Source organism: Rhinoderma darwinii (assembly GCF_050947455.1).
Source record: "Rhinoderma darwinii isolate aRhiDar2 chromosome 3 unlocalized genomic scaffold, aRhiDar2.hap1 SUPER_3_unloc_3, whole genome shotgun sequence".
Taxonomy (NCBI): Eukaryota; Metazoa; Chordata; class Amphibia; order Anura; family Rhinodermatidae; genus Rhinoderma; species Rhinoderma darwinii.
Genome location: NW_027461746.1, coordinates 518305 through 590393, shown reverse-complemented (window position 1 = coordinate 590393; position 72089 = coordinate 518305). Strand labels below are relative to the sequence as shown.

Here is a 72089-nt window from a genome sequence, read left to right as displayed (position 1 = left end):
CCCCTTGCACTTAGTCAGCGTAGGGACCGCCGCCAAGTTGTACCCCGTCGCCTAGGGCGGGTCGTTGCAAGTAGGCAGGGACAGGGCGGTGGGTAGATTAGGGCTCACTTGTTCTCTTCACCTCCTTCCTGCCATAACATAATAACAAGCCCATACCTAGTCTACCATTTCTCCTACGCTGACGCTATCATGGACCCCCTTGAGACCCTGACCCAGGAGATGCAGGGCCTCTCCCTACAGGTCCAGGCCCTGGCTCAGAGGGTCAACCAGTCTGACGCTGCCATAGTAGTACCCCTCACCTCACCTCTAGAACCAGACTTCAAGTTACCTGACCGGTTCTCAGGGGACCGTAAGACTTTTCTCTCCTTCCGGGAGAGTTGCAGACTTTACTTCCATCTAAAACCTCATTCCTCAGGTTCCGAGAACCAGCGGGTGGGTATCATTATATCCCGACTCCAGGAAGGGCCCCAAGAGTGGGCCTTCTCCTTGGCTCCTGACGCCCCTGAACTTTCCTCCGTCGATCGTTTTTTCGCTGCCCTCGGACTCATTTACGACGAGACTGACAGGACTGCCTTAGCCGAGAGTCAGCTGGTGACCTTACGTCAGGGTAGGAGACCTGTTGAGGAATACTGTTCTGATTTTAGAAAGTGGTGCGTAGCTTCTCGGTGGAACGACCCGGCCCTAAGGTGCCAGTTTAGGTTAGGATTATCTGACGCCCTGAAGGATCTGCTTGTTAGCTACCCCTCTTCTGACTCCCTAGACCAGGTTATGGCCCTAGCAGTACGACTTGACCGAAGTCTCAGGGAACGCCAGCTTGAACGTTTCTATGTTTTCCCCTCTGACTTCCCTGCGATTCCCCCCGAGGTCCCGTCTCCTCGCTCTTCCACGGAAGACTCGGAGGTACCTATGCAACTCGGGGCCTCCATGTCCCCTCGACAACGTAGAGAGTTCCACAGGAAGAATGGTCTCTGCTTCTATTGTGGGGGTGACAAGCATCTACTGAACACCTGTCCCAGGCGCAAGAATAAGCAGCCGGAAAACTTCCGCACCTAAGTGATCGTCGGGGAGGTCACTTGGGCGCACAGGTATTTCCCGTTAATATGAAACGCAATAAAATTTTGCTTCCCTTTCAGGTCTCGTTTGCTGGCCGGTCTGCCACTGGCAGTGCCTTCGTGGATTCTGGCTCATCTGCTAATATCATGTCTGTGGAATTTGCTATGTCTCTAAAAATGCCTTTTATTGATTTTCCTTATCCTGTCCCGGTAGTGGGTATCGACTCAACTCCTCTTGTTAATGGTTATTTTACTCAGCATACTCCTGTTTTTGAACTCCGTGTTGGCTCCATGCATTTGGAGCAGTGCTCTGTACTGGTGATGCAGGGATTATCGTCCGATCTGGTATTAGGTCTTCCCTGGTTGCAGCTGCATAATCCCACGTTTGATTGGAATACTGGGGATCTCACCAAATGGGGTAGTGAATGCCTGATGTCATGTCTTTCGGTTAACTCTATTTCTCCCCGTGAGGAGGTAAACACGCTACCTGAGTTTGTTCAGGACTTCGCTGATGTGTTTTCTAAGGAGGCCTCCGAGGTGTTGCCCCCTCATAGAGATTACGATTGCGCCATCGATTTGGTACCTGGTGCTAAGCTTCCTAAGGGTAGGATATTTAATCTTTCATGCCCTGAACGTGAAGCCATGAGAGAGTATATCCAAGAATGCCTGGCCAAGGGTTTCATTCGCCCCTCGACTTCTCCTGTAGGTGCTGGCTTCTTCTTCGTGGGGAAGAAGGATGGTGGTCTTAGGCCGTGCATTGATTATCGGAACTTAAATAAGGTCACAGTAAGGAACCAGTATCCCCTTCCTTTGATTCCGGATCTTTTTAATCAGGTTCAGGGGGCCCAATGGTTCTCTAAGTTCGATCTACGGGGGGCATATAACCTTATCCGCATCAAAGAGGGGGATGAGTGGAAGACTGCGTTCAACACGCCCGAAGGTCATTTCGAATACCTGGTCATGCCCTTTGGGTTGTGTAATGCCCCTGCCGTCTTCCAGAATTTTATTAATGAAATTCTGAGAGATTACCTGGGAAATTTTCTTGTAGTGTACCTTGATGACATACTGGTGTTTTCCAAGGACTGGTCCTCCCACGTGGAGCATGTCAGGAAGGTCCTCCAGGTCCTCCGGGAAAATAATCTGTTTGCGAAAACCGAAAAATGTGTGTTTGGGGTGCAGGAGATACCATTTTTAGGTCAAATCCTCACTCCTCATGAATTCCGCATGGACCCTGCCAAGGTTCAGGCTGTGGCGGAATGGGTCCAACCTGCCTCCCTGAAGGCGCTACAGTGTTTTTTGGGGTTCGCTAACTATTACAGGAGATTTATTGCCAACTTCTCGGTCGTCGCTAAGCCTCTTACGGACCTCACTCGCAAGGGTGCGGATGTCCTCCACTGGCCTCCTGAGGCCGTCCAGGCTTTTGAGACCGTCAAGAAGTGCTTTATCTCGGCCCCCGTGCTGGTTCAGCCCAACCAAAGGGAGCCATTTATTGTGGAGGTTGACGCGTCCGAGGTGGGAGTGGGGGCCGTCTTGTCCCAGGGTACCAGCTCCCTCACCCATCTCCGCCCCTGTGCTTACTTCTCTAGGACGTTTTTTGCCCACGGAGAGTAACTATAATATTGGCAACCGCGAACTTTTAGCCATTAAATGGGCTTTTGAAGAGTGGCGTCACTTCCTGGAGGGGACCAGACACCAGGTAACGGTCCTTACTGACCACAAGAATCTGGTTTTCCTAGAATCTGCCCGGAGGTTTAATCCTAGACAAGCTCAATGGGCGCTATTCTTTACCAGATTTAACTTCTTGGTTACCTATAGGGCTGGGTCCAAAAATATTAAGGCTGACGCACTGTCACGTAGTTTCATGGCCAATCCTCCTTCTGAGGAGGATCCTGCTTGTATTTTACCCCCTGGTATAATCGTTTCTGCCACTGATTCTGATTTAGCCTCTGACATTGCGGCTCATCAAGGTTCAGCTCCCGGGAACCTCCCTGGGGACAAGCTGTTTGTCCCCCTGCAATACCGGCTAAGGGTACTCAGGGAAAACCATGACTCCGCACTATCTGGTCACCCTGGCATCTTGGGTACCAAACACCTCATTACCAGAAACTATTGGTGGCCTGGGTTGCCTAAAGACGTTAGGGCTTACGTCGCCGCTTGTGAGGTTTGTGCTAGGTCCAAGACCCCTAGGTCCCGACCTGCGGGCTTACTACGTTCTTTGCCCATTCCCCAGAGACCTTGGACCCATATCTCCATGGATTTTATCACCGATTTGCCTCCATCTCAGGGCAAGTCGGTGGTGTGGGTGGTAGTAGACCGCTTCAGCAAGATGTGCCACTTTGTGCCCCTTAAGAAACTACTTAACGCCAAGACGTTAGCTTCTTTGTTTGTTAAACACATTTTGCGTCTCCATGGGGCCCCAGTCAATATCGTTTCTGACAGAGGGGTACAATTTGTTTCCTTATTTTGGAGAGCTTTTTGTAAAAAGTTGGAGATTGATCTGTCCTTCTCCTCCGCCTTCCATCCCGAAACTAACGGCCAAACGGAAAGGACTAATCAATCCCTGGAACAATATTTAAGGTGCTTCATCTCTGACTGTCAATTTGATTGGGTCTCATTCCTTCCCCTCGCCGAATTTTCCCTGAATAACCGGGTCAGTAACTCGTCAGGGGTCTCCCCGTTTTTCTGTAATTTCGGGTTTAATCCAAGGTTCTCCTCCGTTTCTCCTGGTTGTTCCAATAATCCCGAGGTAGAGGATGTTCATCGGGAACTGTGCACAGTCTGGGCCCAGGTTCAGAAGAACCTAGAGGCGTCCCAGAGCGTACAAAAGATTCAGGCGGATAGAAGACGTTCTGCTAACCCCCGGTTTGTCGTCGGGGATCTGGTGTGGTTGTCGTCTAGGAACTTGCTCCTTAAGGTCCCGTCCAGGAATTTTGCTCCCCGATTTATTGGGCCTTATAAGGTCATTGAAGTCCTCAACCCTGTATCCTTCCGTCTGGAGCTGCCCCCATCCTTCCGCATACACGACGTCTTTCATGCCTCCCTCCTTAAACGCTGCTCCCCGTCCTGGTCCCCCTCGAGGAAACCTCCTGTTCCCGTTCTCACCCCTGAGGGGGTGGAATTCGAGGTGGCCAAGATTGTGGACAGTAGGATGATCCAGGGCTCCCTCCAGTACCTGGTCCATTGGAGAGGATACGGGCCGGAGGAGAGGACTTGGGTACCTGCTCGAGATGTTCACGCTGGGGTATTGGTCAGGAGGTTCCACCTTCTCTTCCCCACTAAACCGGGTCCTCTTAGTAAGGGTCCGGTGGCCCCTCATAAAACGGGGAGTACTGTAAAGGATCTGCCAGGCACTACGTCTGTGGATACTCCCAGGGTTAATCAGTCGACACCTGAGGCCAGACCTCTTAGACTGACACCGGCTCCCACCAATCAGGGTGGCAGGCTCAGGAGTGGGAGAGCCTATCGCGGCCTGGTCAGTCGGAGTTAGCTCCGCCCCCTGTCCATTTATACCTGCCGTTTTCTCTTCCTCATTGCTTGTTATTCTTCTTGGATTCCTGGCCCCACTGCTGCCTTGCTCCAGCCTGCTTCTGCCGTGCTTCTGCCTTGCTTCAGTTCCCGCTTATCCTGCTTCGCTCTGCCCCTGGCTTGCTTCCTGCTCCGTGCTCTGCGTTTGTATACTCCACTACATCCTGATCCTGACTGGCTCGTTCACCACTCCGTTTCCTCACGGTGTTCCGTGGGCTACTGCCCCTTCCCTTGCTTGTTCCCTGTTTGTATCCCCTTGCACTTAGTCAGCGTAGGGACCGCCGCCAAGTTGTACCCCGTCGCCTAGGGCGGGTCGTTGCAAGTAGGCAGGGACAGGGCGGTGGGTAGATTAGGGCTCACTTGTTCCCTTCACCTCCTTCCTGCCATAACACATAGCAAATTCCACAGACATGATATTAGCAGATGAGCCAGAATCCACGAAGGCACTGCCAGTGGCAGACCGGCCAACAAACGAGACCTGAAAGGGAAGCAAAATTTTATTGCGTTTCATATTAACGGGAAATACCTGTGCGCCCAAGTGACCTCCCCGATGATCACTTAGGCGCGGAAGTTTTCCGGCTGTTTATTCTTGCACCTGGGACAGGTGTTCAGTAGATGCTTGTCGTCCCCACAATAGAAGCAGAGACCATTCTTCCTGCGAAACTCTCTACGTTGTCGAGGGGACATGGAGGCCCCGAGTTGCATAGGTACCTCCGAGTCCTCCGTGGAAGAGCGAGGAGACGGGACCTCGGGGGGAATCGCTGGGAAGTCAGAGGGGAACACATTGAAACGTTCAAGCTGACGTTCCCTGAGACGTCGGTCAAGTCGTACTTCTAGGGCCATAACCTGGTCTAGGGAGTCAGAAGAGGGGTAGCTAACAAGCAGATCCTTCAGGGCGTCAGATAATCCTAACCTAAACTGGCACCTTAGGGCCGGGTCGTTCCACCGAGAAGCTACGCACCACTTTCTAAAATCAGAACAGTATTCCTCAACAGGTCTCCTACCCTGACATAAGGTCACCAGCTGACTCTCGGCTAAGGCAGTCCTGTCAGTCTCGTCGTAAATGAGTCCGAGGGCAGCGAAAAAACGATCAACGGAGGAAAGTTCAGGGGCGTCAGGAGCCAAGGAGAAGGCCCACTCTTGGGGCCCTTCCTGGAGTCGGGATATAATGATACCCACCCGCTGGTTCTCGGAACCTGAGGAGTGAGGTTTTAGGCGGAAATAAAGTCTGCAACTCTCCCGGAAGGAGAGAAAAGTCTTACGGTCCCCTGAGAACCGGTCAGATAACTTGAGGTCGGGTTCTAGAGGTGAGGTGAGGGGTACTACTAAGGCAGCGTCACCCTGGTTGACCCTCTGAGCCAGGGCCTGGACCTGTAGGGAGTGGCCCTGCATCTGCTGGGTCAGGGTCTCAAGGGGGTCCATGATAGCGTCAGCGTAGGAGAAATGGTAGACTAGGTATGGGCTTGTTATCATGTAATGGCAGGAAGGAGGTGAAGGGAACAAGTGAGCCCTAATCTACCCACCGCCGTGTCCCTGCCTACTTGCAACGACCCGCCCTAGGCGACGGGGTACAACTTGGCGGCGGTCCCTACGCTGTCTAAGTGCAAGGGAGTACAAACAGGGAACACGCAAAGGAAGGGGCAGTAGCCCACGGAACGCCGCGAGGAAACGGAGCAGTGAATGAGTCAGTCAGGATGTAGTGGAGTATACCAACGAGAGCACGGAGCAGGAAGCAAGCCAGGGGCAAAGCGAAGCAGGAGAAGCGGAACTGAAGCAAGGCAGAAGCACGGCAGAAGCAGGCTGGAGCAAGGCAGCAGTGGGGCCAGGAATCCAAGAAGAATAACAAGCACTGAGGAAGAGAAAACGGCAGGTATAAATGGACAGGGGGCGGAGCTAACTCCGACTGACCAGGCCGCGATAGGCTCTCCCACTCCTGAGCTTGCCACCCTGGTTGGTGGGAGCCGGTGTCAGTCTAAGAGGTCTGGCCTCAGGTGTCGACTGATTAACCCCGGGAGTATACACAGACGTAGTACCTGGCAGATCCTTTACACCTCTATATCATTAATAAATAAGTTGAATAATAGTGGTCCCAGCACTGAACCCTGGGGTACACCACTTATTACCGGGGACCATTCAGAGTAGGAATCATTGACCACAACTCTCTGGATACGGTCCTTGAGCCAATTCTAAATAAGCCCTATAAGGGCTTATTTTGCATCATTTCATGCCTTCCAAAAGAAAACTAAATGTTTATTGTTCACGTGTTGTAATATAATGCACCGTGCCCTGTATGCAAAATGCCTTGTTTATTGTGCACTTTCTTAGCCCCAGTTATTGTAGGATTTGTGGATGGCTGTGCAGAGCAGCGCTGCCACACCTTGCCATCATTGCAGGTGGAGGTGTTGGGCGTTAGTGTGGTGCCATACAGAGCTTGACGCTGACTTGATGGTGATCATAGTGGCGCAACGTGGTCCAGAGAAGCCATCGTGAGACTATCAGTAAACTGTGGAGATAGAGGGATGGGAAGCCACTAAAGAGTGGTGCAGAGTGGTCCAGATGAGCCGTCATGAGACTGTCAGTAGACTGTGGAGCTAAAGTGATGGGAAGCCAGTGAGGAGAGGTCCAGAGGAGCCATTATGAGACTGTCAGTGAACTGTGGAGATAGGTGGATGGGAAGTCAGTGTGGAGTAGTCCAGAGGAGCCGTCGTGAGACTGTCCGTGGACTGTGGAGTTAGAGCGATGGGAAGCCAGTGAAGAGTGGTGAAGAGTGGTTCAGAGGAGCCGTCATGAGACTGTCAGTGGACTGTGGAGATAGAGGGATGGGAAGCCAGTGAGGAGTGGTGCAGAGTGGTCCAGAGAGGAGCCATCGTGAGACTATCAGGAGACTGTGGAGCTAGAGCAATGGGAAGCCAGTGAGAAGTGGTGCATAGTGGTCCAGAGGAGCCATCATGAGACTGTCAGTGGACTATGGAGATAGGGGGATGGGAAGTCAGTGAGGAGTGGTCAAGAGGAGCTGCCGTGAGACTGTCAGTAGACTGTAGAGATAGAGCGATTGGAAGCCAGTGAGGAGTAGTCCAGAGTAATGCAGAGGAGCAGTTGTGAGACTATCAGGGGACTGTGGAGCTAAAGCACTGGGAAGCCAGTGAGGAGTGGTCCAGAGGAGCCATCATGAGACTGTCAGTGACCTGTTGAAGAGCGCAGATGTTCCAGAGTTCCTGACGGTTGCTGTAGTTGGTAAGTGGGGAGGGAGAGAGAAGCTGCTCTGTAATTTCACAACCATAGCTGGGTCCATGTGGGTTGTGAAAGTGTCAGCCCTGGGAGAACCAGAGTGACCAGCGCTTTCTGAGAGATTGGCCGCCCTGAGGCCTACATAGAGCTTTGTTCAGCTAAGTCCTGTTGAGTGAGTGGACTGGGGTAGGATAGAGCTGCCCTGAGACCTAGGCAGAAGGCTGTACAATCCAGTCCTGCGGGATAGGTCAGTTATATGCCACAAAGATCTTGGGAAGATAAGACACGTGGTAGAGCGTAATCTCTCCGGATGCAAGTAAAGAGACGTTCAAGTATTGCACTTTACTCTGCAAGTGTGAATTACTACTGTAATTATTCCTGTTTTACTGCGATCCTTAAAGAGACAGTAACCCAATCTAACAAAGACTTGTATTGGGACTATGTTGGTCACTCCGTGGTCTGGGTCCTGTTGCACAGAGTGTTCTGTGATGTGTACGCTGCACGTTATCTCTATGTGGTAGGACCTATTCGTGAACAGTAACGGCATAGCGGCCATATGGATCCATGGAGGCACAGGGCACACTTATAGTAAGTAACTGGTGTAACCCCATAAATTGCGTTAAGAGGGGCAAGATGTGGTAGGTAGTAGCCTCCCTGTAACCCGTAGCAGAACTGTTGGGCAGGCAGACGCCAACAATCACTTAGGGCATAACTCGACCTTGGTGGACCTGTTGTTGCATCCTGTAAGGATCTGCTTGGTTTATTTTTCTGTATACCACTTCTAAGAAAATATATTTAAGTAAAGTACCGCACAGTTGTGAAAAGAATAAAGCTTAAATGTTCAACTGCAACTGAATCGTCTACTGCGATTCCATCCGAGGGTCCACACTCCAGCTATCAAGCACATGTTCAAGTCCACTCTGATAAATATTATTTGCTGTTATCATTGTACATACTGTAAATCATACCAAAAGGTATGTGGTCTATCCTATCAGAGTGTACACGATCATTCCTAGCAGAAGGTACGTGGTCTGTCCTAGCAGAAGGTACACGGTCTGTCCTAGCAGAAGGTACGCGGTCTGTCCTAGCAGAAGGTACACGGTCTGTCCTAGCAGAAGGTACGCGGTCTGTCCTAGCAGAAGGTACGCGGTCTGTCCTAGCAGAAGGTACGCGGTCTGTCCTAGCAGAAGGTACACGGTCTGTCCTAGCAGAAGGTACACAGTCTATCCTAGCAGAAGGTACACAGTCTGTCCTAGCAGAAGGTAAGTGGTCTGTCCTAGCAGAAGGTACGCGGTCTGTCCTATCAGGAAGGTACGCGGTCTGTCCTAACAGAAGGTACGTGGTCTGTCCTAGCAGAAGGTACACGGTCTGTCCTAGCAGAAGGTACACAATCTGTCCTAGCAGAAGGTACACGGTCTGTCCTAGCAGAAGGTACGCGGTCTGTCCTAGCAGAAGGCACGTGGTCTATCCTAGCAGAGGGTACGCGGTCTGTCCTAGCAGAAGGCATGCGGTCTGACCTAGCAGAAGGTACACGGTCTGTCCTAGCAGAAGGTACATGGTCTATCCTAGCAGAAGGTACACAATCTGTCCTAGCAGAAGGGAAGCGGTCTATCCTAGCAGAAGGTACACAGTCTGTCCTAGCAGAAGGTACACGGTCTGTCCTAGCAGAAGGTAAGCGGTCTGTCCTAGCAGAAGGTAGGGGGTCTGTCCTAGCAGAAGGTACGCGGTCTGTCCTAGTAGAAGGTACGCGGTCTGTCCTAGCAGAAGGTACACGGTCTGTCCTAGCAGAAGGTACACGGTCTATCCTAGCAGAAGGTACACAATCTGTCCTAGCAGAAGGTACACGGTCTGTCCTAGCAGAGGGTACGCGGTCTGTCCTAGCAGAAGGCACGCGGTCTGACCTAGCAGAAGGTACACGGTCTGTCCTAGCAGAAGGTACACAATCTGTCCTAGTAGAAGGTACGCGGTCTGTCCTAGCAGAAGGTACACGGTCTGTCCTAGCAGAAGGTACATGGTCTGTCCTAGCAGAAGGTACACGGTCTATCCTAGCAGAAGGTACACAATCTATCCTAGCAGAAGGTACACGGTCTATCCTAGCAGAAGGTACACGGTCTGTCCTAGCAGAAGGTACACGGTCTGTCCTAGCAGAAGGTAAGTGGTCTGTCCTAGCAGAAGGTATGCGATCTGTCCTAGCAGAAGGTACGCGGTCTGTCCTAGTAGAAGGTACGCGGTCTGTCCTAGCAGAAGGTACACGGTCTGTCCTAGCAGAAGGTACACGCTCTGTCCTAGCAGAAGGTACACGGTCTATCCTAGAAGAAGGTACACAATCTGTCCTAGCTGAAGGTACGCGGTATGTGCTAGCAGAAGGTACGCGGTCTGTCCTAGTAGAAGGTACGCGGTCTGTCCTAGCAGAAGGTACGCGGTCTGTCCTAGCAGAGGGTACACGATCAGTCCTAGTAGAATGTACGCAGTCTGTCCTAGCAGAAGGTACGCGTTCTGTCCTAGCAGAAGGTACGTGGTCTGTCCTAGCAGAAGGTACACAATCTGTCTTAGCAGAAGGTAAGCGGTCTGTCCTAGCAGAAGGTACGCGGTCTGTCCTAACAGAAGGCACACGGTCTGTCCTAGCAGAAGGTAAGTGGTCTGTCCTAGTAGAAGGTATGCGGTTTGTCCTAGCAGAAGGCACACAGTCTGTTCTAGCAGAAGGTACACGGTCTGTCCTAGCAGAAGGTTCGCGGTCTGTCCTAGCAGAAGGTATGGGGTCTGTCCTAGCAGAAGGCAGCGGTCTGTCCTATCACAAGGTACAAGGTCTGTCCTGGCAGAAGGCAGACGGTCTGTCCTAGCAGAGGGTACGCGGTCTGTCCTAGCAGAAGGTACATGATCTGTCCTAGCAGAAGGTATGCGGTCTGTCCTAGTAGAAGGTACGCGGTCTGTCCTAGCAGAAGGTATGCGGTCTGTCCTAGTAGAAGGTACGCGGTCTGTCCTAGCAGAAGGTACACGGTCTGTCCTAGCAGAAGGTACGCGGTCTGTCCTAGCAAAGGGTACGCGGTCTGCCCTAGCACAAGGCAGACGATCTGTATTAGCACAAGGCAGGCGGTCTGTCCAAGCAGAATGCAGGCGGTCTGTCCTAGCAGAAGACATGCGGTCTGTCCTAGCAGAAGGCAGCTGGTGTATCCTAGCACAAGGCACGTGGTCTGTCCTAGCAGAAGGTACGCGGTCTGTCCTAGCAGAAGGTACGCGGTCTGTCCTAGCAGAAGGTATGCGGTCTGTCCTAGCAGAAGGCACAGGGTCTGTCCTATCACAAGGTACGCGGTCTGTCCTATCACAAGGTACAAGGTCTTTCCTGGCAGTAGGCAGGCGATGTGTCCTGGCAGAAGCCAGGCGGTCTGTCCTGGCAGAGGGCAGGCGGTCTGTCCTGGCAGAGGGCAGGCGGTCTGTCCTGGCAGAGGGCAGGCGGTCTGCCCTGGCAGAGGGCAGGCGGTCTGCCCTGGCAGAGGGCACGCGCTCTGTCCTCGCAGAAGGCACGTGGTCTGTCCTGGCACAAGGCAGGCGGTCTGTCCTGGCACAAGGCAGGCGGTCTGTCCTGGCACAAGGCAGGCGGTCTGTCCTGGCACAAGGCAGGCGGTCTGTCCTGGCAGAAGGCACACGATCTATCCTAGCAGAAGGCACACGGTCTGTCCTAGCACAAGGCAGACAGTCTGTCCTAGCACAAGGCAGACGGTCTGTGCTAGCACAAGGTAGACGGTCTGTCCTAGCAGAAGGCAGGCGGTCTGTCCAAGCAGAATGCAGGTGGTCTGTCCTAGCAGGAGACAGGTGGTCTGTCCTAGCAGGAGACAGGTGGTCTGTCCTAGAAGAAGGCAGCTGGTCTATCCTAGCAGAGGGCAGGCGGTCTGTCCTAGCAGAGGGCATGCGGTCTGTCTGAGCAGAAGGAACGCCGTTTGTCCTAGCAGAAGGTACATGTCTATCCTAGCAGAAGGTACACCGTCTATCCTAGCAGAAGCTATACGGTCTGTCCTAGCAGAAAGTACATGCAGGGGTGGGATCCAGCCGGTTTTCCCCGATTGTCCCGAGCCAGTTGTTAAAATAACAGCCGGTTTGGGGGACCGGGCTGAAGAGGGAACCCGGAACCGGTCAACTGCACTCAATTGTATCCGCGTCCTTAGGATGCTGATACAATTGATTTGTCCAGTGCTGCCTGTCGAGGCCACTTGGTGCTTCAGCAATGATGCAGTCGGCCTTTATGGGGGGCACTCTCTACAGGGGCTCTATGGGGTCTATGGGGGTTTGATGTACAGGGGGCTCTGTGAAGGGCCCCAATATAAAGTGTGCATAGCGAGTGGCACTATTTAAAGGGGGCCTTTATGGGGGCACTCTACAGGGGGCTCTATGAGGGGCTTTATCTACAGGGGGTACTGTGTGTGTGTGTGTGTGTGTGTGTGTGTCTGTGTGTGTGTGTGTGTATATGATACTATTATATTCAGGGGCATAGAGTGTGGCACCATGGGAATTTTATCTTTGCTGTAGGTGCGGAAATGTTGGAAAAGTGAGAATCCGAAGACATCTGAGAGACGTCACCTGTGAGTCACCCAATGTAAATGTTTATTTTCCCTGTGACTGATCAGTACTGTAGTCACTGTATGATCTGCAGCGAGATGATGGGTGTATCGTTCTTTTTTTTGTGATATTTTAACTCCCAGCCTATCCTGACCATTGTTCTGGCTATACTGGAATCAGTCGTTTTATGTCGGACAAACTTTTATGTCAGGGGTTAAACTGAATTTGCAAATTATCTTTGTACTGTGCTGTATTTGTGCTGTATATATGTACTAAACTTTGTTCTGGTGCTGTATATATGTGCTGAGCTTTGTTCTTGTGTTGTATTTATGTACTGTGGTTGGTTCTGGTGCTATATATATGTACTGAGCTTGGTTCTGGCGCTATATATATATATATATATATATATATATATATGTACTGAGGTTGGTTCTAGTGCTTTATATATGTACTGAGCTTGGTTATGGTGCTGTGTATGTGTACTGAGCTTGGTTCTGGGGTGGTATATGTGTACTGAGCTTTGTTCTGGTGCTGTATATATGTACTGAGCTTGGTTCTGGTGCTGTATATATGTGCTGAGCTTTGTTCTGGTGCTGTATATATGTGCTGAGCTTTGTTCTGGTGTTGTATTTATGTACTGAGGTTGGTTCTAGTGCTTTATATATGTACTGAACTTGGTTATGGTGCTGTGTATGTGTACTGAGTTTGGTTCTGGGGTGGTATATGTGTACTGAGCTTTGTTCTGGTGCTGTATATATGTACTGAGCTTTGTTCTGGTGTTATATATGTACTGAGCTTGGTTCTGGTGCTGTATATATGTACTGAGCTTGGTTCTGGCGCTATATATATATGTACTGAGCTTTGTTCTGGTGCTGTATATATGTACTGAGTTTTGTTCTGGTGCTGTATATATGTACTGAGCTTGATTCTGTTGCTGTATATATGTACTGAGCTTGATTCTGTTGTTGTATATATGTACTGAGCTTGGTTCTGGTGCTGTATATATGTACTAAGCTTCTTTCTGGTGCTGTATATATGTACTGCGTGTAGCGTCCATGGCCGCAGTCTGTCGGGTTTACTCTCCTCCCGACGCCCGCAGCCATGGATCTGTGAGCGCTGGCCCCCATCTCCTTCCTAGGAGACGCTTGCGCTCACTTCCGCTCCGGTCCGCTGTGTTCTGTATGGTGCGCACGCACGTTAGTGGCCGCTATTAAAGAGCTAGTGCACGCACATGAAAACCATCATCAACTCACATGATTTCCTGGACTATAAGAAAGTCCCTGCCTTTCTGATCCTTGCCTGAGCGTTGTTAGTGTTTCCCAAGTCCGTCTTGAAAATGATCCCTTGGTGTTTTCCCGTTCCAGTTGTTACCCGTGCCCTGATACCTGTTCCTGTATTCCGTGCTATGTTCTTGTTCCTGTGCCTACTAGTGTTGGAGTCGTGTCCACTGCACCTGCTATTGTTTGCCACATCCTGTGTCATCCGCCATGTCCAGTGTCATCTTCCATGTCCAGTGTGATTCGCCACGTCTGGCGCAACCTGCGGCACCTGCTGTCATCCGCCACGTCCTGTGTCATCCGCCACGTCCTGTGTCATCTGCCACGTCCAGTGTCATCTTCCACGTCCAGTGTGATCCGCCACATCTGGCACAAACTGCGGCACCTGCTGTCATTCGCCACGTATGGCATTACCTGCTGCACCCACCTCCATCCATGCCCGAGCTGCGGCTATGGTCTGGACTATCCAGGTACCCTAGTGCAGGACTTTGTATTACTGGGGTGCTCTGTTGTTTGGACAGCTGCCTCCCCGCGGCCTAGTGAGTCCACATACTCACAAACTGTGACAGTACACTGAGGCCATGGACCCCGCTGGTCAACCTGAGACCTTGGCAACACAAGCTGTGCTGGCCGAGATACAAGACCTCCGGTCATGGCAAGACCAACTCCTCTTGTCGGTGAACGCCATTGCCCATCGGCTAGTGTCTCCAACCACAGTTGTCACTGCACCTATTCCTGCTGTTCCTCCTGCTGATTTCTGAATCCATGCCAGATCCACTTCAGACTTCGCCTTCATCATCTCTCTCCTTACTGGCAAAGCCCTGGCATGGGCAAATCTTCTGTGGGAACATCAGGGAGCAGAGACCCGTGACTTGCAGTGCTTCTTACGGACTTTCCGCTTGATTTTTGAGGAACCTGGGAGAGTTTCTTCGGCTGCTGCACCTCTGCTGACCCTACACCAGGGAGACCTCTCCGTGGGCGAGTATGCCATTCAGTTCCGTATACTGGCTGCTGAGTTAACCTGGAACAATGAGGCTTTGGTGGCCACAGACAGGAACTGTCTTCTAGGATTAAGGACGAGCTACTTGCCACCCGGGTTGACATGATGAACTGGAAGCGTTCCCAAGAGGTTATCCGGGAGAGAGAAATTCCTAGGCTGGATTCTAATTTCCAGCTATCTCCCTCAGTCGTCCTACCAGAGGATCCTATGCAGATGAACCGTGTCAAATTGTCTACCCAGGAGAGACAACGCAGATGCACTTCTGGACTTTGTCTGTATTGCGGCCTCAGGGGCCATATTGTGCGTTTGTGTCCCCAGAGGCCAGAGAGACCCCAGTGCCTAGGATTGGTTGGAGAGACAAACCTAGGTGGAACGGTACCAAATAAAGCATTCTGTTCCAAGTTGACTATTCCTGTCACCCTAGTATCCGGCGAGAGGACGCATCGGGTTTCTGCCTATCTAGATTCCGGGTCCGCGGGAAACTTCATCCAAAAGGAGCTAGTGGATCATCTCCAGTTGCCCACAGTTCCCCAGGAGACACCTTTTGGCTGTTGCCTCAGTGAATGGACTGCCTCTGCCCGACCCTGATCATTTCTAAAACCAAGCCGTTGAAGCTCCAGGTTGGAGCCCTTCATTCTGAACTAATTTCTTTCCTTGTTTTTCCCAAGGCCATCAATCCTGTTCTACTGGGCCTGCCTTGGCTTCGACTGCATGCCCCATTCCTGGACTGGAATTCTGGAGAGGCTCTCCAATGGGGCTCCAAGTGCCTCGATCGTTGTCTTTTGCAGATTCATCCTGTCCAGCCTCCGTTGCCTCAGTCATTGGCGGGACCACCCCCAATTTGGCTCAGTTTGCAGATGTCTTCAGCAAGAGGGAGGCTGAGACGCTGCCTCCTCATCGGCCTTATGACTGCCCCATTGAACTGGTTCCTAATGCCTCTCTCCCCCGTGGCCGAGTATATCTTCTCTCCTTGCCAGAGTCTCTATCCATGTCGGCCTATATCAAGGAGAATTTGGAGAGGGTTTCATACGAATGTCTTCCTCCCCGGCCAGGGCTGGGTTAAAAAGAAAGACGGATCCCTTCGACCCTGCATTGACTACCGTGGTCTCAACCAGATCACGGTCAAGAACAAATACCCGTTGCCACTTATATCTGAGCTGTTTGATCGCATACGAGGAGCCAGAATTTTTTCTAAACTAGGCTTGCGTGGGAATTATAATTTGATTCGAATCCGTCAATGGGACGAAGACGACGTTCAACACCCGAGATGGGCACTACGAATACCTGGTGATGCCATTCGGACTGTGTAACGCTCCCGCAGTATTTCAGGAATTCGTCAATGACATCTCCCGAGATCTCCTCTATGTCTGTGTTGTTGTTTATCTCGATGATATTTAGATTTTTTTCCCCAGATCCGATGACTCATCAGAGACATGTCCGTCAAGTCCTACTACGATTAAGGGAGAATCGTTTATACGCCAAGCTGGAGAAGTGCGTCTTTGAGAGGAGTTCTCTGCCCTTCCTGGGCTACATAATCTTGGATCAAGGTCTCAAGATGGATCCTGAAAAAGTGAGAGCTGTCCTGGAGTGGCCACGTCCTCAAGGCCTGAGGTCCATACAGTGTTTCCTGTGGTTCGCCTATTTCTGCTGGCAGTTTATTCGAAACTTCTGATCACTGACGACTCCCATCTCTACCCTTACCAAGAGGGGTGTAAACGCCATGGTGTGGACCCCAGCAGCAGAGTCTGCATTTATTAGCCTCAAGAAAGCCTTCACTTCAGCCCCGATCCTCCATCATCCTGACGTATCTCGGCAGTTCTCACTGGAAGTGGACGCTTCCTCTGATGGTGCAGGTGCACTTCTGTTCCAGAGGAGCTCCAAAGGAAAGGCAGTAGTATGTGGCTACTAGAGACTCTTTTCTTCTGCAGAGCGCAATTACTCTATTGGGGATCGGGAGCTACTTGCCATAAAATTGGCTCTGGAGGAGTGGAGACACCTTCTAGAGGGCGCAGCTCACCCCATCCTGATCTACACCGACCACAAGAACCTCACTTATCTTCAGTCCGCTAAACGACCAAATCCCCATCAAGACAGGCGGTCGCTGTTCTTCACCCGTTTCCAATCTGTGCTCCACTACCGTCCCACTGACAAGAATGTGAGGGCCAATGCCCTGTCCAGGTCATTTGAGACGTATGACATGGTGGAGTCCCTTCAGACTATCATAGACCCGTCCTGCGTCATCAGTGCCAATCCTTTGCAGGTTAGAGACAGCCCTCCTGGGAGGACTTTTGTTCGGTTGGCAGACAGGAGAATAATTCTCCGCTGGGGACACAGTTCTAAACTGCCTGGGCGTGCGGGTGCTTGTAAGACTCGTAACCTGATTACTCATCATTTCTGGTGGCCCACGCTGCGCAAAGATGTTGTCGACTTTGTTGGAAGCACACACTGTGCAAGAAGAGACAAAGTAACTCACTCCAAACCCGCTGGCCTGCTTCAACCTCAGCCTGTACCCAATGTCCCCTGGCAGGACATTGCGATGGACTTTGTCACTAACCTCCCCCCTCAGCAGGATGACTATAGTGTTGGAGCCGAGTTCTGCCATCTGCCACGTCTGCTGTGTTACACCACGTCTGGTGTCATCTGTCTTGTCTGCATCACCTGCCGTCAAGATCCCATATGTGCCTAGCCATTGCTACTGTTTGGACTATCACAGGTGCATGGACTATATATATATATATTAACTTGGTACACTGTATTTATGTACTGAGCTGGTTTCTGGTACTGCATTTATGTACTGAGCTTGGGTCTGGTGCTGTATATATGTACTGAGCTTTGTTCTGGTGCTGTATATATGTACTGAGCTTGGTTCTGGTGCTGTATTTATGTTCTAAGCTTGGGTCTGGTGCTGCATATATATACACTGAGCTTTGTTCTGGTGTTGTATATATGTGCTGAGCTTGGTTCTGGTGCTTTATATATGTACTGAGCTTTGTTCTGGTGCTGTATTTATGTACTGAGCTTGGTTCTGGTGTTTTATATATGTACTGAGCTTGGTTCTAGTGCTGTATATATGTACTGAGCTTGGTTGTGGTACTGTATATATGTATGCGCTTGGTTCTGATGCTGTATTTACGTATGAGCTTTGTTCTGGTGCTGTATTTATGTATGAGCTTTGTTCTGGTGCTGTATATATGTAATGAGCTTGGTTCTTTAGGTGTGTATATATGTACTGCGCTTTGTTCTGGTGCTGTATATATGTACTGAGCTTTGTTTTGGTACTGTATATTTGTACTAAGCTTGATTCTGGAGATGTATATATGTACTGAGCTTGGTTCTAGTGCTGTATTTATGTACTGAGCTTGGTTCTGGTGCTGTATATATGTATGAGCTTTGTTCTTGTGCTGTATATATGTATGAGCTTTGTTCTGGTGCTGTATATATGTATGAGCTTTGTTCTGGTGCTGTATTTATGTATGAGCTTGGTTCTTGGGCTGCATATATGTATGAGCTTTGTTCTGGTGCTGTATGTACTGAGCTTGGTTCTGGAGATGTATATATGTACTGAGCTTTGTTTTGGTGCTGTATATTTGTACTAAGCTTGGTTCTGGAGATGTATATATGTACGGAGCTGTGTTCTGGTGCTGTATATATGTATGAGCTTTGTTCTTTTGCTGTATTTATGTATGAGCTTGATTCTGGTGCTGTATATATGTACTGAGCTTGGTTCTAGTGCTGTATTTATGTACTGAGCTGTGTTCTGGTGCTGTATATATGTATGAGCTTTGTTCTGGTGCTGTATTTATGTATGAACTTTTTTCTTGTACTGGTATATATGTACTGAGCTTGTTCTGGTGCTGTATATATGTATGAGCTTTGTTCTGGTGCTGTATATATGTATGAGATTTGTTCTGGTGCTGTATATATGTACTGAGTTTGCTTCTAGTGCTGTATTTATGTACTGAGCTTGTTCTGGTGCTGTATATATGTATGAGCTTTGTTCTGGTGCTGTATATATGTATGAGCTTTGTTCTGGTGCTGTATTTATGTATGAGCTTGGTTCTTGGGCTGAATATATGTATGAGCTTGGTTCTTGGGCTGCATATATGTATGAGCTTGGTTTTGGTGCTGTATTTGTGTACTGAGCTTGGTTCTGGTGCTGTATACAGTGAAGGAAATAAGTATTTGATCCCTTGCTGATTTTGTAAGTTTGCCCACTGTCAAAGTCATGAACAGTCTAGAATTTTTAGGCTAGGTTAATTTTACCTGTGAGAGATAGATTATATAAAATAAAAAAAACTGAAAATCACATTGTCAAAATTATATATATTTATTTGTATTTTGCACAGAGAAATAAGTATTTGATCCGTTTGGCAAACAAGACTTAATACTTGGTGGCAAAACCCTTGTTGGCAAGCACAGCAGTCAGACGTTTTTTGTAGTTGATGATGAGGTTTGCATACATGTTAGATGGAATTTTGGCCACTCCTCTTTGCAGATCATCTGTAAATCATTTAGATTTCGAGGCTGTCGCTTGGCAACTCAGATCTTCAGCTCCCTCCATAAGTTTTCGATGGGATTAAGGTCTGGAGACTGGCTAGGCCACTCCATGACCTTAATGTGCTTCTTTTTGAGCCACTCCTTTGTTGCCTTGGCTGTATGTTTCGGGTCATTGTCGTGCTGGAAGACCCAGCCACGAGCCATTTTTAATGTCCTGGTGGAGGGAAGGAGGTTGTCACTAAGTATTTACATAGTTACATAGTTAGTACGGCTGAAAAAAGACACATGTCCATCAAGTTCAACCAAGGGAAGGGAAAAGGGAAGGAAAAATTTCTACACATAGGAGCTAATATTTTTTTGTTCTAGGAAATTATCTAACCCTTTTTTAAAGCCATCTACTGTCCCTGCTGTGACCAGCTCCTGCAGTGTCTACTGTCCCTGCTGTGACGGCTCCTGCGGTGTCTCCTGTCCCTGCTGTGACGGCTCCTGCGGTGTCTACTGTCCCTGCTGTGACGGCTCCTGCGGTAGGCTATTCCATAAATTCACCGTTCTTACTGTAAAGAAGCCTTGTCGCTTCTGCAGCTTGAACCTTTTTTTCTCCAGACGGAGAGAGTGCCCCCTTGTTTTTTGAGGGGGTTTTACAAGGAACAGGATTTCACCATATTTTTTGTATGTGCCATTAATATATTTATATAAGTTAATCATGTCCCCCCTTAGTCGTCTTTTTTCAAGGCTAAATAGGTTTAATTCTTTCAATCTTTCCTCATAACTTAGATTATGCCCCTTATTAGCTTCGTTGCTCTTCTTTGTATTTTTTCCAACTCCAGGGCATCCTTTCTATGAACTGGAGCCCAGAACTGAACTGCATATTCTAGATGAGGCCTCACTAATGCTTTGTAAAGTGGCATTATTACATCCCTGTCCCGTGAGTCCATGCCTCTTTTAATACACGACAATATCCTGCTGGCCTTTGAAGCAGCTGATTGACACTGCATGCTGTTATTGAGTTTATGATTTACAAGTACACCCAGATCCTTCTCAACAAGTGAATCCGCCAGTGTAGCGCCCCCTAGGACATATGATGCATGCAAGTTGTTGGTACCCAGATGCATAACTTTACATTTATCTACATTAAACTTCATCTGCCAAGTGGACGCCCAAACACTTAGTTCACCTCATGTACTAATTGTCTTTGTGTAACATCTAAATGTTGTGCTTTTTTCTAAGTCATTCATTTGTAAACTGCCTGAAGAAGGGGCCTCTGTGCTCTGAAAGCTTGCATATAGAACTTTTATGGTTAGCCAATAAAGGTATCATACCTATTATACTTTTGTCTTTTTTGACACAAAAGTATTTAACATTTCATATTGTCTCTGGCTAACACGGTACTACACAATTTTTTAAATCTGCCTGTAATTCATGAACATCTTCCATAGTCTGAACTATATTACATAGCTTGGTGTCATCTGCAAAAATAGAAATAGTGCTATTAATCCCTTCCTCTATATCATTAATAAATAAGTTTTTTGACGGTACATGGCTCCATCCATTCTCCCATTGATGCGGTGAAGTAGTCCTGTGCCCTTAGCAGAGAAACACCCCCAAAACATAATGTTTCCACCTCCATGCTTGACAGTGGGGATGGTGTTCTTTGGGTCATAGGCAGCATTTCTCTTCCTCCAAACACGGCGAGTTGAGTTAATGCCAAAGAGCTAAATTTTAGTCTCATCTGACCACAGCACCTTCTCCCAATCACTCTCAGAATCATCCAGATGTTCATTTGCAGACGTCAGACGGGCCTGTACATGTGCCTTCTTGAGCAGGGGGACCTTGCGGGCACTGCAGGATTTTCATCCATTACGGCGTAATGTATTACCAATGGTTTTCTTGGTGACTGTGGTCCCAGCTGCCTTGAGATCATTAACAAGTTCCCCCCGTGTAGTTTTCGGCTGAGCTCTCACCTTACTCAGGATCAAGGATACCCCACGAGGTGAGATTTTGCATGGAGCCCCAGATCGATGTCGATTGACAGTCATTTTGTATGTCTTCCATTTTCTTACTATTGCACCAACAGTTGTCTCCTTCTCACCCAGCGTCTTACTTATGGTTTTGTAGCCCATTCCAGCCTTGTGCAGGTCTATGATCTTGTCCCTGACATCCTTAGAAAGCTCTTTGATCTTGCCCATGTTGTAGAGGTTAGAGTCAGACTGATCATTGAGTCTGTGGACAGGAGTCTGTTATACAGGTGACCATGTAAGAGCTGTCTATAATGCAGGCACCACGTTGATTTGGAGCAGTAACTGGTCTGGAGGAGGCTGAACTCTTAATGGTTGGTAGGGGGTCAAATACTTATTTCTCTGTGCACAATGCAAATAAATAGATATAATTCTGACAATGTGATTTTCTGTTTTTTTTTTAAATATAATCTATCTCTCACTGGTAAAAGTAACCTAGCCTAAAAATTCTAGACTGTTCATGTCTTTGACAGCGGGCAAACTTACAAAATCAGCAAGGGATCAAATACTTATTTCCTTCACTGTATATGTACTGAGCTTGCTTCTGGTACTGTATATATGTACTGAGCTTTGTTCTGGTGCTGTATATATGTACTGAGCTTGGTTCTGGGGCTGTATATATGTACTGAGCTTTGTTCTGGTGCTGTATATATGTATGAGCTTTGTTCTGGTGCTGTATATATGTATGAGCTTTGTTCTGGTGCTGTATATATGTACTGAGCTTTGTTCTGGTGTTGTATATATGTACTGAGCTTGCTTCTGGTGCTGTATATATGTACTGAGCTTGGTTCTGGTGCTGTATATATGTACTGAGCTTGGTTCTGGTGCTGTATATATGTACTGAGCTTGCTTCTGGTACTGTATTTACGTGCTGAGCTTTGTTCTGGTGTTGCATGTATGTACTGAGCTTGCTTCTGGTTCTGTATTTATGTGTTGAGTTTGGTTCTGGCTCTGTATCTGTATTTGTGTATTAGCCGGGAGATTTGTCGCAGCTTACTGTGCACGCCGCAATGTCTGGCACCTTTCTCACAGAGCACAGTCTAACTAAATGGGCTGAGCATGCTTAGATATTGAATGTGCGCATATAGGTCTATATGTAATGGGTGAGTGTAATATAATGAGTGGGTGGGTAGGTATGTATGCTGATGTAATTATATACACAGTGTGGCAATCCAGTTAAACATTCTGGACAGGGAACTTCTTTATTTAGAGTCCACTTTAATATAGGGCGTATTTGGAATATTGTAATTGTTTTCTTTTATTATTAGAATCATATTCCATGGCGCAAAACACTGTGACATCCCCCTCCCCGGCGTATATATCTTTGTCGGCAGAACACCGAATCTGTTGTTAAAAATTTAAAGAGGCTCTGTCACCACATTATAAGTGCCCCGTCCCCTATATAATGCAGGTGACAGTAATGCTTTTTATTTAATAAAACGATCTATTTTCACCAATTTATTAGCGATTTTAGATTTATTTCTAATGAGTTGCTTAATGCCCAAGTGGGCGTGTTTTTACTTTAGGCCAAGTGGGCGTTGTACAGAGGAGTGTATGAGGCTGACCAATCAGTGACCAATCACATTAACACATTAACAATACTGAAGTGTTTAGACAGTGAATAGACATTCCCCGGGATGTCTATTCACAATCTCTGCACTTCATTACGGTTTCTATGGTAGTTACAGCAGAGGAGGCGTAATCTCGTTGTAACCGGTCATCTATAGCGTAATCTCGCGAGATCACGCTTCCTCTGCTGTAACTACCACAGACAGAGTAACGAAGTGCAGAGATTGTGAATAGACATCCCGTAGAATGTCTATTCACTGTCCAAACATGGAAATGAATGGAGAGGAGTGCATGACGCTGATTGGTCACTGATTGGTCAGCCTCATACACTCCCCTGTACAACGCCCACTTGGTCTAAAGTAAAAACACGCCCACTTGGGCATTAAGCAACTCATTAGCATAAATCTAAAATAGCTAACTGGTGAAAACAGGTCGTTTTTTAAAATAAAAAGCATTACTGTCACCTACATTATAGCGCTGATCTTCTTATGTAGGAGACAGGGCACTTATAATCTGGTGACAGAGCCTCTTTAAATTCAATCTCTGGGTACATGGTCTGTCCTAGCAGAAGGCACACGGTCTGTCCTAGAAGAAGGCACGGGGTCTGTCCTAGCAGAAGGTACGCGGTCTGTCCTAGCAGAAGGTACACGGTCTGTCCTAGCAGAAGGCACACGGTCTGTCCTAGCAGAAGGTACACGGTCTGTCCTAGCAGAAGGTACACGGTCTGTCCTAGCAGAAGGCACACGGTCTGTCCTAGAAGAAGGTACACGGTCTGTCCTAGAAGAAGGTACACGGTCTGTCCTAGCAGAAGGTACGTGGTCTGTCCTAGAAGAAGGTAGACAGTTTGTCCTAGGAGAATGCACGCGGTCTGTCCTAGAAGAAGGTAAACGGTCTGTCCTAGCAGAAGGTACATGGTCTGTCCTAGCAGAAGGTACACAATCTATCCTAGCAGAAGGTACACGGTCTGTCCTAGAAGAAGGTACACGGTCTGTCCTAGCAGAAGGTACATTGTCTGTCCTAGCAGAATGTACACGGTCTATCCTAGCAGAAGGTACGCGGTCTGTCCTAGCAGAAGGCACACGGTCTGTCCTAGCAGAAGGTACATGGTCTGTCCTAGCAGAAGGTACACGGTCTGTCCTAGCAGAAGGTACACAGTCTATCCTAGAAGAAGGTACGTGGTATGTCCTAGTGTAAGATTCTTGGTCTGTCCTAGCAGAAGGTACATGGTCCCTCCTAGAAGGAGGTACACGGTCTATCCTAGCAGAAGGTACACAGTGTATCCTAGAAGACGTTACGCGGTCTGTCCTAGTGTAAGATTCTTGGTCTGTCCTAGCAGAGGGTACACAGTCTGTCCTAGTGTAAGATTCTTGGTCTGTCCTAGCAGAGGGTACACAGTCTGTCCTAGTGTAAGATTCTTGGTCTGTCCCAGCAGAAGGTACACGGTCTGTCCTAGTGTAAGATTCTTGGTCTATCCTAGCAGAAGGTACACGGTCTGTCCTAGTGTAAGATTCTTGGTCTATCCTAGCAGAAGGTACGTGGTCTGTCCTAGTGTAAGATTCTTGGTCTATCCTAGCAGAAGGCACACGGTCTATCCTAGCAGAAGGTACGTGGTCTGTCCTAATGTAAGATTCTTGGTCTATCCTAGCAGAAGGTACACGGTCTGTCCTAGTGTAAGATTCTTGGTCTATCCTAGCAGAAGGTACACGGTCTGTCCTAGTGTAAGATTCTTGGTCTATCCTAGCAGAAAGTACACGGTCTGTCCTAGTGTAAGATTCTTGGTCTATCCTAGCAGAAGGTACACGGTCTGTCCTAGTGTAAGATTCTTGGTCTATCCTAGCAGAAGGTACATGGTCTGTCCTAGTGTAAGATTCTTGGTCTATCCTAGCAGAAGGTACATGGTCTGTCCTAGTGTAAGATTCTTGGTCTATCCTAGCAGAAGGTACACGGTCTGTCCTAGTGTAAGATTCTTGGTCTATCCTAGCAGAAGGTACATGGTCTGTCCTAGTGTAAGATTCTTGGTCTGTCCTAGCAGAAGGTACATGGTCCCTCCTAGCAGAAGGTACACAGTGTATCCTAGAAGACGTTACGCAGTCTGTCCTAGTGTAAGATTCTTGGTCTGTCCTAGCAGAAGGACGTTTTGAGCAGTTTTTCCCCGATTTATCAGAGTTGCTCTATACCTAATATTCCGATTTTTCTGTCCATATGGGGCAGTGTCTCTCCATTATTTCATCTGTATCGTTTTATGTAAAGGCTTAGGCATCGGGAAGCAGAGATTAACCCTCAGATCCCTCGGGAGAACACTCCTGCCTATAAACATCTTCAGTCTTCACAGCTACGGTTTTGTGGATCTGAAACAAGAAGTAGAAATGAGAGAATATTTTGTAATGTTGCTGGATAACTGGAGCCATTAATCTGCAGGGTTGAGTTAATCGGCTTTAAACTGTTAATCTCCCCTCCCCGCTGTAATCTCAGTCTGTTGTCAGTGTCCTTCTCTATGATCTCTCCTTGCTGCGTGTCCTTTCACATCTGCAGGAGTAGTGGCTCCGGGGCCAGCACCCATCTCAATTCATGTCAACATATTGATCATTGTCTGGTGAACTACCTGGTGGCGAGATAGATAAGAGTAGATCTGCGTGTCCCTTCCCCCTCCCTTTCAGGCCTCGCAGGCGTCTCGCCCACCATCTTGTGTCTTCTCAGAATGTGTTTCTATATATATCACAAGGTTCATCCATCTACCAGCATCTTCCAGTCGCTGTGTCTTCTCATCTCCTGCCAATAATATCAAGTTTTGGAGACTCAACTTGTGAGACTGGTCCAACCGGTTGGTCCTGTGAAGAGAACCAGGGAAAACCAGTGTTTGCTGGCACAGACTGACTGCTCAGTGTCTACATGTAAGAACACTCTGTATCTTCTATGTGTCACTCCATGTTCTTTATAATGAGGGACCCCTACCAGATCAATGTCCAGAAACATTAGAAGAAGGCCTCATGCACGCAGCAGAACGTGGAGCCATAATACGGCCATGTGCATGACCCTAAGTACCAGTCCCCAGTAATGGAGATGGCAGGTTCTGTAACCAGTAAACCACAAGAAGCCAGTGACTATGGCTACAACCCGGATACATGGACCAGTCCCAACAAGGGGAGAGGGGGAGATGTTAGTAGGACATTGATAATCCCGCAGGAGGAGCATCAGCTGCAGTGGCCCCTGGGAAAGACTTCTGATTTATCTGGGAGTGGAGGGTGTAAATATATATCATTACCGGATCTACAGATCCCACATGCCCAAGCTACGATGAAGACAATCATTGGGTTTATTCCATAGGAGCAGTTTAACGCACCAGCCCCTACTCACACTCCATCTAGGTCACGCTTACACCCCGGCTGGTGGATACCAGTTTATCGTAGAATCCTAAGATTAGAGACTGGCTGAGTAGAAGGGAGGCCACAAGTCAAGTCACTGGAGCTGATGGGTTGACTGTGATCTGAGCCCAACTCCCACCTGAGGCGCTATAGATGGCGCCCGGTCTCCGCGCCGCTGGATTTCACGCTAAGTTGTCTCATTAGACGGTTTATCTTGGTCCAAAGCTGCATATTTGTGAGAACGTCAGGATTCGGGCGAGGAATGACTCTGCTGCAGGTCTAACAGTGACGTGGGAGAGATGTATCCGCGTCGTAGGCCTGGAAGATGTCGTCATCACCAGGAGATACCGCGCCGGTAGAACGTCTGTGAACCCAACATCTTCTGAAGGTTTCCATAAATGTGACCAGATCTTCATCTGAGCCATAAACCCAGAATCCAATGAAACCTTCACCTCCTGAATCTTGGGGGACAATGAAACCTTCACCACCTGAATCTTGGTAGACAATGAAACCTTCACCACCTGAATCTTGGTAGACAATGAAACCTTCACCACCTGAATCTTGGTAGACAATGAAACCTTCACCACCTGAATCTTGGGGGACAATGGAACGGATGAAACTCAGGGTGCGATTCCCGGCTCCCGGGGGCGTTTTTAATCCACGCCTCAATCATACGAGATTCCTGAAGACGTGACACGAAGGCCTCATCAGGTCACAGAGGTCATGAGTGAAACCTTGACAATTCGCTTCGCTGCTTCAGTAAATTTGGCGCCTTTTCTATGTGAGACAAAAACTTGGCAAAAATGAGTTTAACCACTTAGTGACCGCGTGTATTGTTAAACGGCAGCACTTTGTGGCACACGTGCTGCAAATTATTCATTAACTTTTTAGGGGGGAGGAGAATAAAAAAAATGAATGCAATTTGTCCGACGTTTTTTGCATTTCAAGTTGAAATCATTCACGGGCGGCAGAAATGATGTGTTACCTTTATTCTGCGGTGGATACGATTACGGGGACACAAATATGAGGAGTTTTTCCATGTTTCACTTCTTTTCTACAATAAAAACCTTGTAAAATAATGTGTCGCATTCCAAGAGCCATAGCCGTATTTTTCCGTCGATGTCGCCGTACGTGGGCCGTTCTTTGTGGCACGAGATGTTATTTTCATTGGCAACATTTTGGGGTACATGGGATTTATTGAATAACCTTTCTTAAAAAATAATTGGGGTGTGGAAAAAAAGCTATTCTGCGTTCGTTTTTTGTGTGGGGGGGGGGTTATGCCGCTCACCTAGCAGCTTAAATAACGTCTTACCTCCATTGTTTGGGGCGTTGTGATCGGGGAGATAAAGTAGACGTGTATTTTTACTTTTAGTCTATTAGACATGCAGCCATGGCAGACCCCGGGGCCCTTGTTACGCCCTAAGCTGCCATGGCAACCCATCGTGTTTGCGGGCCGCGAATGGGTGACAGAGAGAGAACCATCGTTTCCAGCCTTAAGCTGCCCGCACATCTTAGAGAGTTGTCGGCCGAACGCTCCTTCACCCGCTCCTCCCGACTCCTCCACGCCCGCTAGGCTCAGCCGACGGTCACGTGTTCTCAGGGACAAAGCCGCAGTCACTTATCTAATAAGAAGAAAAATGAAATCCAACATAGCCGAGCCTTCTCCCCCGACATCTGCTGTCAGGACGCCGCCATACATGAGAAGGTCAGCCGATACCGCAGGAATGGACCTGCTTCACTGGTGTAGCAGTGAGCGGCGTGGTGAATTGTCCCGCTGCCCCCTGGTCATGGAGCGTGTCTGTTACCTGAGAGTCGAGCACCCGCTAGTCTTCCCAACGTTCCTCATTCTGGTCCCAAAAAGTGTCCGTCCCGTAGTCAGGCCCTCCCCCCCCCCCACAGCACGGTAAGGAGCCTCCTTTGCCAGGAATATGTTTGGAGGGCTCCCGATATATTCTTCTGATTGAAGGCTGCAATGTATCCCACTGTATAGACATACGTCTCCCGAACAGCCTCGAGATCCATCTCCCACAGCCCCCTAACCAGTTGTGTCCATGGGGGTGACGGGCGGCCGGTAAGGAGCTGTGGCAGCTGGAGTCCTTGGGGTTCAGCTTCTCCTCTCTAAAACCTGAGACTCTGCTGGGGATTCCGGCCCTGGGGAACCCCTGACGTAGCGGGATCGGGTGGGGTTTATCCTGATAGGTCTATGTCCACTGATGGTATAACTATGTGACAGGCTGAGGATGACAATATGTGAGATGACGGACCTTACCTAACATTGACTCAGTCTGGGCCTGGCACTATAAGGCTGTATTCACACTGGGCCTTTTTGTTTCGTTTTTAACATGCATTTTTTTCTTTGATAGACAAACTCTCATGTCTCTCAACAGGAGTTCATCAACCAAAACGCAACAGAACCGCACAGTGTGAACACAGCCTTATTGGTAAAACGGTGATGTAAGTGGCAGACAAGTACATGCTGACAAGTGGCAGGATCACGCGGCAGTGCCATAGAGTGCTGCCCCCAGAGGAGAGTCCTGGTACATAACTGGCAAACAAACCTCAAGAACATCTATTAAGTGTCGCCCCTGCTGGGAGAGTTCTCGAGTCATGCAACATACCGGAGACCCTCTGAGTCTTTGACCTAGACCTGAAGGTGGTGGGTCTTCAGGCAAGACAGGACCCCAAACACACAGGTTAAGGCGTAGACCTTACAACACCAAAGAGAGGCAAGACCTGCCGGATGTCCTCCATGAAAGCCACCACATCCATGAGTCAGAGATGGAGCCAGAATCCTCCAGATGAGATGAGATCCGTGGCCACTCTGAATGTTTGGCTGATGTGGTTGCAGGGTGGAGTGAGAGCTCCGCGGTCCCTTCATGGGACCAGTAATGATGACATTTCTTCTTCTTCCATTTGTGGTAGTGAAGAGATGAGACGACCGCTCACATCATGATTATCCCAGGGGTGAAGGAGAAGGAAGGTCTCCAGCCCCGGCGTTTCTGCTTCCTGGACTTCTCATCTTAATAATTGGACTTGTGTATTTGATATTTTCACCACTAGGAAGGTCACGTCCTCACTACACAGAAGTAGCAGAGCCGCAGTCGTTGTCATCTCAGAAGAAGAAGCCAAAACAGCAAAATGTCAAACCAGAGATCAACCGGACAAAAAAACCCAAATAACGACTCCGAACACTTTATATACAGATTCATCTCCGACACAATCCACAGCGCTGTACACAGATTCTCACCAATCACACAAGTCCCTGTCCACAATCTCAGACACTGGGACAATGAGCCAATCAGGAAATCACCAGAACACGAGGAGAACATACAAGCTCCGGATGTGGCCCTGGTTCAGATTAGAACCCAGGACCCCAGCACTGCAACAAAGCAACCACTGAGCCCCCGCAGTGCACTTATATAGGGACATAGTACTGCTGCCCTTATATATGGGGGATATTACTGCTGCCCATATATACACGGAGATATTACTGCTGAACTTATTTACAGAGATATTACTGCTGCACTTATATATGGAGATGTTACTGCTGCCCTTATATATGGGAGACATTACTGCTGCCCTTATATATGGAGATATTACTGCTGCCTTTATATATGGAGATATTACTGCTGCCCTTATATATGGGAGATATTACTGCTGCCTTTATATATGGAGATATTACTGCTGCCCTTATATATGGGAGATATTACTGCTGCCCTTATATATGGAGATATTACTGCTGCCTTTATATATGGAGATATTACTGCTGCCCTTATATATGGGAGATATTACTGCTGCCCTTATATATGGAGATATTACTGCTGCCCTTATATATGGAGATGTTACTGCTGCCCTTATATATGGGAGATATTACTGCTGCCCTTATATATGGAGATATTACTGCTGCCTTTATATATGGAGATATTACTGCTGCCCTTATATATGGGAGATATTACTGCTGCCCTTATATATGGAGATATTACTGCTGCCCTTATATATGGGGGATATTACTGCTGCCATTATATATGGAGATATTACTGCTGCCCTTATATATGGAGATATTACTGCTGCCATTATATATAGAGATATTACTGCTGTCCTTATATATGGAGATAATACTGCTGCCCTTATATATGGAGATATTACTGCTGTCCTTATATATGGATATATTACTGCTGCCCTTATATATGGAGATATTACTGCTGCCCTTATATATAGAGATATTACTGCTGCCCTTATATATGGGAGATATTACTGCTGCCCTTATATATGGAGATATTACTGCTGCCCTTATATATGGGGGATATTACTGCTGCCATTATATATGGAGATATTACTGCTGCCCTTATATATGGAGATATTACTGCTGCCATTATATATGGAGATATTACTGCTGCCCTTATATATGGAGATATTACTGCTGCCATTATATATGGAGATATTACTGCTGCCCTTATATATGGAGATATTACTGCTGCCATTATATATAGAGATATTACTGCTGTCCTTATATATGGAGATAATACTGCTGCCCTTATATATGGAGATATTACTGCTGTCCTTATATATGGATATATTACTGCTGCCCTTATATATTGAGATATTACTGCTGCCCTTATATATAGAGATATTACTGCTGTCCTTATATATGGAGATAATACTGCTGCCCTTATATATGAAGATATTACTGCTTCAATTATATATAGCGATATTATTGCTGTCCTTATATATGGAGATATTACTGCTGCCTGTATATATGGAGATATTATTGCTGCCCTTATATATGGAGATATTACTGCTGCCCTTATATATGGAGATATTACTGCTGCCATTATATATAGAGATATTACTGCTGTCCTTATATATGGAGATAATACTGCTGCCCTTATATATGGAGATATTACTGCTGTCCTTATATATGGATATATTACTGCTGCCCTTATATATTGAGATATTACTGCTGCCCTTATATATAGAGATATTACTGCTGTCCTTATATATGGAGATAATACTGCTGCCCTTATATATGAAGATATTACTGCTTCAATTATATATAGCGATATTATTGCTGTCCTTATATATGGAGATATTACTGCTGCCTGTATATATGGAGATATTACTGCTGCCATTATATATGGAGATATTACTGCTGCCCTTATATATGGAGATATTACTGCTGCCCTTATATATGGAGATATTACTGCTGCCATTATATATGGAGATATTACTGCTGCCCTTATATATGGAGATATTACTGCTGCACTTATATATGGAGATTTTACTGCTGCACTTATATATGGGGATATTACTGCTGCACTTATATATGGGGATATTACTGCTGCACTTATATATGGAGATATTACTGCTGCCATTATATTTGGAGATATTACTGCTGCCTATATATATGGAGATATTACTGCTGCCCTTATATATGGAGATATTACTGCTGCCCTTATATATAGAGATATTACTGCTGCCATTATATATGGAGATATTACTGCTGCCTATATATATGGAGATATTACTGCTGCCCTTATATATGGAGATATTACTGCTGCCCTTATATATAGAGATATTATTGCTGCCCTTATATATGGAGATATTATTGCTGCCATTATATATAGAGATATTACTGCTGACCTTATATATGGAGATATTACTGCTGCCCTTATATATAGAGATATTATTGCTGCCCTTATATATAGAGATATTACTGCTGCCCTCATATATGGAGATATTACTGCTGCCATTATATATGGAGATATTACTTCTGCCCTTATATATGGAGATTTTACTGCTGCCCTTATATATGGAGATATTACTGCTACCATTATATATGGAGATATTACTGCTTCCATTATATATGGAGATATTACTGCTGCTCTTATATATGGAGATATTACTGCTGCCTTTATATATGGGGATATTACTGCTGCCATTATATATAGATATATTACTTCTGCCCTTATATATGGAGATATTACTGCTGCCATTATATATGGAGATATTACTGCTGCCCTTATATATGGAGATATTACTGCTGCCCTTATATATGGAGATATTACTGCTGCCATTATATATGGAGATATTACTGCTGCACTTATATATGGAGATATTACTGCTGCACTTATATATGGGGATATTACTGCTGCCTATATATATGGAGATATTACTGCTGCCCTTATATATGGAGATATTACTGCTGCCCTTATATATAGAGATATTATTGCTGCCCTTATATATGAAGATATTACTGCTTCCATTATATATGGAGATATTACTGCTGCTCTTATATATGGAGATATTACTGCTGTCCTTATAAATGAAGATATTACTGCTGTCCTTATATATGGAGATATTACTGCTGCCTTTATATATGGGGATATTACTGCTGCCATTATATATGGAGATATTACTGCTGCTCTTATATATGGAGATATTACTGCTGCCCTTATATATGGAGATATTACTGCTGCCTTTATATATGGAGATATTACTGCTGCCCTTATATATGGAGATATTACTGCTGCCCTTATATATGGAGATATAACTGCTGCCATTATATATGGAGATATTACTGCTGCCCTTATATATGGAGATATAACTGCTGCTCTTATATACAGAGATATAACTGCTGCCATTATATACAGAGATATTACTGCTGCCCTTATATATGGAGATATTACTGCTGCCTGTATATATGGAGATAATACTGCTGCCCTTATATATGGAGATATTACTGCTGCCCTTATACATGGAGATATTACTGCTGCCCTTATATATGGAGATATTACTGCTGCCATTATATATGGAGATATTACTGCTGCCCTTATATATAGAGATATTACTGCTGCCCTTATATAGAGAGATATTACTGCTGCCCTCATATATGGAGATATTACTGCTGCCATTATATATGGAGATATTACTTCTGCCCTTATATATGGAGATTTTACTGCTGCCCTTATATATGGAGATATTACTGCTACCATTATATATGGAGATATTACTGCTGCCATTATATATAGAGATATTACTGCTGACCTTATATATGGAGATATTACTGCTGCCATTATATATGGAGATCTTACTGCTGCCATTATATATGGAGATATTACTGCTGCACTTATATATGGAGATATTACTGCTGCCATTATATATGGAGATATTACTGCTGCCATTATATATGGAGATATTACTGCTGCCCTTATATATATAGATATTACTGCTGCCCTTATATATGGAGATATTACTGCTTCCATTATATATGGAGATATTACTGCTGCTCTTATATATGGAGATATTACTGCTGCCCTTATATATAGAGATATTACTGCTGCCCTCATATATGGAGATATTACTGATGCAATTATATATGGAGATTTTACTGCTGCCCTTATATATGGAGATATTACTGCTACCATTGTATATGGAGATATTACTGCTGCCCTTATATATAGAGATAATACTGCTGCCTTTATATATGGAGATATTACTGCTGCCCTTATATATGGAGATGTTACTGCTGCACTTATATATGGAGATATTACTGCTGCTCTTATATATGGAGATAATACTGCTGCCCTTATATATAGAGATATTACTGCTGCACTTATATATGGAGATATTACTGCTGCCATTATATATGGAGATATTACTGCTGCCATTATATATGGAGATATTACTGCTGCACTTATATATGGAGATATTACTGCTGCCCTTATATATGGAGATATTACTGCTGCCATTATATATAGAGATATTACTGCTGACCTTATATATGGAGATATTACTGCTGCCATTATATATGGAAATATTACTGCTGCACTTATATATGGAGATATTACTGCTGCCATTATATATGGAGATATTACTGCTGCCCTTATATATAGAGATAATACTGCTGCCTTTATATATGGAGATATTACTGCTGCCCTTATATATGGAGATGTTACTGCTGCACTTATATATGGAGATATTACTGCTGCCATTATATATGGAGATATTACTGCTGCCATTATATATGGAGATATTACTGCTGCACTTATATATGGAGATATTACTGCTGCCCGTATATATAGAGATATTACTGCTGCCCTTATATATGGAGATATCACTGCTGCCCTTATATACGGAGATATTACTGCTGCCATTATATATGGAGATCTTACTGCTCCCCTTATATATGGAGATATTACCGCTACCATTATATATGGCAATATTATTGCTGCCCTTATATACGGAGATATTACTGCTGCCCATATATACGGAGAAATAACTGCTGTCCTTATATATGGAGATATTACTGCTGCCATTATATATGGAGATATTACTGATGCTCTTATATATGGAGATATTACTGCTGCCATTATATACGGAGATATAACTGCTGCTCTTATATACAAAGATATAACTGCTGCCCCATATATGGAGATATTACTGCTGCCCTTATATAGGGAGATATTACTGTTGCCATTATATAGGGAGATATTACTGCTGCCCTTATATATGGAGATATTACTGCTGTCGTTATATATAGAGATATTACTGCTATCCTTATATATGGAGATATTACTGCTGCTCTTATATATGGAGATATTACTGCTGCCATTATATACGAAGATATTACTGCTGCCCTTATATATGGAGATATTACTGCTGACCTTATATATGGAGATATAGCTGCTGCCCTTATATATGGAGATATTACTGCTGCCCTTATATACGGAGATATAACTGCTGCCATTATATATGGATATATTACTGCTGCCCCCATATATGGAGATATTACTGCTGCCCTTATATATGGAGATATTACTGCTGCCTGTATATATGAAGATATTACTGCTGCCCCCATATATAGAGATATTACTGCTGCCCTTATATATGGAGATATTACTGCTGCACTTATATATGGAGATATTACTGCTGTCCTTATATATGGAGATATAACTGTTGCCCTTATATATGGAGATATTACTGCTTCCCTTATATACGGAGATATTACTGCTGCCCCCATATATAGAGATATTACTGCTGCCCTTATATATGGAGATATTACTGCTGCCCTTATATATGGAGATATTACTGCTGCCATTATATATGGAGATATTACTGCTGCACTTATATATGGAGATATTACTGCTGCACTTATATATGGGGATATTACTGCTGCCTATATATATGGAGATATTACTGCTGCCCTTATATATGGAGATATTACTGCTGCCCTTATATATAGAGATATTATTGCTGCCCTTATATATGAAGATATTACTGCTTCCATTATATATGGAGATATTACTGCTGCTCTTATATATGGAGATATTACTGCTGTCCTTATAAATGAAGATATTACTGCTGTCCTTATATATGGAGATATTACTGCTGCCTTTATATATGGGGATATTACTGCTGCCATTATATATGGAGATATTACTGCTGCTCTTATATATGGAGATATTACTGCTGCCCTTATATATGGAGATATTACTGCTGCCTTTATATATGGAGATATTACTGCTGCCCTTATATATGGAGATATTACTGCTGCCCTTATATATGGAGATATAACTGCTGCCATTATATATGGAGATATTACTGCTGCCCTTATATATGGAGATATAACTGCTGCTCTTATATACAGAGATATAACTGCTGCCATTATATACAGAGATATTACTGCTGCCCTTATATATGGAGATATTACTGCTGCCTGTATATATGGAGATAATACTGCTGCCCTTATATATGGAGATATTACTGCTGCCCTTATACATGGAGATATTACTGCTGCCCTTATATATGGAGATATTACTGCTGCCATTATATATGGAGATATTACTGCTGCCCTTATATATAGAGATATTACTGCTGCCCTTATATAGAGAGATATTACTGCTGCCCTCATATATGGAGATATTACTGCTGCCATTATATATGGAGATATTACTTCTGCCCTTATATATGGAGATTTTACTGCTGCCCTTATATATGGAGATATTACTGCTACCATTATATATGGAGATATTACTGCTGCCATTATATATAGAGATATTACTGCTGACCTTATATATGGAGATATTACTGCTGCCATTATATATGGAGATCTTACTGCTGCCATTATATATGGAGATATTACTGCTGCACTTATATATGGAGATATTACTGCTGCCATTATATATGGAGATATTACTGCTGCCATTATATATGGAGATATTACTGCTGCCCTTATATATATAGATATTACTGCTGCCCTTATATATGGAGATATTACTGCTTCCATTATATATGGAGATATTACTGCTGCTCTTATATATGGAGATATTACTGCTGCCCTTATATATAGAGATATTACTGCTGCCCTCATATATGGAGATATTACTGCTGCAATTATATATGGAGATTTTACTGCTGCCCTTATATATGGAGATATTACTGCTACCATTGTATATGGAGATATTACTGCTGCCCTTATATATAGAGATAATACTGCTGCCTTTATATATGGAGATATTACTGCTGCCCTTATATATGGAGATGTTACTGCTGCACTTATATATGGAGATATTACTGCTGCCATTATATATGGAGATATTACTGCTGCCATTATATATGGAGATATTACTGCTGCACTTATATATGGAGATATTACTGCTGCCCTTATATATGGAGATATTACTGCTGCCATTATATATAGAGATATTACTGCTGACCTTATATATGGAGATATTACTGCTGCCATTATATATGGAAATATTACTGCTGCACTTATATATGGAGATATTACTGCTGCCATTATATATGGAGATATTACTGCTGCCCTTATATATAGAGATAATACTGCTGCCTTTATATATGGAGATATTACTGCTGCCCTTATATATGGAGATGTTACTGCTGCACTTATATATGGAGATATTACTGCTGCCATTATATATGGAGATATTACTGCTGCCATTATATATGGAGATATTACTGCTGCACTTATATATGGAGATATTACTGCTGCCCGTATATATAGAGATATTACTGCTGCCCTTATATATGGAGATATCACTGCTGCCCTTATATACGGAGATATTACTGCTGCCATTATATATGGAGATCTTACTGCTCCCCTTATATATGGAGATATTACCGCTACCATTATATATGGCAATATTATTGCTGCCCTTATATACGGAGATATTACTGCTGCCCATATATACGGAGAAATAACTGCTGTCCTTATATATGGAGATATTACTGCTGCCATTATATATGGAGATATTACTGATGCTCTTATATATGGAGATATTACTGCTGCCATTATATACGGAGATATAACTGCTGCTCTTATATACAAAGATATAACTGCTGCCCCATATATGGAGATATTACTGCTGCCCTTATATAGGGAGATATTACTGTTGCCATTATATAGGGAGATATTACTGCTGCCCTTATATATGGAGATATTACTGCTGTCGTTATATATAGAGATATTACTGCTATCCTTATATATGGAGATATTACTGCTGCTCTTATATATGGAGATATTACTGCTGCCATTATATACGAAGATATTACTGCTGCCCTTATATATGGAGATATTACTGCTGACCTTATATATGGAGATATAGCTGCTGCCCTTATATATGGAGATATTACTGCTGCCCTTATATACGGAGATATAACTGCTGCCATTATATATGGATATATTACTGCTGCCCCCATATATGGAGATATTACTGCTGCCCTTATATATGGAGATATTACTGCTGCCTGTATATATGAAGATATTACTGCTGCCCCCATATATAGAGATATTACTGCTGCCCTTATATATGGAGATATTACTGCTGCACTTATATATGGAGATATTACTGCTGTCCTTATATATGGAGATATAACTGTTGCCCTTATATATGGAGATATTACTGCTTCCCTTATATACGGAGATATTACTGCTGCCCCCATATATAGAGATATTACTGCTGCCCTTATATATGGAGATATTACTGCTGTCCTTATATATGGAGATATTACTGCTGTCATTATATATGGAGATATTACTGCTGCCTTTATATATGGAGATATTACTGCTGCCCTTATATATGTAGATATAACTGCTGCCATTATATATGGAGATATTACTGCTGCCCTTATATATGTAGATATAACTGCTGCCATTATATATGGAGATATTTCTGCTGCCCTTATATATGGAGATATTACTGCTGCCCTTATATATGTAGATATAACTGCTGCCATTATATATGGATATATTACTGCTGCCCCCATATATAGAGATATTACTGCTGCTCTTATATATGGAGATATTACTGCTGCCCTTCTATATGGAGATATTACTGCTGCCCTTATATATGGAGATATTACTGCTGCCCTTATATATAGAGATATTACTGCTGCACTTATATATGGAGATATTACGGCTGTCCTTATATATGGAGATATTACTGCTGCCCTTCTATATTGAGATATTACTGCTGCCCTTATATATGGAGATATTACGGCTGTCCTTATATATGGAGATATTACGGCTGTCCTTATATATGGAGATATTACTGCTGCCCTTATATATAAAGATATTACTGCTGCACTTATATATGGGGATATTACTGCTGCCCTTATATATGGAGATATTACTGCTGCCCTTATATACGGAGATATAACTGTTGCCCTTATATATGGAGATATAACTGTTGCCCTTATATATGGAGATATTACTGCTGCCCTTATATATGGAGATATTACTGCTGCCCTTATATATAGAGATATTACTGCTGCACTTATATATGGAGATATTACTGCTGCCCTTCTATATGGAGATATTACTGCTGCCCTTATATATGGAGATATTACTGCTGCCCTTCTATATGGAGATATTACTGCTGCCCTTATATATGGAGATATTACTGCTGCCCTTATATATAGAGATATTACTGCTGCACTTATATATGGAGATATTACTGCTGCCATTATATATGGAGATATTACGGCTGTCCTTATATATGGAGATATTACTGCTGCCCTTATATATAGAGATATTACTGCTGCACTTATATGGGGATATTACTGCTGCCCTTATATATGGAGATATTACTGCTCCCCTTATATATGGAGATATAATTGTTGCCCTTATATATGGAGATATTACTGCTGTCCTTATATATGGAGATATTACTGCTGCCCTTATATATGGAGATATTACTGCTGCACTTATATATGGAGATATTACGGCTGTCCTTATATATGGAGATATTACTGCTGCCCTTATATATAGAGATATTACTGCTGCACTTATATATGGGGATATTACTGCTGCCCTTATATATGGAGATATTACTGCTGCCCTTATATACGGAGATATAACTGTTGCCCTTATATATGGAGATATAACTGTTGCCCTTATATATGGAGATATTACTGCTGCACTTATATAGGAAGATATTACTGCTGCCCATATATATGGAGATATTACTGCTGCCATTATATATGGAGATATTACTTCTGCCATTATATATGGAGATATTACTGCTGCCATTATATATGGAGATATTACTGCTGCCATTATATATGGAGATATTACTGCTGCCATTATATAGGGAGATATTACTGCTGCCCTTAAATATGGAGATATTACTGCTGTCATTATATATGGAGATATTACTGCTGCCCTTCTATATGTAGATATAACTGCTGCCATTATATATGGAGATATTACTACTGTCCTTATATATGGAGATATTACTGCTGTCCTTATATATGGAGATATTACTGCTGTCCTTATATATGGAGATATTACTGCTGCCCTTATATATAGAGATATTACTACTGTCCTTATAAATGAAGATATTACTGCTGCCCTTATATATAGAGATATTACTGCTGCCCTTATATATGGAGATATTACTGCTGCCCTTATATATGGAGATATTACTGCTGTCCTTATATATGGAGATATTACTGCTGTCCTTATATACAGAGATATTACTGCTGCCCTTATATATAGAGCTATTACTGCTGCCTGTATATATGGAGATATTACTACTGTCCTTATATATGGAGATATTACTGCTGTCCTTATATATGGAGATATTACTGCTGTCCTTATATATGGAGATATTACTGCTGTCCTTATATATAGAGATATTACTGCTGCCTGTATATATGGAGATATTACTGCTGCCCTTATATATGGAGATATTACCGCTACCATTATATATGGAGATATTACTGCTGCCCTTATATATGGAGATATTACTGCTGCCATTATATATGGAGATATTACTGCTGCCATTATATATGGAGATATTACTGCTGCCCTTATATATGTAGATATTACTGCTGCCCTTCTATATGGAGATATTACTGCTGCCCTTCTATATGGAGATATTACTGCTGCCCTTATATATGGAGATATTACTGCTGCCCTTCTATATGGAGATATTACTGCTGCCCTTCTATATGGAGATATTACTGCTGCCCTTATATATAGAGATATTACTGCTGCACTTATATATGGGGATATTACTGCTGCCATTATATATGGATATATTACTGCTACCCCCATATATAGAGATATTACTGCTGCCCTTATATATGGAGATATTACCGCTACCATTATATATGGAGATATTACTGCTGCCCTTATATATGGAGATATTACTGCTGCCATTATATATGGATATGTTACTGCTGCCCTTATATATGGAGATATTACTGCTGCTCTTATATATGGAGATATTACTGCTGCCCTTATATATAGAGATATTACTGCTGCACTTATATATGGAGATATCACGGCTGTCCTTATATATGGAGATATTACTGCTGCCCTTCTATATGGAGATATTACTGCTGCCCTTCTATATGGAGATATTACTGCTGCCCTTATATATGGAGATATTACTGCTGCCCTTCTATATGGAGATATTACTGCTGCCCTTATATATGGAGATATTACTGCTGCCCTTATATATAGAGATATAACTGCTGCACTTATATATGGAGATATTACTGCTGCCCTTCTATATGGAGATATTACTGCTGCCCTTCTATATGGAGATATTACTGCTGCCCTTATATATAGAGATATTACTGCTGCACTTATATATGGGGATATTACTGCTGCCATTATATATGGATATATTACTGCTGCCCCCATATATAGAGATATTACTGCTGCCCTTATATATGGAGATATTACCGCTACCATTATATATGGAGATATTACTGCTGCCCTTATATATGGAGATATTACTGCTGCCATTATATATGGATATATTACTGCTGCCCTTATATATGGAGATATTACTGCTGCTCTTATATATGGAGATATTACTGCTGCCCTTATATATAGAGATATTACTGCTGCACTTATATATGGAGATATCACGGCTGTCCTTATATATGGAGATATTACTGCTGCCCTTCTATATGGAGATATTACTGCTGCCCTTCTATATGGAGATATTACTGCTGCCCTTATATATGGAGATATTACTGCTGCCCTTCTATATGGAGATATTACTGCTGCCCTTATATATGGAGATATTACTGCTGCCCTTATATATAGAGATATAACTGCTGCACTTATATATGGAGATATTACTGCTGCCCTTCTATATGGAGATATTACTGCTGCCCTTCTATATGGAGATATTACTGCTGCCCTTATATATGGAGATATTACTGCTGCCCTTCTATATGGAGATATTACTGCTGCCCTTCTATATGGAGATATTACTGCTGCCCTTATATATAGAGATATTACTGCTGCACTTATATATGGAGATATTACTGCTGCCCTTCTATATGGAGATATTACTGCTGCCCTTATATATGTAGATATTACGGCTGTCCTTATATATGGAGATATTACTGCTGCCCTTATATATAGAGATATTACTGCTGCACTTATATATGGGGATATTACAGCTGCCCTTATATATGGAGATATTACTGCTGCCCTTATATACGGAGATATAACTGTTGCCCTTATATATGGAGATATAACTGTTGCCCTTATATATGGAGATATTACTGCTGCACTTATATATGGAGATATTACTGCTGCCCATATATATGGAGATATTACTGCTGCCATTATATATGGAGATATTACTGCTGCCATAATATATGGAGATATTACTGCTGCCATTATATATGGAGATATTACTGCTGCCATTATATATGGAGATATTACTGCTGCCATTATATAGGGAGATATTACTGCTTCCCTAATATATGGAGATATTACTGCTGCACTTATATACAGAGATATTACTGCTGCCATTATATATGGAGATATTACTGCTGCCATTATATAGGGAGATATTACTGCTTCCCTAATATATAGAGATATTACTGCTGCCATTATATACGGAGATATAACTGCTGCCCTTAAATATGGAGATATTACTGCTGCCTTTATATATGGAGATATTACTACTGTCCTTATATATGAAGATATTACTGCTGTCCTTATATATGGAGATATTACTGCTGTCCTTATATATGGAGATATTACTGCTGTCCTTATATACAGAGATATTACTGCTGCCTGTATATATGGAGATATTACTGCTGCCCTTATATATGGAGATATTACCGCTACCATTATATATGGAGATATTACTGCTGCCCTTATATATGTAGATATAACTGCTGCCATTATATATGGAGATATTACTGCTGCCCCCATATATAGAGATATTACTGCTGCCATTATATATGGATATATTACTGCTGCCCCCATATATAGAGATATTACTGCTGCCCTTATATATGGAGATATTACCGCTACCATTATATATGGAGATATTACTGCTGCCCTTATATATGGAGATATTACTGCTGCCATTATATATGGATATATTACTGCTGCCCTTATATATGGAGATATTACTGCTGCCCTTATATATGGAGATATTACTGCTGCCCTTATATATAGAGATATTACTGCTGCACTTATATATGGAGATATTACGGCTGTCCTTATATATGGAGATATTACTGCTGCCCTTCTATATGGAGATATTACTGCTGCCCTTATATATGGAGATATTACTGCTGCCCTTCTATATGGAGATATTACTGCTGCCCTTATATATGGAGATATTACTGCTGCCCTTATATATAGAGATATTACTGCTGCACTTATATATGGAGATATTACTGCTGCCCTTCTATATGGAGATATTACTGCTGCCCTTATATATGGAGATATTACTGCTGCCCTTCTATATGGAGATATTACTGCTGCCCTTATATATGGAGATATTACTGCTGCCATTATATATAGAGATATTACTGCTGCACTTATATATGGAGATATTACTGCTGCCCTTCTATATGGAGATATTACTGCTGCCCTTATATATGGAGATATTACTGCTGCCATTCTATATGGAGATATTACTGCTGCCCTTATATATAGAGATATTACTGCTGCACTTATATATGGAGATATTACGGCTGTCCTTATATATGGAGATATTACTGCTGCCCTTATATATGGAGATATTACTGCTGCCCTTATATATAGAGATATTACTGCTGCACTTATATATGGAGATATTACGGCTGTCCTTATATATGGAGATATTACTGCTGCCCTTCTATATGGAGATATTACTGCTGCCCTTATATACGGAGATGTTACTGCTGCCCTTATATATGGAGATATTACTGCTCCCCTTATATATGGAGATATTACTGCTGTCCTTATATATGGAGATATAACTGTTGCCCTTATATATGGAGATATTACTGCTTCCCTTATATACGGAGATATTACTGCTGCCCCCATATATAGAGATATTACTGCTGCCCTTATATATGGAGATATTACTGCTGCCCTTATATATGGAGATATTACTGCTGTCATATATGGAGATATTACTGCTGCACTTATATATGGAGATGTTACTGCTGCCATTATATACGGAGATATTACTGCTGCCCTTACATATGGAGATATTACTGCTGCCATTATATATGAAGATATTACTGCTGCCCTTATATATGGAGATATTACTGCTGCCCTTATATATGGAGATATTACTGCTGCCTTTATATACGGAGATATTACTGCTGACATTATATATAGAGATATTACTGCTGTCCTTATATATGGAGATATTATTGCTGTCATATATGGAGCTATTACTGCTGCCCTTATATATGGAGATATTACTGCTGCCCTTATATATGGAGATATTACTGCTGTCCTTATATATGGAGATATTATTGCTGTCATATATGGAGCTATTACTGCTGCCCTTATATATGGAGATATTACTGCTGCCCTTATATATGGAGCTATTACTGCTGCCCTTATATATGGAGATATTACTGCTGCCCTTATTTATGGAAATATTACTGCTGCCCTTATATATGGAGATATTACTGCTGCCCTTATATATGGAGATATTACTGCTGTCCTTATATATGGAGATATTATTGCTGTCATATATGGAGCTATTACTGCTGCCCTTATATATGGAGATATTACTGCTGCCCTTATATATGGAGATATTACTGCTGCACTTATATATGGAGATGTTACTGCTGCCAGAGCGTCAGTGGGTGTTTTGCTGCAGCGTCAGTGGGTGTTTTGCTGGAGCGTCAGTGGGGGTTTTGCAGGAGCGTCAGTGGGGTTTTGCAGGAGCGTCAGTGGGTGTTTTGCTGGAGCGTCAGTGGGTGTTTTGCAGGGGAGTCAGTGGGTGTTTTGCTGGAGCGTCAGTGGGTGTTTTGCAGGAGCGTCAGTGGGTGTTTTGCAGGAGCGTCAGTGGGTGTTTTGCAGCAGCGTCAGTGGGGGTTTTGCTGGAGCGTCAGTGGGTGCTTTGCTGGAGCGTCAGTGGGTGTTTTGCTGGTGCGTCAGTGGGTGTTTTGCTGGAGCGTCAGTGTGTATTTTGCTGGAGCGTCAGTGGGTGTTTTGCTGGAGCGTCAGTGGGGGTTTTGCTGGAGCGTCAGTGGGTGCTTTGCTGGAGCGTCAGTGGGGGTTTTGCTGGAGCGTCAGTGGGTGTTTTGCTGGAGCGTCAGTGGGGGTTTTGCTGGAGCGTCAGTGGGTGTTTTGCTGGAGCGTCAGTGGGGGTTTTGCAGGAGCGTCAGTGGGGGTTTTGCTGGAGCGTCAGTGGGTGTTTTGCAGGAGCGTCAGTGGGTTTTTTGCTGGAGTGTCAGTTGGTGTTTTGCAGGAGCGTCAGTTGGTGTTTTGCTGCAGCATCAGTGGGTGTTTTGCCGGAGCGTCAGTGGGTGTTTTGCAGGAGCGTCAGTGGGTGTTTTGCAGGAGCGTCAGTGGGTGTTTTGCTGGAGCGTCAGTGTGTGTTCTACTGGAGCGTCAGTGGGTGTTTTGCAGGGGTGTCAGTGTGTGTTCTACTGGAGCGTCAGTGGGTGTTTTGCTGGAGCGTCAGTGGGTGTTTTGCAGGGGAGTCAGTGGGTGTTTTGCTGGAGCATCAGTGGGGGTGTTGCTGGAGCGTCAGTGGGTGTTTTGCAGGGGCGTCATTTGGTGTTTTGCAGGGGTGTCAGTGGGTGTTTTGCTGGAGCGTCAGTGGGTGTTTTGCAGGGGAGTCAGTGGGTGTTTTGCAGGGGCGTCATTTGGTGTTTTGCAGGAGCGTCAGTGGGTGTTTTGCAGGAGCATCAGTGGGTGTTTTGCTGGAGCGTCAGTGGGTGTTTTGCTGGAGCGTCAGTGGGGGTTTTGCTGGAGCGTCAGTGGGGGTTTTGCTGGAGCGTCAGTGGGGGTTTTGCTGGAGCGTCAGTGGGGGTTTTGCAGGAGCGTCAGTGGGGTTTTGCTGGAGCGTCAGTGGGTGTTTTGCTGGAGCGTCAGTGGGTGTTTTGCAGGGGCGTCATTTGGTGTTTTGCAGGAGCATCAGTGGGTGTTTTGCAGGAGCATCAGTGGGTGTTTTGCTGGAGCGTCAGTGGGTGTTTTGCTGGAGCGTCAGTGGGTGTTTTGCTGGAGCGTCAGTGGGGGTTTTGCTGGAGCGTCAGTGGGTGTTTTGCAGGAGCGTCAGTGGGGTTTTGCTGGAGCGTCAATGGGGGTTTTGCTGGAGCGTCAGTGTGGGTTTTGCTGGAGCGTCAGTGGGGGTTTTGCAGGAGCGTCAGTGGGGTTTTGCTGGAGCGTCAGTGGGGGTTTTGCTGGAGCGTCAGTGGGTGTTTTGCTGGAGCGTCAGTGGGTGTTTTGCTGGAGCGTCAGTGGGGGTTTTGCTGGAGTGTCAGTGGGTGTTTTGCTGGAGCGTCAGTGGGGGTTTTGCTGGAGCGTCAGTGGGTGTTTTGCTGGAGCGTCAGTGGGGGTTTTGCAGGAGCGTCAGTGGGTGTTTTGCTGGAGCGTCAGTTGGTGTTTTGCAGGAGCGTCAGTGGGGGTTTTGCTGGAGCGTCAGTGGGTGTTTTGCAGGAGCGTCAGTGGGTTTTTTGCTGGAGTGTCAGTTGGTGTTTTGCAGGAGCGTCAGTTGGTGTTTTGCTGCAGCATCAGTGAGTGTTTTGCCGGAGCGTCAGTGGGTGTTTTGCAGGAGCGTCAGTGGGTGTTTTGCAGGAGCGTCAGTGGGTGTTTTGCTGGAGCGTCAGTGGGTGTTTTGCTGGAGCGTCAGTGGGTGTTTTGCTGGAGCGTCAGTGTGTGTTCTACTGGAGCGTCAGTGGGTGTTTTGCAGGGGTGTCAGTGTGTGTTCTACTGGAGCGTCAGTGGGTGTTTTGCTGGAGCGTCAGTGGGTGTTTTGCAGGGGAGTCAGTGGGTGTTTTGCTGGAGCATCAGTGGGGGTGTTGCTGGAGCGTCAGTGGGTGTTTTGCAGGGGCGTCATTTGGTGTTTTGCAGGGGTGTCAGTGGGTGTTTTGCTGGAGCGTCAGTGGGTGTTTTGCAGGGGAGTCAGTGGGTGTTTTGCAGGGGCGTCATTTGGTGTTTTGCAGGAGCGTCAGTGGGTGTTTTGCAGGAGCGTCAGTGGGTGTTTTGCTGGAGCGTCAGTGGGTGTTTTGCTGGAGCGTCAGTGGGGGTTTTGCTGGAGCGTCAGTGGAGGTTTTGCTGGAGCGTCAGTGGGGGTTTTGCTGGAGCGTCAGTGGGGGTTTTGCTGGAGCGTCAGTGGGGGTTTTGCAGGAGCGTCAGTGGGGTTTTGCTGGAGCGTCAGTGGGTGTTTTGCTGGAGCGTCAGTGGGTGTTTTGCAGGGGCGTCATTTGGTGTTTTGCTGGAGCGTCAGTGGGTGTTTTGCAGGAGCGTCAGTGGGTTTTTTGCTGGAGTGTCAGTTGGTGTTTTGCAGGAGCGTCAGTTGGTGTTTTGCTGGAGCATCAGTGAGTGTTTTGCCGGAGCGTCAGTGGGTGTTTTGCAGGAGCGTCAGTGGGTGTTTTGCAGGAGCGTCAGTGGGTGTTTTGCTGGAGCGTCAGTGGGTGTTTTGCTGGAGCGTCAGTGGGTGTTTTGCTGGAGCGTCAGTGTGTGTTCTACTGGAGCGTCAGTGGGTGTTTTGCAGGGGTGTCAGTGTGTGTTCTACTGGAGCGTCAGTGGGTGTTTTGCTGGAGCGTCAGTGGGTGTTTTGCAGGGGAGTCAGTGGGTGTTTTGCTGGAGCATCAGTGGGGGTGTTGCTGGAGCGTCAGTGGGTGTTTTGCAGGGGCGTCATTTGGTGTTTTGCAGGGGTGTCAGTGGGTGTTTTGCTGGAGCGTCAGTGGGTGTTTTGCAGGGGAGTCAGTGGGTGTTTTGCAGGGGCGTCATTTGGTGTTTTGCAGGAGCGTCAGTGGGTGTTTTGCAGGAGCGTCAGTGGGTGTTTTGCTGGAGCGTCAGTGGGTGTTTTGCTGGAGCGTCAGTGGGGGTTTTGCTGGAGCGTCAGTGGAGGTTTTGCTGGAGCGTCAGTGGGGGTTTTGCTGGAGCGTCAGTGGGGGTTTTGCTGGAGCGTCAGTGGGGGTTTTGCAGGAGCGTCAGTGGGGTTTTGCTGGAGCGTCAGTGGGTGTTTTGCTGGAGCGTCAGTGGGTGTTTTGCAGGGGCGTCATTTGGTGTTTTGCTGGAGCGTCAGTGGGGGTTTTGCAGGAGCGTCAGTGGGTGTTTTGCAGGAGCATCAGTGGGTGTTTTGCTGGAGCGTCAGTGGGTGTTTTGCTGGAGCGTCAGTGGGGTTTTGCTGGAGCGTCAGTGGGTGTTTTGCAGGAGCGTCAGTGGGGTTTTGCTGGAGCGTCAATGGGGGTTTTGCTGGAGCGTCAGTGGGTGTTTTGCAGGAGCGTCAGTGGGGTTTTGCTGGAGCGTCAGTGTGGGTTTTGCTGGAGCGTCAGTGTGGGTTTTGCTGGAGCGTCAGTGGGGTTTTGCTGGAGCATCAGTGGGGGTTTTGCTGGAGCGTCAGTGGGTGTTTTGCTGGAGCGTCAGTGGGGGTTTTGCTGGAGCGTCAGTGGGGGTTTTGCAGCAGCATCAGCGGTCTCACTCTGCGCCAGGGACCCCTCATTTGCTATGCGGGGGCAGTGCACACCCCATTATTTGGGGCAATTAGTCAGTGACCACCAGATAAATGATCTTACTGATGGGGTGAAACAAATGAGGATGGTTTCCCTCCATGAACAGATGGCAGATCTTCATGGCTCTCTCTGAAGTGTCAGCTCCTGTGCCCAGGGACAATATGTGGATCAGAGTCTGTGATAGGGATCAGCTCAGGTATTTTAATAAGGACGTGAAGAGAGAAGGACAGAAAGATCCAGTCTGTACCTGACACAGCAAGAAGTGACCCGGCAGGTTACAGGAGGACCGGGCGTGGCTGAAATACTCTGCACACACAAGTGTCTCCGGGCCCTCAAGAGTGTCACCCCCTGAACACCCCCAATCCCATCCCCCCCTCACAACCGAAACTGCCATTATTACCCCCAAAACGGTCCCTACCCACAGAGGTGCAACTAATACTGCAGGGGAAGGGCAGCCAACTGGTGTATCTAAGCTGGACATGTACCATACTGCCTGCCAATCGGCTGTATCTAAACATGTGTGATACTGTCAACAGAGCTGTGTATCTAATCCTATCATGTGTGATACTGTCTGCTGAGCTGTGTATCTAATCATGTGTGATACTGTCTGCTGAGCTGTGTATCTAATCATGTGTGATACTGTCTGCTGAGCCTCTGTATCTAATCCTATCATGTGAGATACTGTCTGCTGAGCTGTGTATCTAATCATGTGTGATACTGTCTGCTGAGCTGTGTATCTAATCATGTGTGATACTGTCTGCTGAGCCTCTGTATCTAATCCTATCATGTGAGATACTGTCTGCTGAGCCATGTATATAATCCTATGTGTGATACTGCCTGCCAATCTGCTGCATCTAATCATGTGTGATACTGTCTACAGAGCTGTGTATCTAATCCTATGTGTGATACTGCCTGCCAATCTGCTGTATCTAATCATGTGTGATACTGTCTACAGAGCTGTGTATCTAATCCTATCATGTGTGATACTGTCTGCTGAGCCCTGTATCTAATCCTATCATGTGTGATCCTATCTGCTGAGCTGTGTATCTAATCCTTTCATGTGTGATACTATCTGCTGAGCTGTGTATCTAATCCTATCATGTGTGATACTGTCTACAGAGCTGTGTATCTAATCCTATCATGTGTGATACTATTTGCTGAGCTGTGTATCTAATCCTATCATGTGTGATACTGTCTGCTGAGCCTCTGTATCTAATCCTATCATGTGTAATACTGTATCTAATCCTATCATGTGTGATACTATCTACTGAGCTGTGTATCTAATCCTATCATGTGTGATACTGTCTGCTGAGCCCCTGTATCTAATCCTATCATGTGTGATACTGTCTGCTGAGTCATTGTATCTAATCCTATCATGTGTGATACTGTCTGCTGAGCCGTGTATCTAATCTTATCATGTGTGATACTCTCTGCTGAGCTGTGTATCTAATCCTATCATGTGTGATACTCTCTGCTGAGCTGTGTATATAATCCTATCTTGTGTGATACTGTCTCCTGAGCTGTGTATCTAAGCCTGTCATGTGTGATACTGTCTGCCGAGCTGTGTATCTAATCCTATCATGTGTGATACTCTCTGCTGAGCTGTGTATCTAATCCTACCATGTGTGATACTGCCTGCTGAGCTGTGTATCTAATCCTATCATGTGTGATACTCTCTGCTGAGCTGTGTATCTAAGCCTGTCATGTGTGATACGCCTCAGAGTAGATGTTTCCAGGAATTATCTTTGGATCTTGATACATTGTTGCAATGTGGGATGATACATGGAGGTTGGAGGAAGCTGCTTATTATTCATGAGGAGGAGGAGCCTCTGAGTAGATAAATAAGCAGCTGCTCCAGTTCTGAGGATTAGTGACCTGGGACACTGGAGACAAGAGTATCATAGGACCATGGCGGCACTCTCCCAGAAGAAGACCTGTGGTAAAATCATGGATGACTGGAAGGAATTTATGTGGAACCCAAGGACCCGGGAGTTTATGGGCCGGACAGCAAGCAGCTGGGGTAAGGAGATGCCGGGGCAGCTGGGGTAAGGCGATGCCGGGGCAGCTGGGGTAAAGCGATGCCGGGGCAGCTGGGGTAAGGAGATGCCGGGGCAGCAGGGGTAAGGAGATGCCGGGGCAGCTGGGGTAAGGAGATGCCGGGGCAGCTGGGGTAAGAAGATGCCGGGGCAGCTGGGGTAAGACGATGCCAGGGCAGTAGGGGTAAGAAGATGCCGGGGCAGCAGGGGTAAGGAGATGCCAGGGCAGCTGGGGTAAGGAGATGCCGGGGCAGCTGAAGTCAAGAGATGCCGTGGCAGCAGGGGTAAGGCGATGTCGAGAGAGCTGGGGTAAGGCAATGCCGAGGCAGCTGGGGTAAGGCGATGCCGAGGCAGCTGGGGTAAGGCGGTGCCGGGGCAGCTGGGGTCAAGAGATGCCGTGGCAGCAGAGGTAAGGAGATGCCGGGGCAGCTGAGGTAAGGAGATGCCGGGGCAGCTGGGGTAAGGCGATGTCGGGGCAGCTGGGGTAAGGCGATGTCGGGGCAGCTGGGGTAAGGCGATGCCGGGGCAGCTGGGGTAAGGAGATGCCGAGGCAGCTGGGGTAAGGCGATGCCGAGGCAGCTGGGGTAAGGAGATGCCGGGGCAGCTGGGGTAAGGAGATGCCGGGTGAGGAGATACCAGGGCAGCTGGGGTAAGGAGATGCCAGGGCAATGATAATATACAGGGTAAGGTGCAGAAATGGTGGGTACAGTGGTTACGGTGCAGGAATGAGGGGTACAGTAGGTACAATGCAGGAAAGAGGGGTACAGTGGGTATGGTGCAGGAATGGTTGGTATGGTGCAGGAATGAGGGGTACAGTGGTTACAGGGCAGGAATGGTGGGTACGGTGCCGAAATGGTGGGTGTAGTGGGTACGGTGCAGTTCTGGTTGGTACGGTGCAGGAAGGAGGGATACAGTGTTTAGGTGGAGGAGTGAGGGGTGCAATGGGTAAGGTGCAGGAATGAGGTGTGCAGTGGGTAAGGTGCAAGAATGAGGAGTACAGTGGATACGGTGCAGTAATGGTGGGTGTAGTGGGCAAGGTGCAGGAATGAAGGGTATAGTGGTTACGGTGCAGGAATGAGGGGTACAGTGGGTAAGGTGCAGGAATGAGGGGTACAGTGGGTACGATGCATCTATGAGGGGTACAGTGGGTACGGGGCAGGAATGAGGGGTACAGTGTGGGTATGTGGGGTACAGCGGGTATGGTGGGTACATTGGGGTACAGCAGGTATGGTGGGTATGGTGGGTACAGTGGGTATGGTTTTTATAGTGGGGTACAGCGTGTATGGTAGGTACAATGGGGTACAGTGGGTATATTGGGGTACAGCGGTTATGGTGGGTACAGTGGGGTACAGCGGTTATGGTGGGTACAGTAGGTATGGTGGGTACAGTGGGGTACAGCAGGTATGGTGGGTACAGTGGGTATGGTGGGTAAAGTGGGGTACAGCAGGTATGTTGGGGTACAGCGGGTACGGTGCCGTTATGATGGGTACAGTGGGGTAAAGCGGGTATGGTCGGTACAGAAGGTATAGTGGGTACAGCGGGTATGGTGAAGTCATGATGGGTACAGTGGGGTACAGCAGGTATGGTGGGTACAGCAGGTACAGCAGGTATGATGGGTACAGTGCAGTTATGATGGATACAGTGGGGTACATCGGGTATGGTGGGTACAGTGGGGTACTGCGGGTATGGTGGGTACAGTGGGGTAAAGTGGGTATGGTGGGTATAGTGGGGTACAGTGGGGTATGGTGGGTACAGTGGGGTACAGCAGCTATGGTGGGTACAATGGGGTACAGCATGTATGGTGGGTACAGCGGGTATGGTGGGTACAGCAGGTATGGTGGGTACAGCGGGTATGGTGGGTACAGTGGATATGGTGGGTACAGCGGGTATGGTGGGTACAGTGGGGTATGGTGGGTACAGTGGGGTACAGTGGGTATGCTGGGTACAGGGGTTATAGTGGGTACAGAGGTTATAGTGGGTACAGTGTGTATGGTGGGTACAGCGGGTATGGTGGGTACAGCGGGTATGGTTGATACAGCGGGTATGGTGGGTACAGTGGGTATTTTGGGTACAGCAGGTATGGTGGGTACAGTGGGTATGGTGGGTACAGCGGGTATGGTGGGTACAGGGGTTATAGTGGGTATGGTGGGTACAGCAGGTATGGTGGGTACAGCGGGTATGGTGGGTACAGTGGTTATGGTGGGTACAGTGGTTATGGTGGGTACAGTGGGGTACAGCAGGTATGATGGGTACAGCAGGTATGATGGGTACAGTGGGTATGATGGGTACAGTGGGTATGATGGGTACAGTGGGTATGGTGGGTACAGCGGGTATGGTGGGTACAGTGGTTATGGTGGGGTACAGCAGGTATGATGGGTACAGTGGGTATGATGGGTACAGTGGGTATGGTGGGTACAGCGGGTATGGTGGGTACAGCGGGTACATCTCTATTCTCTGTCTTTCTATTTCTGTCCCTTCCTCTCATTATCCGATGATTAGGAATGATTTAGGGGGAGGGGCCCGGGAATGAATGAAGTTGGGATTAGTAGAGATGAGGGGATTACGTGTGACAGCAGATGTCTCGCTCTAGACATGACCGGGGGTGTCACACACTGGAGATCTCCACATGACCGGCTTCTCTGCTACGGATCCTTTTTAAAGGGAAAACCCCCTCGTCTGTGTGCGGTCTCTGGTCTAGAGTGAGGGGCTCCTGTCTCTTCTCCTATGGGAGATGAAGATGATTTCCTCTCCACGTCTTCTCTATGTGACTGGTCCTGAAGGGTTCTCATCATTGTACAGTCCCAGGGTCTCCCGGTCCTGAAGAGTTCTCATCATTGTACAGTCCCAGGGTCTCCTGGTGCTGAAGAGTTCTCATCATTGTACAGTCCCAGGGTCTCCCGGTTCTGAAGGGTTCTCATCATTGTACAGTCCCAGGGTCTCCCGGTTCTGAAGGGTTCTCATCATTGTACAGTCCCAGGGTCACCCGGTCCTGAAGAGTTCTCATCATTGTACAGTCCCAGGGTCTCCCGGTTCTGAAGGGTTCTCATCATTGTACAGTCCCAGGGTCTCCTGGTCCTGAAGGGTTCTCATCATTGTACAGTCCCAGGGTCTCCCGGTTCTGAAGGGTTCTCATCATTGCACAGTCCCATGGTCTCCCGGTTCTGAAGAGTTCTCATCATTATACAGTCCCAGGGTCTCCTGGTGCTGAAGAGTTCTCATCATTATACAGTCCCAGGGTCTCCTGGTGCTGAAGAGTTCTCATCATTGTACAGTCCCAGGGTCTCCCGGTTCTGACGGGTTCTCATCATTGCACAGTCCCAGGGTCTCCCGGTTCTGAAGAGTTGTCATCATTGTACAGTCCCAGGGTCTCCTGGTCCTGAAGGGTTCTCATCATTGTACAGTCCCAGGGTCTCCCGGTTCTGAAGGGTTCTCATCATTGTACAGTCCCAGGGTCTCCCGGTCCTGAAGGGTTCTCATCATTGTACAGTCCCAGGGTCTCCTGGTGATGAAGAGTTCTCATCATTGTACAGTCCCAGGGTCTCCTGTAGGGTTTATGGTGTCAGTAACAGTTCAGGTACGAGGGATGGTGGAGGGTGAGGCCTCCTTAATTATGGATCTACTACTAATGAATATGGCGTTAATAAGAATAGAATGAGACTCTAGACCTCTGTGAATGTCACTATGAAATTACACTAAAGTCTTCTCTACCTTCAGGATCAGCCCAGGTTGAGGGGCCTTTAACTCTCTAGAATGTCAGGTGTAGTAGAGATTGAATGGAGGGCAAGTCATCCTGAAGAAGGACCTGCTCTGACCATGTTCCTGCCCGCACTGCCCGGGTCTTTCTGCCACACGGGGCTGGGGTGTAATTATGGAACGGCTCTCTTTACTATGAACATATAACATGGTGACTCTACTAACGTCCTTAACCCTTTCCCTCCTGCAGGGCTGATTCTGCTGTTTTACTTTGTGTTTTATGCCTTCCTTACGGCCGTCTTCACGCTCAGCATGTGGGTGATGCTACAGACGATCGATGAATATAATCCAAAATACTCTGATCGGCTCGCTAATCCAGGTAAACCCCCAATGCTTTCCTTCCCCAGGTGCCCAGAGGGATAATGGAGGGTGTAGTCTTTTGCTTCTTCTCTTTATTTGGACTATTACAGGACAAGTGATGAGAAAAGTTGTGGTCTAGGGGAGTTGTGTCCTGGGGCTAGAAGTCAGGGGTGCCCAAAAGCTATTCTGCCGCACCCAGCTACAACTCTGAAGTGAAAAGAAAAGCAAATGTTTTCACCCGCCGGACACCAAGGTCCATATAGTCTGTATTTATCTAAACCAGCAGATATTGGGAGTAGTGAGTAGATAAAAAGTCAAACAGGAGATGTGACCGACCAGAAACAAGCTGCCATTTATTGAGGACCATATGATGTGGTCATGTGGATCCTTCAGCCATGACAGGGTCTTCGTGTGAGGGGGATTCTCCAGCTATGAGAGAGTCTTCATGTGATGTGGATCCTCCAGCCATGTGAGAGTCTTCACGTGATGTGGATCCTCCAGCCATGAGAGAGTCTTCATGTGATGTGGATCCTCCAGACATGAGAGAGTCTTCATGTGATGTGGATCCTCCAGCGATGAGAGAGTCTTCATGTGATGTGGATCCTCTTGCCATCCGAGAGTCTTCGTGTGATGTGGATCCTCCAGCCATGAGAGGATCTTCACGTGATGTGGATCCTCCAGCCATGAGAGGGTCTTCACATGATGTGGATCCTCCAGCCATGCGAGAGTCTTCACGTGATATGGATCCTCCAGCCATGAGATGGTCTTCACGTGATGTGGATCCTCCAGCCATGAGATGGTCTTCACATGATGTGGATCCTCCAGCCATGAGATGGTCTTCTCGTGATGTGGATCCTCCAGCCATGAGATGGTCTTCACGTGATGTGGATACTCCAGCCATGCGAGAGTCTTCATGTGATATGGATCCTCCAGCCATGAGATGGTCTTCACGTGATGTGGATCCTCCAGCCATGAGATGGTCTTCACGTGATGTGGATCCTCCAGCCATGAGATGGTCTTCATGTGATGTGGATCCTCCAGCCATGAGATGGTCTTCACGTGATGTGGATACTCCAGCCATGAGATGGTCTTCACGTGATGTGGATCCTCCAGCCATGAGATGGTCTTCACGTGATGTGGATCCTCCAGCCATGAGATGGTCTTCACGTGATGTGGATCCTCCAGCCATGAGAGGGTCTTCACGTGATGTGGATCCTCCAGTCATGAAAGGGTCTACAAAGCCATAGATCAACAGCTGCCCCACCATTACAACTACACGGCTTGGGGCAGGAAAACGGGCCGCTGTGTGTCTCCATGCTTATGTCCATGTATCTAATGGTAGATAGGATTAGAGGAACTACCACAAACCTTTCAGGGACCTAATGATCTTCCATGTATTTACTTTTTCTTTCTTTTCACCAGGGCTCATGATTCGCCCCAAGCTGGAAACCCTGGAGGTCGTGTATAATGTGACTGCACAAAACGCCAGCTGGGGGGTCTACGTGAATGGTCTTAATTCTGAGCTGGACAGTAAGTGACTTTTTTTACGACTTCCTTTTCTTCTTAGAGATAAGACAATTACATTCTCAGCAGCTTCCGCCATCTCTACATATTTCTAGCGTAGGACGCGTCCATAAAACGGCTGTTACCTCTCTGGGATCCTGCGCCATTCTGTCTCTGTTACACTACTACATACTCCTGCACTTTCTGATTTTGTGCTCTGTTGCTATGCAGCATGATGCTTTCTTCTGGGCTTCTTCTGATGGTCAGGGTCTACAAGCCAATCCCAGCTGGGTCTCACGATCATTGCCTAGTGATTTAGGTTTATCCTTCCTGTGAATTTAGGTCACTTTACTATGGCTCTTGTTTCTGACTACGCTCCTGGTTGACCCTTGGATATTATGCCTGGTACTTGTAGTACTGCCCCTGAATTGACCCTTGGATATTACACCTGGTACCTAGTGCAGCTCCTGTTGACGACCTCCGGCTCCGTTCCTCACCCCACCTCACTCCAACAATGCCACCGCGACCAATCCATGACTATTCTGGGGACCGTGGCCTAGGAATCCTCCTGCAGCAAAGTCTACAACACCTTGCCGGGGTTACGGGTGACAGGGCGTTCCTTAGACTCCGCACCCTAGTCTGGCTTAACAGATTGCGGCTTTGAGAATCCCCGATTCGGTATGTGACCATAACAGGCAAATAATAATCAGATTCTCTTTCTTCTCATGCCCAGTTTATAACAGGTCCGTGCAGGAGGAGAGAGGGACCGTGTGCCCCAATGGGGTGTACAACAAGCAGGACGATACTGGAGATGTGCGAAATTATCCCAAAAAAGCATGCCAGTTCCTAAGGGACAACCTGGGAGAATGTTCTGGTATCGACCCAACATACGGATATTCAAATGGAACGCCCTGTGTGCTCATAAAGATGAACAAGGTGAGTCACCATTTTTTTCACATCAAATTATGTTTTCAACTGAATGCTTACCTCATCTCACCTGTCCGCACGTGCCATCTCCCCTGTCCCCTGGTGCCATCTCCCCTGTCCCCTCGTGCCATCTCCCCTGTCCCCTCCTGCATCTCACCTGTCCCCTCGTGCCATCTCACCTGTCCCCTCGTACCATCTCACCTGTCCGCAAGTGCAATCTCCCCTGTCTCACATTTCAAATCCCCTGTCCACACCGCAACTATTATCTCACCTGTCCGCACGTCACGTCACCTGTCCGCACATCACATATCACCTGTCCGCACGTCACGTCACCTGTACACACATCACATGTCACCTGTCTGCACATCACATATCACGTGTCCACACGTCACATCACGTGTCCACACGTCACATGTCACCTGTCCGCACGTCACATGTCACCTGTCCGCACGTCACGTCACCTGTCCACACATCACATGTCACCTGTCCGCACATCACATATCACCTGTCCGCACGTCATGTCACCTGTACACACATCACATGTCACCTGTCCGCACATCACATGTCACCTGTCCGCACGTCACGTCACCTGTCCACACGTCATGTCACCTGTCCGCACGTCACATGTCACCTGTCCGCACGTCACATGTCACCTGTCCGCACGTCACGTCACCTGTCCACACATCACATGTCACCTGTCCGCACATCACATATCACCTGTCCGCACGTCATGTCACCTGTACACACATCACATGTCACCTGTCCGCACATCACATATCACGTGTCCACACGTCACATCACGTATCCACACGTCACATGTCACCTGTCCACATGTCACCTGTCCGCACGTCACGTCACCTGTCCGCACGTCACATGTCACCTGTCCACACGTCACATGTCACCTGTCCGCACATCACATATCACGTGTCCGCACGTCACAGCTCCCCTGTCCGCACGTGCCATCTCCCCTGTCCCCTCCTGCCATATGCTCTGTCCGCACGTGCCATCTCCCCTGTCTCCTCCTGCCATCTCCCCTGTCCCCTCGTGCCATCTCCCCTGTCCCCTCGTGCCATCTCCCCTGTCCCCTCGTGCTATCTCCCCTGTCCCCACGTACCATCTCCCCTGTCCCCTCCTGCCATCTGCTCTGTCCGCACGTGCCATCTCCCCTGTCCGCACGTGACATCTGCCCTGTCCCCTCGTGCCATCTCCCCTGTCCCCTCGTGCCATCTCCCCTGTCCCCTCGTGCCATCTCCCCTGTCCCCTCGTGCCATCTCACCTGTCCCCTCGTGCCATCTCACCTGTCCCCTCGTGCCATCTCACCTGTCCCCCTGTGCCATCTCAACCTGTCCCCTCGTGCCATCTCCCCTGTCCCCTCGTGCCATCTCCCCTGTCCCCTCGTGCCATCTCACCTGTCCCCTCGTGCCATCTCCCCGTCCCCTCGTGCCATCTCACCCGTCCGCACGTGCCATCTCACCCGTCCCCACGTGCCATCTCACCCGTCCCCACGTGCCATCTCACCCGTCCCCACGTGCCATCTCACCCGTCCCCACGTGCCATCTCACCCGTCCCCACGTGCCATCTCACCCGTCCCCACGTGCCATCTCCCCTGTCCCCTCGTGCCATCTCCCCTGTCCCCTCGTGCCATCTCCCCTGTCCCCTCGTGCCATCTCGCCCGTCCGCATGTGCCATCTCGCCCGTCCCCTCGTGCCATCTCCCCCATCCCCTCGTGTCATCTCCCCCGTCCGCACGTGCCATCTCACCCGTCCCCTCGTGCCATCTCCCCCGTCCCCTCTTGCCATCTCACCTGTCCCCTCTTGCCATCTCACCTGTCCCCCCGTGCCATCTCACCTGTCCCCCCGTGCCATCTCACCTGTCCCCCCGTGCCATCTCAACCTGTCCCCTCGTGCCATCTCAACCCGTCCCCTCGTGCCATCTCCCCTCGTGCCATCTCCCCTGTCCCCTCGTGCCAGCTCACCTGTCCCCTCGTGCCAGCTCACCTGTCCCCACGTGCCATCTCCCCTGTCCCCACGTGCCATCTCCCCTGTCCGCACGTGCCATCTCCCCTGTCCGCACGTGCCATCTCCCCTGTCCGCACGTGCCATCTCCCCTGTCCCCTCCTGCCATCTCCCCTGTCCCCTCGTGCCATCTCCCCTGTCCCCTCGTGCCATCTCCCCTGTCCCCTCGTGCCATCTCCCCTGTCCCCTCGTGCCATCTCCCCTGTCCCCTCGTGCCATCTCACCTGTCCGCACGTACCATCTCCCCTGTCCCCTCGTGCCATCTCCCCTGTCCCCTCGTGCCATCTCCCCTGTCCCCTCGTGCCATCTCCCCTGTCCCCTCGTGCCATCTCACCTGTCCCCTCGTGCCATCTCAACCTGTCCCCTCGTGCCATCTCACCTGTCCCCTCGTGCCATCTCACCTGTCCCCTCGTGCCATCTCCCCGTCCCCTCGTGCCATCTCACCCGTCCGCACGTGCCATCTCACCCGTCCCCACGTGCCATCTCACCCGTCCCCACGTGCCATCTCACCCGTCCCCACGTGCCATCTCCCCTGTCCCCTCGTGCCATCTCCCCTGTCCCCTCGTGCCATCTCCCCGTCTGCACGTGCCATCTCACCCGTCCCCATGTGCCATCTCACACGTCCCCACGTGCCATCTCACCCGTCTGCACGTGCCATCTCCCCTGTCCCCTCGTGCCATCTCCCCTGTCCCCTCGTGCCATCTCCCCTGTCCCCTCGTGCCATCTCCCCTGTCCCCTCGTGCCATCTCCCCGTCTGCACGTGCCATCTCGCCCGTCCGCATGTGCCATCTCGCCCGTCCCCTCGTGCCATCTCACCCGTCCCCTCGTGCCATCTCACCCGTCCCCCCGTGCCATCTCCCCTGTCCCCTCGTGCCATCTCCCCTGTCCCCTCGTGCCATCTCCCCTGTCCCCACGTTCCATCTCACCTGTCCCCACGTGCCATCTCCCCTGTCCGCATGTGCCATCTCACCTCGTGCCATCTCACCTGTCCCCTCGTGCCATCTCACCTGTCCCCTCGTGCCATCTCACCTGTCCCCTCGTGCCATCTCACCTGTCCGCACGTGCCATCTCACCTGTCCGCTCGTGCCATCTCACCTGTCCGCTCGTGCCATCTCCCCTGTCCCCTCGTGCCATCTCCCCTGTCCCCTCGTGCCATCTCCCCTGTCCGCACGTGCCATCTCACCTGTCCCCTCCTGCCATCTCGCCTGTCCGCAGGTGCCATCTCGCCTGTCCGCACGTGCCATCTCACCTGTCCGCACGTGCCATCTCACCTGTCGCACGTGCCATCTCACCTGTTCCCTCATGCCATCTCACCTGTCCGCACGTGCCATCTCACCTGTCCCCTCGTTCCATCTCACCTGTCCCCTCGTGCCATCTCACCTGTCTGCACGTGCCATCTCACCTGTCGCCTCGTGCCATCTCCCCTTTCCGCACGTCACGTCAGCTGTCCGCACGTCACATCTCATCTGTCCGCACGTGTCATCTCCCCTTTCCGCACGTCACATCTCACCTGTCCGCACGTCACATCTCACCTGTCCGCACGTCACATCTCAGCTGTCCGCATGTGTCATCTCCCCTTTCCGCACGTCACATCTCACCTGTCCGCACGTCACATCTCACCTGTCCGCATGTGTCATCTCCCCTTTCCGCACGTCACATCTCACCTGTCCGCACGTGCCATCTCACCTGTCCGCACGTGCCATCTCACCTGTCCGCACGTGCCATCTCACCTGTCCGCACGTGCCATCTCACCTGTCCTCTCGTGCCATCTCCCCTTTCCGCACGTCACATCTCACCTGTCCGCACGTCACATCTCACCTGTCCGCATGTGTCATCTCCCCTGTCCGCACGTCACATCTCACCTGTCCGCACGTCACATCTCACCTGTCCGCATGTGTCCTCTCCCCTTTCCGCACGTCACATCTCACCTGTCCGCACGTCACATCTCACCTGTCCGCATGTGTCATCTCCCCTGTCCGCACGTCACATCTCACCTGTCCGCACGTCACATCTCACCTGTCCGCACGTCACATCTCACCTGTCCGCATGTGTCCTCTCCCCTTTCCGCACGTCACATCTCACCTGTCCGCACGTCACATCTCACCTGTCCGCATGTGTCCTCTCCCCTTTCCGCACGTCACATCTCACCTGTCCGCACGTCACATCTCACCTGTCCGCACGTTACATCTCACCTGTCCGCATGTGTCATCTCCCCTTTCCGCACGTCACATCTCACCTGTCCGCACGTCACATCTCACCTGTCCGCACGTCACATCTCACCTGTCCGCACGTCACATCTCACCTCTCCGCACGTCACATCTCACCTGTCCGCATGTGTCATCTCCCCTTTCCGCACATCACATCTCACCTGTCCGCACGTCACATCTCACCTGTCCGCACAATCTCACTTTACTCTTAAACCCCAGTCCTACATGAAGGTCTCTGTGTCTCTTTCTGCAGGTGATACATTTCCTTCCTGCGCCGGTTACGGATCTGTCTAACGCTTCCATCACCATCACTTGTTCTGGGAGGGTAAGTGTGCAGACGTCTCAGGTGGATGATAACGTTCTGTCTTCTTTTTATGAGTCTCAGACTCTTTCTCTTTATTATCTTTAGAAGCTAAAAAGTGAAATAAATGAGGCAGAGTTCAAAGGAGACCCTATAGACCTATATATATATATATATATATATATATATATATATATATATATATATATATATATAGGCTTATCTTAGATAAATAAACTCCATTCACCCCACCGCCTCCAAGAGCTGCACATATTCAAGCTTAGATCCCCTGCTTGCACTTTACTCTTGGCTGAGCTTCCCCATATAGGATTGTAGGATCTGTGTGTCATTATATAGTGTATAGGTGATGTATCATGTCTCTGGGTGTCGGTATATAGTGTATAGATGATGTGCCAGGTCTCGGGGTGTCATTATATAGTGTGTAGGTAATGTGCCATGTCTCGTGTGTCGTTATATAGTGTATAGGTGATGTGCCAGGTCTCATGTGTCATTATATAATGCTTAGGTGATGAGTCAGGTCTCATGTGTCATTATATAATGTATAGGTGATGTGCCATGTCTCAGGTGTCGTTATAAAATGTATAGGTGATGTATCAGGTCTCGGTGTGTCATTATATAATGTATAGGTGATGTGTCAGGTCTCTGTGTGTCGTTATGTAATATATAGGTGATGTGTCAGGTCTCGGTGTGATGTTATATAGTGTATAAGTGAAGTGCCAGGTCACGGTGTGTCGTTATAAAATGTATAGGTGATGTACCAGGTCTCGGTGTGTTGTTATATAATATATAGGTGATTTTCCCCGTTGTCTGTGTTTTGTTATATAGTGTATAGGTGATGTGTCAGGTATCTGTGTGTTGTTATATAATGTATAGATGATGTCAGGTCTCTGTATGTAATTGTATAATGTATAGGTGATGTGTCAGGTGTCTGTGTGTTGTTATATAATTTTTAGGTGATGTGCCAGGTCTCGTGTGTTTTTATAATGTATAGATGATGTGCCATGTCTCTGTGTGTCATTATATAATGTATAGGTGATGTGTCAGGTCTCATTTGCTGTTATATAGTGTATAGGTGATGTACCAGGTCTCAGTGTCTTGTTACATAGTGTATAGGTGATGTGCCATATCTCGTTTGTTGTTATATTGTGTATAGGTGATGTGTCAGGTCTCGTGTGTCATTATATAATGTATAGGTGATGTGTCAGGTCTCATGTGTCATTATATAGTGTATAGGTGGTGGGTCAGCTCTCTGTGTGTCGTTATATAATGTATAGGTGATGCGTCAGGTCTCGTGTGTAATTATATAATGTATAGGTGATGTGTCAAGTCCTGTGTGTCATTATATAGTGTATAGGTGATGGGTCAGCTCTCTGTGTCGTCATATAATGTATAAGTGATGTGTCAGGTCTCAGTGTCTTGTTATATAATGTATAGATGATGTGTCAGGTCTCGGTGCATTGTTATATCGTGTATAGGTGATGTTTCAGGTCTCGTGTGTCATTATATAGTGGACAGGTGATGCATCAGGTCTCATGTGTCATTATATAATGTTTAGGTGATGTGTCAGGTCTCTGTGTGTCATTATATAGTGTATAGGTGATGTGTCAGGTCTCTGTGTATCATTATATAGTGTATAGGTGATGTGTCAGGTCTCTGTGTGTCATTATATAATGTTTAGGTGATGCGTCAGGTCTCATGTGTCGTTATATAATGTTTAGGTGATGTGTCAGGTCTCGGTGTGTCATTATATAGTGTATAGGTGATGTGTCAGGTCTCGTGTGTCATTATATAGTGTATAGGTGATGGGTCAGCTCTCTGTGTCGTCATATAATGTATAAGTGATGTGTCAGGTCTCAGTGTCTTGTTATATAATGTATAGATGATGTGTCAGGTCTCGGTGCATTGTTATATCGTGTATAGGTGATGTTTCAGGTCTCGTGTGTCGTTATATAGTGTACAGGTGATGCATCAGGTCTCATGTGTCATTATATAATGTTTAGGTGATGTGTCAGGTCTCTGTGTGTCATTATATAGTGTATAGGTGATGTGTCAGGTCTCTGTGTATCATTATATAGTGTATAGGTGATGTGTCAGGTCTCTGTGTGTCATTATATAATGTTTAGGTGATGCGTCAGGTCTCATGTGTCGTTATATAATGTTTAGGTGATGTGTCAGGTCTCGGTGTGTCATTATATAGTGTATAGGTGATGTGTCAGGTCTCGGTGTGTCATTATATAGTGTATAGGTGATGCGTCAGGTCTCGTGTGTCGATATATAATGTTTAGGTGATGTGTCAGGTCTCGGTGTGTCATTATATAATGTTTAGGTGATGAGTCAGGTCTCATGTGTCGTTATATAATGTTTAGGTGATGTGTCAGGTCTCTGTGTGTCATTATATAGTGTATAGGTGATGCATCAGGTCTCGTGTGTCGTTATATAGTGTATAGGTGATGTGTCAGGTCTCGGTGTGTCATTATATAATGTTTAGGTGATGTGTCAGGTCTCTGTGTGTCGTTATATAATGTTTAGGTGATGTGTCAGGTCTTTGTGTATCATTATATAATGTTTAGGTGATGTGTCAGGTCTCGGTGTGCCATTATATAATGTTTAGGTGATCTGTCAGGTCTCGGTGTGTCATTATATAGTGTATAGGTGATGTGTCAGGTCTTTGTGTATCATTATATAATGTTTAGGTGATGCGTCAGGTCTCGGTGTGTCATTATATAGTGTATAGGTGGTGTCAGGTCTCATGTGTCGTTATATAATGTTTCGGTGATGTGTCAGGTCTCGGTGTGTCATTATATAATGTTTAGGTGATGTGTCAGGTCTCGTGTGTCATTATATAATGTTTAGGTGATCTGTCAGGTCTTTGTGTATCATTATATAGTGTATAGGTGATGTGTCAGGTCTTTGTGTATCATTATATAATGTTTAGGTGATGCGTCAGGTCGCGGTGTGCCATTATATAGTTTATAGGTGATGTGTCATGTCTATGTCAGTCCTTGGCACTGCTTGCTCTCCTGCGTCCACAGTCGGAGGACTATAGATGATAAACAGGTGTCGACATGGTGTGACAGGGGGAGCAGTGCGCTCGCTGTAGACCTTCTGTGTCTTCATCTCCTCAGGAATGGACTTCACACATCTCGTAACTTCTTGTCATTTTCCAGAATGAAGAGAATGACCGTCTCCTGGGCAGCAAGGTCTATTTCCCAAGTCTCAGCAATAACAACGTGGGGACCATTGACCTCAAATATTTTCCATATTACGGGAAAAAAGCCCAGGTGAGATTATGCTCCGGACCTCATCAGACATCACTCATTCCTGGAGACATCTGTCCTTCTCCAGAGACCTGGGAATGAGCCCCTCACATCCAGCACATTCATTGTTCCAAGCCCCCAGACTCATATTTGACCAGCTAGTTGGAAAGTTTAGTGTAGCCACACGTTCATGGTCCGAGCCCCTCCGACCTCCCCCACCATTTCTTTGAAGCATTATTTAACTGATATGAAACCTTATGACGGGATGGGGTCAGATGGATAATCCTGGTAGACGAGACTAACGGGACCTCAAATCAGCACCTTTTAGTTCTGTCGATATTTTAGCCTCGGCTCCCACTTGTTCCACATTGTGGTGTTCACATTTTGTGCAGTAAAAATATGTCATCGAAAACACACAACATGAAAAAGAAATGTCTATCCTCACTGGAAGTAGCAGAGCTCTGAGACCCCCATAGACGACCCCCCAGGCCATGTCTCTCTGGTCTCTCTTTCCACTAGTTCCTTCACAGTTCTGCTACAGAGGACGGGAATCATTGGGCTCCTTAGAAAGGCATATATATATATATACAGTAAGTCACCCCCAGGTATACAGTGACGCACACAGGTCCATGACCCCTCATCTCCGAAGCCTTCAGGTGGTGGAGCTGCTCGTGGTCATAGTCATTTTCTCTGGGTGAATATTCTGTATTCCTGTTTGCCAGTTCTAGTCTTTGGGTTCAGACTCAATTTCTCAGTAACGGGTGAGAAGTTGTCGGAGATGTTGGGGGTTGTAGTTAGTGTGTTGACCACTTCACCAAAATCTCCTGACCCGTCTCAATCTGGTTCCTTTGATGTTCTTCTGAAGAATCTTCTCTTCTCCCCACAGAATAACTACACTCAGCCATTTGTGGCTGTAAAGTTTCTGAATGTGACTCGTGGCGTTGATCACAACGTGGAGTGTCGGGTCTACGCCGCCAACATCAACAATCAGGACGAGCGGGACAAGTTCCAAGGACGAGTGATCTTCAGATTGAGGATTGACTCCTAGACACGGGTCCCCTCCAGATGACGTCGCTTCCTAACCGACAACTTGACATCCGAGGTGCAAATCTCCACTCCAGAACCTGCCGTGGCCACCGAGGCCTCATTATAACGGATACAGACGTCTCATGTTTTATAGGATTTTATTCTGTCTAAATTCTGACCAAACGTTTTCTATTTTTACCAATCCTTCCCCTCCTCCATCTGTGTATACGGACCCTGCCCCCGCTACCATCATGTATATAAATGTGTGTATATAATATATTTAATGTAAGACCATTAGAATTGTGGGGTTCTTATCAATAAAGATGAGTTTTGGTTTTCTAATCTCTTCGAGGCGCAACTTCCCTTCACAAAGTCCAGATATGTTCATTGCTTGTTCTGCTTAACCACTCGCCGTCCGAATATTAGTGGCCAACTGACCATGCAGCAGAATTTTATAAATAACTGTGTAACACTGGGGGGCAACAGCAGTGCCACCATAACGGTGATGGCAGCAGTGCCCCCATAACAGTGACAGCTGCAGTGGTCCCATAACGGTGACAGCAGGAGTGCCCCCGTGACAGCAGGAGTGCCCCCATAGCTGTGACAGCAGCAGTGCACCCCCCCCATAACAATCACATCCTCAGTGCCCCATAACAGTGACATCTAGAGTGCCCCATAATGGTGAAAGCCACAGTGCCCTCCACAACAGTAACAGCCACAGTGCTATCTATAACAATGACATCCACAGTGCTTCAAACTAATAACATCCACATTGCCCCGAAAACAATGACATCCCCAGTCCCCCCAATAACAGTGACAGCGCCCCCATAACCTTGACAACATCAGTGCCCTATAGCAGTGGCAGCCACAGACCCTCCAATAACAGTGGCAGCCGCAGACCCTCCAATAACGGTGGCAGCCGCAGACCCTCCAATAACGGTGGCAGCCGCAGACCCTCCAATAACGGTGGCAGCCGCAGACCCTCCAATAACGGTGGCAGCCGCAGACCCTCCAATAACGGTGGCAGCCGCAGACCCTCCAATAACGGTGGCAGCCGCAGACCCTCCAATAACGGTGGCAGCCGCAGACCCTCCAATAACGGTGGCAGCCGCAGACCCTCCAATAACGGTGGCAGCCGCAGACCCTCCAATAACGGTGGCAGCCGCAGACCCTCCAATAACGGTGGCAGCCGCAGACCCTCCAATAACGGTGGCAGCCGCAGACCCTCCAATAACGGTGACAGCCGCAGACCCTCCAATAACGGTGGCAGCCGCAGACCCTCCAATAACGGTGGCAGCCGCAGACCCTCCAATAACGGTGGCAGCCGCAGACCCTCCAATAACGGTGGCAGCCGCAGACCCTCCAATAACGGTGGCAGCCGCAGACCCTCCAATAACGGTGACAGCCGCAGACCCTCCAATAACGGTGGCAGCCGCAGACCCTCCAACAACGGTGGCAGCCGCAGACCCTCCAACAACGGTGGCAGCCGCAGACCCTCCAATAACGGTGGCAGCCGCAGACCCTCCAATAACGGTGGCAGCCGCAGACCCTCCAATAACGGTGGCAGCCGCAGACCCTCCAATAACGGTGGCAGCCGCAGACCCTCCAATAACGGTGGCAGCCGCAGACCCTCCAATAACGGTGGCAGCCGCAGACCCTCCAATAACGGTGGCAGCCGCAGACCCTCCAATAACGGTGGCAGCCGCAGACCCTCCAATAACGGTGGCAGCCGCAGACCCTCCAATAACGGTGGCAGCCGCAGACCCTCCAATAACGGTGACAGCCGCAGACCCTCCAATAACGGTGGCAGCCGCAGACCCTCCAATAACGGTGGCAGCCGCAGACCCTCCAATAACGGTGGCAGCCGCAGACCCTCCAATAACGGTGGCAGCCGCAGACCCTCCAATAACGGTGGCAGCCGCAGACCCTCCAATAACGGTGGCAGCCGCAGACCCTCCAATAACGGTGGCAGCCGCAGACCCTCCAATAACGGTGGCAGCCGCAGACCCTCCAATAACGGTGGCAGCCGCAGACCCTCCAATAACGGTGGCAGCCGCAGACCCTCCAATAACGGTGACAGCCGCAGACCCTCCAATAACGGTGGCAGCCGCAGACCCCCCAATAACAGTGGCAGCCACAGAATAAGGAGTCGTGCACTACTAGAATATAGTTTGCCAAAGGCATAGAAAAAGACATTTTATTTGACAATACAGGTTACATATATAAAAGTAGACTACAAATCAGACAACTGTATACCTCCAGATAACGTAGGAGAACACGGAGGAACCACTCCTATATAGCACAGTAAAGGGAAGAAAAAAACTTCCAGCAGAAGATGTAGTGTGAACGGTTACTGAGACAGAGGTAAATGGCAATGAATGAAACGAAGCACGAGGCCAAGACACGGTATCTAAGTAGGTCGTATCACAGGCACAGCCAGGCTCATAGTAACGTTAATAAGACGCAAAGTACGAGATAGGCATTATCAGTAACACAAGTCATGCTTACATGTATACAAAGCGTCAAACAGTAAGTTCAGAGGTCGCTAAGCCTAAATGAGGCACACACAGATCTTCCCAGAGTATAGATATAAGTATGAGAACTACTACATCAATATAGGGCACAGCAAGTGACATTACTAACCCATGTGGTTCCTGTGATCCTTTCCAAGTGCGGAGTGACCCCAACGTGCGTTTCGCGTGGATGGCTTTTTCAAGGGGTTATACCTGTTAGTCCTACCGCTTTAAATACATTGAGTAGTTTGATCAGCTGGTCTATACAGGCCAATGGGATATACACGGCCGTGCCTGTCAGATCGAGGCATCGCGAGACTCGCGCACCTGACCCGACTACGCATGCGCGGCTCCGGAAACCACGCACGCGCAGAGGGGTACAGTCGGCAGACAGAGCGAGAGGCAGGGATGACACGTGCGACAGGCAGGGCCGATAAATAACATCACAAGGTAAGAAGTAGATTCAATACGAGTCACAGAGATTCAGCGAGTTCTAGTACTGCGGGATCTCAGACGATTGGCCGTTTATTTGGAAAAAGTGTTTCAGAAGACAATTGTCCACAAGATTCCTACTGGGATAGATCGTGCCGAAGTAAAAACGTAAAACGATACCTGAAACCAAAATCCTAACAAATGACTCATATTCAGATGAACACAAATGTGCAGTGATGAGTAAATAAGCGCAGTAAAGTGATACGAGGTTATTGTAAGGTGATAATAATAACAACATAAAACAACAAATAAATAGGAATATAAATCTACACAGATATAGAATATATAGTGCACAATAAGGGGGAAACACGCCATGTTATAGTAACATTTGTCTTATAGTTTAGGGATAAGATGATGAATTTACTCAGCAATAAAAAAGTGACAAAAATTATTACATCAATATTTGTTATATAATAAAGATAAATAACAAGTGGAACGTGATGTAAATGACATTAAAGTATCATCTTGTCAATTGCATATTCTAAGTCTGTACTCACCGGAATATGGAACAGGCAAAAAATGTGTATTATATCAAATAAGTGATCCCTCGGCGCGTGGACAGACTTGAGTCCAGAGCAGATCCGCGTTATGGGAGTTGGAAGTCCCACATCATCAAGACGGATATTTGTGGTCCCAGAAGTGCCGATCCCAGGCCGATATAGATGTGCATGATCACTAAACCATGATGGAAGACTAAACGGAGAGAAATGGTAGATGACTGGACATACAGTCCAAAAACACAAGTAAAAATGATGGCGGGAAAGTTACAAAAAAGAGGCAAAACTGAGTGTCTCGTTCAGACCAACAGGGGCCATTGTTCCCAGGGCGAGGATCCACCTACACGCCCTCTGAGCCAGTAATGTCTTGACGTCCCCTCCTCTCATACCACAGACCATCCTGTCTATGCCCCATGCCTTGAATGATTTTGGGTCACAGACATGGTGGGTTTTAAAATGTCTGGGGATTGTTTTGAGCAATGTAAGATCTTCACTTTCCCTCGCAGCGATTATGTCACGCACATGCTCCCTAATCCTAATCCGCAGTTGTCTTGATGTCAGGCCAATATACACTTTTGCGCAGCCGCACGTGGCGTAGTATATAACATTCATTGTACTGCAGGATATGTAATATCGGATCTTAAACTCTCTATAATGTCCAAGAAATCCACTCGATGCTTATCAAAGACATAAGTTCATTTTATATTCAAATCGTTAGTGTTTAGACATTGCATGAATTGTGTAAGTTCAGTCTCTGTCCCCGGCCAGACAAATAGAACATCGTCTATATATCGCATCCAGCACTGCACATGGTCGACGGCGTGCGCACCGTCACCGAGGAAAACCTGCCTCTCCCAGAGGCCGAGAAACAGGTTCGCATATGACGGCGCACACGCCGCCCCCATGGCCGTGCACTGTTTTTGTAAATAAAATGCATCCTTGAAAACAAAAAAATTGTGCATCAAGACGTATTCTAATAATTCCACAAGCAGTTCACAAATCGGGCCGCCCCAGCTGCTCATTCCCAGAAAGAGGCGCACAGCATTGATCCCATCGCTGTGTCGGATGCTGGTGATTCGATGTCAGCTGTCACCAGAAGCATGTCGGCATCCAGAGTAACACTCCACCATAGGTTTTAAGTAGTGGTCAATGAACCTGCAGATGGGATCGCAGAGTCCTCCAATCCCCGATACTATAGGGCGTCCCGGGGGATCTGTCATGCTCCTATGGACCTTCGGCAGAAAATACACAGTAGGGATCTTTGAATATTGAACCATTAGACCGGAGAGTATGTCTTTAGGAATTATGCCTTTCTCAAACGCTAGGTTAAGGATCTTCGATGGTTCGACTGAGAACTTGCTGACTGGATTGTATGTTAACTTTTGATATGTACCTTTATCCCTCAGTTGTCTATAGGCCTCTTTTTCATATTTATCAGTTGGCCATATCACGATGTTCCCACTTTTGTCCGCCGCCTTATAAATCACCTCCTCATATCCTTTTAGTTCTTTTAATGCATGACGTTGACTTTTGGATAAATTGTCATATTTTCTATTTGGGGAAATGCATTTAAAATCGTTTATTACCATTTTAGTAAAGATCTCAACTTGCGGACATATGGACAAAGGTGGGAACCTCACTGATCTGGGCACAACTGATTTAGGGAACCTACCTTGGTCAGTGGAAATTTGCTCCTGTAGGGGATCCTCAAGGGCCTTTAGGGTTTCTTTCTCCATTGCGCTATTTAGTCCCAAGTCTCCTCCCGGTCTACTATGTCGTTTTTTGAGAACTAATTTGCGTGCAAATAGGTATAGATCCTTCATGGCTGGAGGGTTACTAGGGGAGAAGGTTAATCCCCTACTAAGCACGTCACATTGTATCTCAGACAGGGAGTGTTTGGATAAATGTATCACCTGTAATATGTTCTGGATTTCTTCCCCTGTTGGTATGTCGAGACATCCTTGCGTCGAGCCACCTGTCTCTCTCTATTCCCACGAGGGTAGATCATTTCATGGGAATTAAATGCTTCATCATTCCGTTTAGATCTCAAAGGGTTCTCACTGGATGTCACAGATGAGAAAGATGTACATCTCGATCTAGATATAGATCTTGACCCAGGGTTACGCCATCTGTACATTCTACCCTCCAACGAATCGTTGTTATCTCTTTGGAATTTAGAGGATTTCACCGAGAGAATTTCCTGCTCCCATTTTTTGAAGTCCCCATCTAAGTCTACGTTCAATTTCTCCAACTCTATATTTGAGAGGTATTACTTGTACACAGTAAGCCCAACGTAATGTAAGCGCAGCCGTAATGAAGGGAGCGCATGACTAGGTGTTTGGGGTTTTAGGCTACTACGTTTTAGGATATTTGTATAGGGATTAGAGGGTTAAGTGAAAGGGGCATGGGGCAAATGTATCTATATGTGGTGGGTGGAGTGTAATGTATATAAGTCCATGCGGGTAAGAGGCAGCCCTCTTTCCCGCTGGACAACAGGAGAAAATAATTGTCCTGTTACTAGAACTGTTTAAAAAAAACCACAGTTTTTATACTGACCTGTAATGGATGCGGCGATGGAGCTCACGATGGCCAGGATCCGGGATGCGGCGATGGAGCTCACGATGGCCAGGATCCGGGATGCGGCGATGGAGCTCACGATGGCCAGGATCCGGGATGCGGCGATGGAGCTCACGATGGCCAGGATCCGGGATGCGGCGATGGAGCTCACGATGGCCAGGATCCGGGA

At 46.8% G+C, this 72089-nt stretch overlaps 1 protein-coding gene across 1 annotated transcript; it reads left to right on the top strand.

The window, feature by feature from the left end:
• The first annotated feature begins 50384 nt into the window (after positions 1-50384).
• Positions 50385-66125, top strand: LOC142683504 (sodium/potassium-transporting ATPase subunit beta-2-like). The gene is made up of 7 exons (XM_075847379.1): positions 50385-50515; positions 54475-54603; positions 56007-56114; positions 56821-57023; positions 61490-61561; positions 64726-64839; positions 65702-66125. Exons 1-7 carry the CDS (start codon positions 50404-50406, stop codon positions 65861-65863), a joined length of 900 nt encoding a protein of 299 aa, XP_075703494.1. The 5' UTR covers positions 50385-50403; the 3' UTR covers positions 65864-66125.
• The last annotated feature ends 5964 nt before the right edge of the window (positions 66126-72089 follow it).

Coding starts and splice junctions, on each gene's coding strand:
- LOC142683504 (XM_075847379.1), top strand. CDS start 50,404: ATGGCGGCACTCTCCCAGAAGAAGACCTGTGGTAAAATCATGGATGAC. Junction 56,115..56,820: donor TCTTAATTCTGAGCTGGACA/GTAAGTGACTTT, acceptor TCTCATGCCCAG/TTTATAACAGGTCCGTGCAG. Junction 57,024..61,489: donor TGCTCATAAAGATGAACAAG/GTGAGTCACCAT, acceptor CTCTTTCTGCAG/GTGATACATTTCCTTCCTGC.